The 72,089-nt window shown below is 43.3% G+C and overlaps 2 protein-coding genes across 7 annotated transcripts; one reads left to right on the top strand and one right to left on the bottom strand.

Moving 5' to 3' along the window:
* Positions 1-19,111: 19,111 nt before the first annotated feature.
* On the bottom strand, positions 19,112-37,187 carry s100v2 (S100 calcium binding protein V2). 2 transcript variants are annotated; one of them, XM_084455354.1, is made up of 3 exons: positions 37,093-37,187; positions 21,783-21,911; positions 19,112-20,782 (listed from the first exon to the last, which is right to left on the bottom strand). In XM_084455354.1, the coding sequence occupies exons 2-3, from the start codon at positions 21,894-21,896 to the stop codon at positions 20,612-20,614; spliced, it is 285 nt and encodes a 94-aa protein (XP_084311480.1). In that variant the 5' UTR covers positions 21,897-21,911; positions 37,093-37,187; the 3' UTR covers positions 19,112-20,611. The 2 variants fall into 2 exon arrangements, with proteins under 2 accessions (XP_084311480.1, XP_084311479.1); XM_084455353.1 differs by lacking the exon at positions 37,093-37,187 and adding an exon at positions 23,396-23,554.
* On the top strand, positions 35,953-71,297 carry sema4ab (sema domain, immunoglobulin domain (Ig), transmembrane domain (TM) and short cytoplasmic domain, (semaphorin) 4Ab). 5 transcript variants are annotated; one of them, XM_084455347.1, is made up of 15 exons: positions 35,953-36,143; positions 52,781-53,030; positions 56,358-56,518; positions 57,089-57,148; positions 64,730-64,828; positions 65,055-65,160; positions 65,870-65,992; positions 66,222-66,349; positions 66,510-66,691; positions 66,805-66,949; positions 67,409-67,598; positions 67,922-68,037; positions 68,282-68,466; positions 68,835-68,926; positions 69,610-71,297. In XM_084455347.1, the coding sequence occupies exons 2-15, from the start codon at positions 52,937-52,939 to the stop codon at positions 70,458-70,460; spliced, it is 2,532 nt and encodes an 843-aa protein (XP_084311473.1). In that variant the 5' UTR covers positions 35,953-36,143; positions 52,781-52,936; the 3' UTR covers positions 70,461-71,297. The 5 variants fall into 5 exon arrangements, with proteins under 5 accessions (XP_084311473.1, XP_084311476.1, XP_084311474.1 ...); XM_084455348.1 differs by lacking the exon at positions 35,953-36,143 and adding an exon at positions 43,602-43,693; XM_084455350.1 differs by lacking the exon at positions 52,781-53,030.
* Positions 71,298-72,089: the final 792 nt, after the last annotated feature.

The raw sequence follows: 72,089 nt of genomic DNA, 5'->3' as shown, positions 1-72,089 counted from the left end.
CTGCATAATAAACACGCACACACACACACACCAAGCAAATACATACACTGAATGAAATTGAAAAACTGTAATAAAAGAGAACTGAGATGAGATCTAGATATATCTATCTAGATGAGATCTAGATCTATCTATCTATCTATTTATCTATCTATCTATCTATCTATCTATCTATCTATCTATCTATCTATCTATCTATCTATCTATCTATCTATCTCTGCTATTGCTTTGTTCATTCCAGTCATAGTGTCATGTATAGAACCAATGCTTTTAGACACTGGTGATGAAGCTATCTGTGCTGTTCTGCTAGACCTTAGATTGGCATGGCTGGCTTCCTTCCTTCCTTCCTGCCTGCCTGCCTGCCTTCCTTCCTTCCTTCCTTCCTTCCTTCCTTCCTTCCTTCCTTCCTTCCTTCCTTCCTTCCTTCCTTCCTTCCTTCCTTCCTTCCTTCCTTCCTTCCTTCCTTCCTTCCTTCCTTCCTTCCTTCCTTCCTTCCTTCCTTCCTTCCTTCCTTCCTTCTTCTCCCCCTACCCTGCCCTATATTCATATCTAATCTGGCCAGTCTGCGTTCTTGCATGACTCTCCAATAATCTTGTCAAGACAGATGGTGTACATACATACACACACACACACACAGAGCAAGAGCACATACACTTTCCATGATCCAGATTGGTGTGAAACTCGTCGCACTATGTTTCACCCTGTCACTCTCCAGACCAGTGCTCCCAGTAGGGAGGATACTACTACCGGCTGTTGGGAACGGGGTCCATCGACGGGGTTTAGCAGAACACAGACAGATACACTGGGAAACATGTCCCCACACCTTCATAATGGAGAGAACAGACACACTGTTCGTACATGTAGCACACGATGAGGCTGCAGACTGATTGGTGTTGCCAATCAGGGGTCAGCGGCGATGTCGGTGACCCACCTGACTCATCAAGTGGAGACACGCATAGCTGGGTGCTTGGCTGACATCTTGGAGTGGATGACGACACATCACCTCAAGCTCAATCTGGACAAGACTGAGCTGCTGTTCCTCCCGGGGAAGGGCTGCCCACACCGGGACCTGGCCATCAGCATTGAAGACACAGTGGTGCGTCACACGCTCCTGCAGATTCATGCTCTACAACATCAGGAGGATTCGCCCTTTCCTCACTGATGAAACGGCGCAGGTACTCATCCAGGCCCTGGTCATCTCCCGCCTGGACTACTGCAACTCCCTCCTCGCTGGGGCCCCGGCGTCAGCCATTAAACCACTGGAAGTAGAAAGCTGCTGCTCGCCTGGTGTTCAACCACCCCAAGTTCTCTCACACATCTTCCCTTCTCCGTTCCCTACACTAGCTCCCTGTAGCAGCTCACATCCAGTTTAAAACTGTGGTACTAGCCTACAGGGCAATGAAAGGACCAGCTCCCTCCTACCTCCAGGCCATGGTCAAACCTTACATGCCCTCCCGACCGCTACGCTCTGCTACCTCGGGGCGACTGGTTGCCCCGTCACTCCGAGGCCCCTGCGGTCGATCGACACAGTCACGGCTCTTCTCTGTCCTGGCCCCGCAGTGGTGGAATGAACTGCCCACTGATGTCAGGACAACAGAGTCGCGCCCATCTTTCGTCGCAGGCTCAAAACTCATCTCTTCAAGAAGTACTACAACAATCCTCCCTCCTAAGCACGTATTGTATTTTATTGTATTGCACTGTATTTTAGATTGCTAATCTTGCACTTTGCCTTCAGCACTAGATTATGCTCTTAGTCACTTGTTTTAGAAAAGAGATGCACTTGTGAGCTCTGGCCCGTACATTGGCTTTTCCTACGTTAAATGCAATTATTGTTAGTCGCTTTGGATAAAAGCGTCTGCTAAATTTCTGTAATGTAATGTAATGTAATGCCTCGTAGCCGTCGATGAGCCCCAGGGACCGCGCGGAGGTGGCTGAGACGGGATGGAGGAGAGGGAGGAGGGGTGGAGGGAGGGAGGGGTAGAGAAAGAGAGACTGTGAATGAAATTCAAGTCTCACCAATGTGTTTGTAGTTCGTTCCTCTAGAATTAGTCTGTTAAAACTACAAATTGTTCCTGTGTGACATCACTTCCCTGTCCTCTTCATCTTGAAACTGTGTCACTTCCTTTTTCACGTTATAAACTATCGCTTTTGTTCCCCAGTCACTCACTCTTGCCTGGATTCACTTCCTGTGCATAGAGTCCTTTTTGCAAATCGTAACAGAATAAACTTATTGTCTTTGTTTGAAACCAGCTTGACCGACCACACAGCCTGTTCTTTGTAGAAAGTGGGATGAAGAGAGAGAGCGAGGGGAGCACACAGCTAATGGATGACACGGTAATAAGTCCCACTGCGACTCTTCGCAGACGAGGACGAATCGATCTGGATTCGCCCTCCACAGTCGCCGCCACATGCGCCTCTGGAACTGATAGCCAGGCCGGCCCCCCCGTCGAGCGCGGAATCCTCCGGAACGCCACTGTGATGCGACCGATGCTTCACGTCGATGCGCTTCATCCCACACCCGCTGTAGCGGCCCGCCTGGCTGAGTCGGTAGATCATGGGGGCTCGCGACCTCGGGGTTGTAGGTTAGAGCCTCACGTTGGGTGCAGGTGAACGTTTCCCTGTACAGGGTACACTGTGTCCTGGACACGTGACTCTCAAGCAGGTTTGATGGTTTCTTTATTTGCACTATTTCTGCGATGGCTTTTGAGTTTGCATAGCCTCTTCTTCATTTCACTGAGCCTACCTCTCGGCAGGACAGAAAACAGGGTAGGACAGGGGACAGGGTAGTGGTATAACACAGAGTAGTGTTAGGACAGGAGATAGGCTAGCTGTAGGACAGAGTAGTGGTAGGACAGGAGACACGGTAACGGTGGGACAGGGGACAGGCTAGTGGTAGGACAGGGGACAGGCTAGCGGTAGGACAGGGGACAAGGTAGGACAGGAGACAGGGTAGTGGTAGGACAGGGGACAGGGTAGAGGTAGGACAGGAGACCGGGTAGTGGTAGGACAGGGGACAGGCTAGCAGTAGGACAGGGGACAGGGTAGGACAGGAGACAGGGTAGTGGTAGGACAGGGGACAGGCTAGCGGTAGGACAGGGGACAGGGTAGGACAGAGGACAGGGTAGAACAGAGGACAGGGTAGTGGTAGGACAGGGGACAGGGTAGTGGTAGGACAGGAGACAGGGTAGCGGTAGGACAGGGGACAGGCTAGCAGTAGGACAGGGGACAGGGTAGGACAGGAGACAGGGTAGTGGTAGGACAGGGGACAGGCTAGCGGTATGACAGGGGAAAGGGTAGAGGTAGGACAAGGGACAGGCTAGCGGTAGGACACCTGCCTTTAGCTCAGCCCAGTAATCCCAGCCTGAGAGGTAGACCCGGTTCCATTCCAGACTGACAGAAAGAGAGACACAGACAGAAAGAGAGACAGAAAGAAAGCGAGAGAGATAGTGAGTGTCAGTGACAGAGAGATGGGGGGTGAGCGTGTGAGGTATGGATAATTCACATCACGATCAGTGAGTCTGTGTCTCACCAGCCCATCCCCCAACACCACACCCACTCCCTCTCTCTGTCTCTCTCTCTCCCTCTCTCTACCCCTCTCTCTCTCCCTTTCTCCTCTCTGCTGAGGAGAGATCAGAGTGAGAGAGAGAGAAAAGAGAGAGAAATAGAAGAGAGAGTCTCCTCTATTTCTGTCTCCTCTCTCTCTCTCTCTCTCTCTCACCCCTATCTCTCTCTGCTTCACTACCGGAGAGCAGGATGGGGAGATGGAGGGGTGGGAGGGGGATCCTCCCAGAGAGAGAGAGAGAGAGAGAGAGTGAGAGGGGGGGGGGGGTATTGAGGGGGGCAATATATACTACAGAGGATGTAGAGAGATAGAGACCAATTGCATGAGGGGGGAAAGATGGAGACCGAGTGTGTGTGTGTGTGTGTGTGTGTGTGTGTGTGTGTGTGTGTGTGTGTGTGTGTGTGTGTGTGTGTGAAAGAGAGAGAGACAGAGAGAGAGAAAGAGAAAGAGAGAAACAGAGAGACAGGTCTGTGTCTATATGGGGGGTAGAAAACGTGTGGCAGGAGACCAGGCTTCATGACGTGCGTTTCCATGGTGATAGTTTCTCTGTCTCTATATTCGCCACGAAAAGGTGTGTGTGTGTGTGTGTGTGTGTGCTTACCATGTGTGTGCATGACTGTCTGTGTGTGTATGTGTCCCCTTTCTCTACACGGCACTTACTTTGGATAAGAGAATCTTGAAGACAAAATATGAAAATGTGTGTGTGTGTGTGAGAGATAGAGAGATAGAGAGAGAGAGAGAGAGAGAGAGAAAACGGGGGGAGGGGAGGGGGAGAGTTGTGACCACCATGTAGGAAGAATCCCACTGTCTTAGAAATGGATCAGGCGTGACTTTTAATGGGGCAACATCGCCATCTGCTGTTTGAAGTTAATCCTACACTGAAGGCCTCAGAATAGAATAGAAAGTTTATTCTTGCCATATATAACCAGGTACAGGTACATTAGAATTATTGTCATCGTTTGGCCTTACAGTATCTTTGTAGCTGCCATCAGAGCCAGTTCAGTTTTACTATCAGTTAGTATAATTTATAAGTAGGATAATAAATACATACATAGTTTGACATAAATACAAGAATAAATAAAGAATAAAAATGCATAGTAAAACAGATATTTTGTGTTAAATATGGGTAAAAACATGGATAAAGGGGACCTATTTACTTAGTGGAACTTGTAAGGTAGTGATGTGGTCAACAGGTCATTATTAGTCTGCTGCGCTTTAGCAGCCACGAGACTGTTCAGATTAACGATGGCGAGAAGCAGGCAGCGCACACGTTTATTTCTGTCAGTATAATGAAGATGTGTTGCTGTAAGATAAAGTAACAAGAAGTACAAAGATTGTCGAGGTTTCAATGCCCTGGAAGTTTATTTCTACTCCCCTAGAGTTAACGCGGCCAATGAGGTATGCATTTGTAGACTTGTCTAGCCATGTTTTGTGCGCTAATTTGATGGGTTATGCTAGAGATGTAACAGCTAGCCTACGTTGTGCTATGAGTAGCTAGCAATTCCAATGTTAGCAAGTTTGCTAGTTGCATTATGTGTATCAGCCACGAGGCGATTTAATGTTAGCTTTAATTATTGTGCTGTGTCATGATTAATGATTCTTTGTTATTCTCTATGAGAATTATTTTATTTGATACTCAGTTTATCCTTTTATTTCTTTCATTCAGTTCTCACGGCTAAGGCTTGAAGGCATACAAGCAATAAATGCCCGTATATAAAGAACACCTTGTGCTCGTGTGTGATACTTGACCTGGGGGAGCTACAATCTTATCAGCACTAATCAGTTCCTCATTCCAGTCCTATGTACACAACTAGACATTATATGGTTCCCAATCTGGCATTTTACTGTCTGTACTGTACTGTAGCTGTCCATCAATTTGATCCTCATCTATTTATCCAATCATGCATGACCCTGATGTCCGTGATATAGGCAGTGCAATTAAATAACATTCAAGTTTACAATTGTACAGAGGCAGTTGTTATTGTCTATTGTATAGGCAAGGTGTTCAAGTCTTGTCAGGTGCTGGTTCAAGTGATCAAGTGTACAGTAGTACAGATTAAGATAAGATGGACTGTAATATTGTGGCCAGATAAATCATAAAAGACTTAAAACACATGTGTTAAGAGGGGGAAGTATCTCAAAATTAACTAGAAAGTACATTTCCTGGAGAAAATGTGAGGTGGGCTAGCTGCCGCAGCTCTATGTAACAGTACTGCTAGTATTACTACGGACTGTGCAATCTCCATGCACGTGTAACCCCCATTAGTATAGCTGCCCTAGAAAGGGTTAATATCATGGATGTATTAATAGATTGTTAATATGCACGATCGAGCTGTTAGAAGGCGCTAGCAGTGCATTATAGGAGGAAGAACCTCCATGCATGTTAGACAGACCTGTTGGAAAAGAAGAGAAAGTTATCAGTAGTTGGTTAAATCCAAACCATCCGAGTTATTGTGTTGAGATTCATAAGCGTGATAGCAGATTACATATTTAAGTGTTAACTTGTGATATTCCCACTATTTCTTTCTTTATTATTATTTTCCCCAGTTTTGTCTCCTTCATACTTTGTGCTAGAAACTTCAGTCAAACTTTAAAATGTTCACGGTGTTTAGCTCTTTAAAGGATGTATTCAGATTTTTTATTTTTTTTATAGTTTTTTAGAAATGTAACTTTTAAAACTATTTTTTGTCCCATTGAAACTGCTTGAAACTGCTTTTGGAATGTTCAGAAACTTTGTTTTTAGAGTGGTTGCAGCAGTTTCTTTGAAAATATTCACATATTTTGTAAACTGCTGGCACTCCTACAGTTTTGACAGCTCACACACATCTTATATATCAAAATGTTCACACAACTGTGCTGATTCGTACAATATAAGTATCTAAGCTGTGTGAGTTATAATTTTCGCTGTATGACAATTTGTTTGGCAACTGCGCTCCCCATTGAAACGTATGGCAACGCACTAACTTTTGAGCTGTTAATTTTGCATTTTTACCCTTTTTCTAACTTGTCGCTATGCCTACAGTTTTGAAAGCTCATACACATATTATCTATCGAAACGTTCACATAACTGTGCTGATTCGTACAATGTAAGTATCTAAGCTGTATGACTTACCGTTTTTGAGGTATGACGATTTGTTCGGCAACTGTGCTCCCCATTGAAACGTATGGCAACGCACTAACTTTTGAGCTGTTAATTTTGCATTTTTACCCTTTTTCTAACTTGTCGCTATGCCTACAGTTTTGACAGCTCATACACATATTATCTATCGAAACGTTCACATAACTGTGCTGATTCGTACACTGTAAGTATCTAAGCTGTGTGACTTACCGTTTTTGAGGTATGACGATTTGTTCGGCAACTGCGCTCCCCATTGAAACGTATGGCAACGCTTGAGCTGCTAATTTTGCATTTTTACCCTTTTTCTAACTTGTCCTCATGCCTACAGTGTTTAAGCTATACGGACATATTATACATAGAAATGTTCTGCAAGTTCTCAGGATTCCTATGGTGTCAATATATAAGCTGTAACATTTATAGTTTTCGCTGAGAGCTGTCTGAAGCTGACCATGTCTAGGATCAGAGTGTCAGTTGGGATTAGAGTGGTGGCAGCTGTTGCTTTTTTTGAATTTGTGTGCATGTGCAGCCTCTCTTAAAGGTACAGGCTCCCTTTTATAACTAATGCTGTGTTCACACCGGGCGCGGCGAGAAAATTCGCGCCGCCCAGTTCGCCCAGTCTCGCCGCGGGATCAATGGGTCGCCGCGCGAATCCGCAGCAGAAAGTTAAAAAATTGAACTTTTAAAAAATTGAACGAATGTCGCCGCGCGCGAATCCTGGCCACCGCGCCGCCGAGTTCTGCGATTCGCGCCGCCCGTGCCACCCAGTTCACGCGAATTGTATTGACTTTCTATGTAAACTCGCCGCACCGCAGGAAAAATTTGCGCCCGGTGTGATCACAGCATAAAGCCTCGGATACACTAGAAGACTTTCACAAATTCCGCTTTTCGCTTTTACCGTTGACAAAGGAAGAGAGGGAGGGGCACGCTGGCACGTGTGTGTGGGGGGGGGGCAGGTCTTGCAAAATTACAACGCATTTTGGGGGATTATTATTACACGCTTTTAATCGACAATTGATCGATGTCACCATGGGCCACATACAGTAGGCTAGGCTTACACTGTAAAAAAAAAATGAATTAAAGAAGTAATTTTCAAAAGGGCACTTGCCTTGTCCAGAGGGCAAAGGGCAGGTGCTCTAGCACCACCACGTGTCTATCTGTGCACGTCCGTGGTGACAACCCAGGGCCCTCACAGTCCAAAGTGGCCGCTAGCTGTGGGACTACAGCTCCATTGCTCCAGCAATCAGCCACACCCCTTAACCAAAAACTGGAAGACCCAGGCCAGAAGAAGCCTGGGAGAAGAGGGTCAGGCAGAAAGCATGCTGCCTCGTGTGTGGATTTTGTTTGAGATTTTTCATTTGTGACACTTTTAAGTTAAGTTTATTAAAGAGACAACCTCTGGCTATTTTCTGCAACTTGCTTCCCTTGTCTCTGTGTGCCATTGCCATTTTGGCATTCCCTGTCCCCTGGGTTGCCACAAAGAAACTATGAGGAAGTGTGCTTGGTCACAGCTGTTTTCTGTTCTGGCCACACAGTGCCCACCGACATCAGGATTGCTCATATTTCGGCAGGCTCAAAACTTTTCAAGAAGTACTTCCAGGATTGTCCCTCTTAGGCACATACAGTATTGGTTTTTTTTGTTATTTACTTTTGCACTTTTCCTTCAGCACTAGATTATACTCTTAGTCACTTGTTTAGAAAGGAGATGCAGTTGTGAGTTCTGGTGAATTGTAGTACACTAACTTCCCATGTTAAATGTAATTATAGTCACTTTCGATAAATGTCAGCTAAATAACTAATGTAAGAAGCCTGGGAGAAGAGGTGAGGCAGAAAGTATGCTGCCTCGTGTCGATTTTGTTTGAGATCTTTCATTTGTAACACTAAGTTAAGTTTATTAAAGAGACAACCTCTGACTATTTTCTGCAACTTGCTTCCCTTGTCTGTGTGCCACTGAGTTTTTGGCATTTGTGGTCTTCCCTGTCCCCTGGGTTGCCACAATAGAAAGAAACTATGGGGAAGTGTGCATGAGGTAGAAGAGGAGAAAGAAGACAAGGAGACAATGACAAATACATGAGGATGTGCTCATGTATTTGCCCAGAGCATAATTTAAACCTTTAATTTGAAATATCTTCAAAAGTCATGTAACAACAGTATACATTAGAATTTTTATTCGGCATTGAACTTGCTTGAACTCTTGTTGAGTTACCTGCCATGTGAGAAGCTATAGATGGTTTCACACTGACAAGAAATCACTAGTTGCATGTTAATGTCATAGGTGTATGTGCAGGTTTCATCAGTATCTCCCAAATGTTCGTTAAACCCTACTTCTCCCACATTTTTGGTCAATTGACACCCCAATTGCTACACTACATCTTTTTAGAAATGTTTGAAACATCAAAAATTTTGCCTACAGCACATCAAAATGTCATCAGTGCCACTTGTGTTCAATCCAATCAAATCAGTCAAAACAGAGAATCCATCCATCCAAAGTCCAGAGTCCCACAATTCATTCCCATCACCATCAGGGTGATTGCTGTCAGCTGCGATGGGTGAGTTCTCGTCGGGCACGTGTAGAGGTGGAAGGCTGCACCGGTGACGGCAAGCGGGAACGCCCACTGGTACCAGTGGAGACCAGAGGAGTTGTGGAGCGCTGGAGAGGCGTCCGGGGGCGGAGCCATGTGTAATGCACGGTGGGTGCACAGAACCTGAAGCCGTAACAGCTAATGCCTACTCAGTCATAGTCTTTTTTTCTTGACTTGTTGAGTGTGTTCCTTCTGCCCCTCACCCTAACCCGGGTCCGTATCCTTTTCCTACCCCCACCCTACCCCAACCCCTGCCTCTATCTGGGCACAGGCACACTCACGCACACACAAACACACCAGTGTTTTCCATACCTCTCCCATGATGCTCTTAGCCTTTCTTGCTCTGAAAATGTAATTTAATGTAATTTATTGCTCTATAAATGTTCTTAGCCGTTAGACAAATATATTCCAGGAGCTTGCTCCGGGTGTTGCTTTTATGGCTCTGTGTGCTACTAACCCTGTTCTGCCTCCCCTCTCCCTAGTGCCTCTCTCTCTCCCTCCTATCTTCTAACCACCCCACTGTCACCAGCAGACCACCCTGAGTCCGATAGATACCCCTGTGTCTGCTGTGGATGTCATAGCATTTAGTTAACACACACACACGTACACACAGACATACACCAGTCCACTTCTGGCTTTAGGCCTGGACCTGGGCCCAGTCCCCCTTCCCCTCACCCTAACCCGGGTCCGTATCCTTTTCCTACCTCCACCCTACCCCCGACCCCTGCCTCTACCAGGTAGAGTCTACCTGGACCCAGGCACACTCACACACACACAGACATACACCAGTCCTGGGCTCAGATCCCCTTCCCCTCACCCTAACCTGGGTCCGTATCCTTTTCCTTCCCCCTCCCTACCCCAACCCCTGCCTCTATCTGGGCCCAGGCACATTCACGCACACACAGACATACACCAGTGTTTGCCATGTCTCTCCTATGATGTTTTTAGCCTCTCTTACTCTGAAAATGTAATTTAATGTAATGTATTGCTTTATAAATACTTAGCCGGTAGACAAACATACTCCAGGAGCTTGCTCGATCGCCTTGTTGAGAGGGGTCAGGGAAGAATTTTTACAGCTCACTTATCTGGCCCCCGGGTGATTACTGTTGCTTCCCTCTGGAATATGTAGAGGTGGGACGTATGGTAAATGGTAAGTTTTGATGTACCCTGATTGGGTCATTTTGGGCCAATATCCAATGCTGAATACTCAGGAAATTCTCAGAATACTGTCCTGTTTAGCACTGACATCAGATGAAAATACAGCCCCACCAAGCCAAGTCAAACCAGCTGTTAGAACCCCCACTGTTCTCGTCCGACTGTCGGATGTTATTTTGATCTTCAAACACATCCCTGAAGGGTACCTGCGTTAAGAGTCCAGGAGGGGGACTATTTACCTGCACAGTGCACACCTGTGTTTAGAGTCCAGGAGGAGGACTACTTTACCATCACACCTGTGTTTAAAGTCCAGGAGGAGGACTATTTACCTGCACACCTGTGTTTAGAGTGCAGGAGGAGGACTACTTTACCATCACACCTGTGTTTAGCGTCCAGGAGGAGGACTATTTACCATCACACCTGTGCTGTCTCAGTTAGGAAGTTAGGACAATGGTAGTCTCGTGATTCCAGACTTTCAAGATCTCCGCCTCTCCGCCACCGAAAGTTAGCGCAGTGCAGCTAGAGACGAGTGAGTCTAACACAATGGCACAACTGTTATCCACAAAGATAGTCTGCATACAGTATGTGTTTTGAATGCCCAGGTACTCTTTCACTATTACTGTAGCTATATTGCTGCATGGTGCATCAATTTATTACTAAATAAACTAGAAAGGGTGCTCGGGCAGCACAGACCTCCACCCATGAATGAATTTCGTCAGTATGTTCAGTTGTTGAATGTGTAAGTGGACAAAATGGGAACATGTCTATGTTCCCCAGGTCCTATGTTCCCTGGGTTCTATGTTCCCCGGGTCCTATGTTCCCCGGGTTCTATGCTCCCCGGGTCTTATGTTCCCCCCGATAAAGGGTTCTATGTTCCCTGGGTCCTATGTTACCCCCGAAACGCGAAAGAAAAAAGATTATGCCATCGCATGTTAATGCCAAAAGGGGCAGATTATGCACTTATTTTAGAAAGGTTGCATTTTCACTGCAATAATCGCAGAATTCCATAAAAAAGAGAAGAACTAAAACATTCAACCTTGCATATTCCATTACCTAATCATTGCATTTTTTGTGTGTAAGAAAACAAGAAACAGCACACTCGGCCTCCAGTGGTTTCTTATTTTCTTCCATTAGCTATTGTTTTAAGAATGGCATAATCACATTTATCTTTCACGTTTCACGGGGAACATAGGACCCGGGGAACATAGAACCCTTTTTTGGGGGGAACATAGGACCCAGGGAACATAGGACCTCAGGGAACATAGAACCCTTTTTTTGGGGGACCCCAACAAAGTCAACATGCAGTGCAGCAAGGTTTCTCTCTCCCTCTCTCTTTCTCCCGAGGCTATCAGAGCCCATTAAGTAGGCCTGGTACAACACAACCTCAATAACAAATACATATTAACATTTTTATTCAACTATATACATCATTTAAAAAATACCAAAAAAACACAAAACACAATCACTATAATATACAATAGATTTACATTATTTCAGCTGTTGCCCTTCCCTGGTACCACATTCTAAACCTGCTGGTTATGAAGGCACACTCTACACGCACAACACCGAAGGAACTATAGTTTCTGTTGCTCTAAGCTCTGATCTCTTCTTGGCCAATAGTAATAAGTTGATAAATCTCACATAAATACAGGTAGATATGTTCATATTATTTGTATCAACATATTGTACATCTGTGAGCAGTGGTGGTTGGTGGGAAGTATTATGTACTGTTATGTACTCGCAATGAAAAATAGAAATGTATGAAGTTACAAAAATCATTGTGAGGAAAAAAATATTTGCTGTGCAACATATCAATGTATCAGTTGTCAAAATTAAATGCCTTCCTGCCCATTCAGGCAACATTTTAGTCGTTTGGGAAACACTTCGCTGAAAGTTTTGTTTTGCGAGCAGGACATGTTTGCATTGCTATATTTGTTAGGTAAATGGACTGCACTTATAAAGCACTATATAGCACTACCCAAAGCACTTTTCAGTGGCCTCTCATTCACCCATTCACTCACACATTCACACACCAATGGCGGCAGCTGCCATGCAAGGTGCTAGCCTGGGAGCAATTTGGGTTCAGTGTCTTGCCCAAGGACACTTCAACATGTGGGCAGGAGGAGCTGAGATTCGAACTGCTGACCCTACGATCATTGGATGACCCGCTCTACCTCCTGAGCCCCCTAGGTCGAGAGTTTTATGCCAGTCCAAACCCTGTGTCTCTGTGACCTTGACAATGACTGTGAGGAATTTTTCACTCCTGAGCCTAAGTCCAAAAAATAAATGGAGGCGAATGAGTGGCCGTGTTTGGGTGGCTCTGTGGCGCACCACTCGGGTCACAGTTCGCTGGGCGGTTCAGTGTACTCCAGGCTCTCCCTGCACCCCCCAATCTAAACCCAGTGTCTCTAGCACTCCCACACGGGGTGTTGGCTTTGCTCAAAGCTTTATTTTAATCCATAGATCCACCCTGTGATTCGGATCTGCTCCACAATTTAATGGGTTCTTCCTTGGCCCATGATACACCCCTCCAATGTGTTTCATGGAAATTGGTCTGGTAGTTTTTGCGTAATCCTGCTGACTAACGAACAGACAGGCGGACAAACACACAGCCACACACGCAACCGACAATAACCTGGTGTTGCTAGGCAACGTAAAATAAAGGGTCATGTCTTCCTCGACTGTAGGCGCATGTAATGACACTACTTGTGTGAGCATTATAATGAACTATAAAACACATCAATGTTTTATGAATTAGTTTTAGACAGTTGAATCACATGCTAAACAGCCGTTTAGCTGAAACCTTTTCAAGTGATGCACGAGAGCAGTTCTAGTTCTTTCTCTGCAATACTGGTGCTGACATTTTCCTTATCTTTTTAAATTACCCTTGAGATATCATGGTCAAACAGAGCTACATGATAGAGCCACATTGAGCTGTCTTTGTGAGTAGTTATCACACTCAGAACCGTCTTTGCAAGCGGCACTGTGAAACCATTTGTCACAATGGGGACCATTGTCTTTAACCTTATTTTCTTTCTTCACATTTCTTCTGCCTCAAAAACAGTTGTCACTGGTAAGACAATTTAATTATTTTTTGACAATACAATATGGCACTCTAAACATAGGAGTGCTGTGGTTCATCACTTAATGTAATGTTATGTTATGTCTACTAGTCAGAGATGGACAAAAATACATCAAAATGTATTTGGATACAAAATACAAAGTTCCCCTCAAATAAATGTATCAAAAATAAAATACAAAATACTAGTGCCAGAAAATGTATCAAAATACAATACATGTATTTTGTATTTAAAATATAGGAAATGTTTTTCTTCTTTTTCTTTTTTCTCTCAATTTGGTATAGCAGAGTATTCAGGCTGGGCTATATGATATACACAAAGCTCTGGTGAACCCCACACAAAGGGAGAACAGTCACAGAATGTCAGTGTAACTAAGCAAAGATATTAAAAGACAACAGCTTGATTGATTATGTATACATATTTTTTATTAATGGGGGGAGCTGAAGTTTTTTCCACCATTTCAGTTTCTTTTAAAGTGGCCAGCTGATTCAAACTGTCATACATAGAATTCCAACGTGTTGGGCATGGTGTTTTCAACTGTTCTTTTGTCACTTCTGACAGGAGCTCTGTCATCCTAGATAGCCTGCTAGCACTAGGGACATGTGCCCTAAAACATTATTTATTGTTACATCCAATATTATAAGAATATGTGTTATTTTCGTTTTGTTTATTCACGGAGATAAACAAAATACAAAATTACTCCACTCTAAAATATTTTGTTACAAATTACATTACAAAGTAATTGAAATACGTATTTCTAATACAAGTAATAGAAATACTGCCCATCCCTGCTACTAGTCTTATAAAAAATCAGGCTCCCAGTTCAGCGTTGAACTGGTATGAACTGGCAAGTATGGCTTCATTTTTCAATAGGAAGTGACAGCCGTCTTGTAAGACCACACATGGCCAGACTGGGGTTTGAAACTCCCATTCAAATTGAGTACTGTTCTCCAACATTTCTTTGATGAGAGTTCTGGAGTAGTAAAGGCTGTGCATTCTCTGTGATGGCACCTGGGCTATGGAACAAGCTTCCTCTGAACATCAAGTCCGCCACCACCCTGGACTCTTTTAGAGCACAGCTTAAAACTCACCTCTTTGTTACAGATGATCTATAATTTATGTCCTTGTCTTGTGTCTTAAATGTAGTTTAATTTTGTGTCTCTGCAGTCCCTTGTTTTTGTTTGTCTCTTTTTGTACCCGGGCTGCGCCCCGGGCTGATGTAACAGTTGGTTGGGGGGCGCATTATAAATAAAAATAACATAACATAACATAACAAAGGGAAAATGCATGTTTAGCCCTGTTTTAAGGTTACTTATGATCATATACAGTGGTTCAGATCAAAACGTTGACAAAACTAGCACTTTTGAGAAAGTCTGATAATTGCTCTACCACCGTTTTGGTCATACAATGGATGTGGGTGGGCACTCCAAAGAATGGATTGTCCATTCTTTACAAAAAGAGAAAGTGGCTAAATCATTAGTTTGTCAGAATGAGATACATGACTCTCTGAAGGAAATTCAGAGAGCAGCAGGGCCAGACCGAGTCTGGCAATTATGACCCAAACCACCCCACTTTTGCATCAAATGTCCCATGGAAAAAGCACACAAACTTCCTTTCCCTTTTACAATATGTCTATTGATATTGAATCATATCATGCCAGGATTAGCCAAATTACCAATCCCATGTCTAAGAATTCACTTTGGTTTGTCAAATGAAACAGGCTAAGACCGTAATGTTGACCCTGACAAAGGAATACCATGTACTGTAGTAGGCCCTATTGAAAATGCAACAAAAATTACACAAACTAATTTGAGTACACAATGAATGTTTGACAGTAGCCAGAGTTCTTTCTGTCTCTCTCTCTCTCTCTCTCTCTCTCTCTCTCTCACACACACACACACACACACAAACACGCTCGTGCACTCACACTTACTATAAACGGATGGGGCAACGGACAAGCTCACACCACTGGCACCACAAACAATAATTTATTCAGCATGAGAGATATGACAGCCATGCAAAAACAGACTAATAGAGAGGCATAACCTACAGTAGTGAGCAGACCAGAACCTGTAGTGAGCAGACCAGTAGTGAGCAGACCAGTACCTGTAGTGAGCAGACCTGTAGTGAGCAGACCAGTACCTGTAGTGAGCAGACCTGTAGTGAGCAGACCTGTAGTGAGCAGACCTGTAGTGAGCAGACCAGTACCTGTAGTGAGCAGACCTGTAGTGAGCAGACCAGTACCTGTAGTGAGCAGACCAGTAGTGAGCAGACCAGTAGTGAGCAGACCAGTACCTGTAGTGAGCAGACCAGTAGTGAGCATACCAGTAGTGAGCAGACCTGTAGTGAGCAGACCAGTAGTGAGCAGACCAGTAGTGAGCAGACCTATAATGAGCAGACCAGTAGTGAGCAGATCAGTAGTGAGCAGACAGTAGTGAGCAGACATGTAGTGAGCAGACCAGTAGTGAGCAGACCTGTAGTGAGCAGACCAGTAGACCAGTAGTGAGCAGACCTGTAGTGAGCAGACCAGTAGTGAGTAGACCAGTAGTGCACTCTTCTTGTGCGTCTAGTGCACCCTGTCAGTGATGCCATCTGAGTTCACAGCCTGAGTCCAAGGGACACACCAGAGAGCAGCAACTGTGTAGCTTACAGTAGCGCCAAAATGTCTAAAAACCACGTTTGGGCATTCATTTCATCCATAACAAGATCCCTATGCTGGTACTGCACTGTAAATATCTCTCCAGGGCATTTCATTCATTTTCTGCTTTAAATATAATAATATCATTTCTCACGCTACCCATGTAGCCTACCATGTGGCAATAAGACACTCAGCATCTGCTCATGAACTGACTTAAGGGCTGAAATGAAAATACTTTGGTAAAATATTTGGATCGGTTGAGTGGTGCACTGCATTGACATTCAGTTTCTAAAGTGTATTTATTACATTTTTAACAGACAGACTGGCCCAAAAGTGCATAAGTAACTAAATTATCAAATTATTATTGAAAATAAAGCTTTGTAGTGACCAAATGTATTTTGATACGCACATATTGATACTCAGTATATCTCATGAATGTCATAATTGTCATTACCATATAATGAGACCTCAATAGATAAGAGTAGGAACATAGACATTGAGAGAAAGTTTACAGTTTACAGAAATACTCTCATGTACTCTCTCCTTCCATTATAGGCTTGAGCCGGGCTACCCAGACTGTGCAATTCATCAACACAGCTAATAGGTGAGACATCCATAATATTTAACTACATTTTATATAGAATATAGCTGGATTGATCATGACTATGATAACCTGTCACTTAATGTAGATTAAGGTGCATATAATAAATCAAGCAGTGTCTGGTCTGTTGATGATTTACAGTCTATTTCCTCTTTTTCCAGCTATGCTTTCAACATGTACATGCTGCCACTTCCTGAACGTACTGAGGTCACGCATCTGTCCGTCACTCATAATTTGAGCATTTGGAACAGTGCAACCAATTATGACCACCAAAATATTGTGGTCATGGAGGATAAACCTGAAGTAATTGAGTCAGCATCATTCTTGTTCAAAAGGGATCCCAATATATCCACTCTACTGAGGTACCACAAGGGGGCACTGCAGGTCCTTGGGGGCTCTGAGGCCCATTTGACAAGAGGAAGCCTTGTGATGCTGGTGGGTCATGGCAGTAAGGCCAGTGATGGACATGCTAAACTAGGGGGTTATGATCCAGAAGAGCTTGCCAAAGTTGTGGCGGCAATGGCGATGGAAAACAGGCATCTGTGCACACTTAGCCTGGTTGGTTGTGAGCTTGGAAAAGATCTACACTTTGCAAAGCAGCTCCTACAAACACTCAGATCCCTCAACGTGGAGACCAAGTTGCACCTGAGCAGCTCAAAAATCTCTGTTAGCCCTGATGGAGAGATAATGACAGAACATGACGGAGTCTGGAGGCACAAAGATACAAACAAGAAAGTCATTGCTCAACTTGACCTGAAAGGTAACCTGTTGACTAGAGTTGAGGAGGGAGAGAGAGGACAGGTCATTCCAAACTACCAAGGACATGCCTTGTACTTACAGACTTTGGAATGGCCAACCCACCCTCAAATGTTTGTCCCTGAATACTTGCGCAAAAAGTATACCTCCATCGACTGTCTAGAGGGCCTCACTTGGAGCCTGTTCTTTGAACAACATGAAAAAAGGCGTGCTCCTGATTACGTCCCAGAAGCCAGTCTGACCAATTTAACGGCAGTTTGGCTGACGGACAAGGAGCCCATGCAAGACCTTCCCATGAAACACATCACCACCATTCTAGATCTACTAGTGGAGATACGGTTTAACGCTAGGGAAGAGGCAGAATTTGACTTGTATTATGTTCTGAATGACTGCATTTACAAGGTGCAGAGGAGAACCTTCTATGTATCCCTTTTAGGCAAGTACATAGATCCTAGCCACCTGGATGACATTGAGAAATTTATAGACACTTACAAGGATCAGAGGGATCACTATTCTCTCCAAGAGTTGAGACAGGGTCTCAAAGCATCAGAATTCAACAAGTTCTGCCGCCAGACATTCCAGCAGCAGCAGTGTGTCCATGAGTGTGAGCACTGGGGTCACTACTTCATGGCCGCCGTGTTCGCTGCATCTGTGCACAACTTCCGAACCTTCTCTCTTTTCCTCATGAGTGTCCTTGCCTGTGAAGTGGGCCGATCCCAGGGCTCCGACAGCTCTCTCTGCACAGCCTTCGCTGGGGAAGACCACCCCATGGCCTCAGATGACCCCTGGCCAGGACAAGGAAGGCGAGGATTCTACGGTTGCACAGTGGGCAAGTCCAATGAGGTGGTAAGAGAAAATCGACTTGTTTGGTTGAACGAGGTAGTTGCAAAGGAGAACACTCTCTTCACCAGATCCAAACAGATCATGAGTGGTGTGGACCACGACCAGGAGACAGAGCTTGATATTTTCGGGAGGGTGAAGGTGATGAATAAGTATGCGTTTTCATCTTACCTTGAATTCTTTAGAGGAACCCCAGAGGGAAAGAAGTTGACAAGAGGATGCACTGGCTCAATCCAGGAAAATAACTCATGACTCATATGAGGACAAAACATTACAGCTGGATGTTCTAATAGTTATTCAAAGTTATCTGTCAGTGCTACAGTATGACAATAAGAAAACACAAATTGTGCTCATTGTAATGTTACGATAATGTAAATGCTCATATGGCAGTTCAGGTACGACCTACGACCTTGCACGATAGCATTCAGTCATATAGATGGGAGGTGATGTTTGATCAGTATTTTGAGCATTATTTCCATGAAACCAAAAATGTGTGTGCCAAGTTGTCAGTATGTTTTGAACTGTTTTCAGAATCATTTTTGGTATTCTATTTTGTGCTAAAATGTTCTCTTCTCTGTGCCACTCTACTACATAGTGTGTCAAATATGAAAGGAGCACTCAAGGAAAAGCTGTGAAATGTGAAATGCAGCTGTTAATTGGTTTGTACTGTAGGTTACCAATAGGCCTTGCAAATACATTACAAATGATAATAGAACATGCTTTTGTTGTATTTTATTTTGATGTTTATTACACAATTTTAGGTAACATTTTCATATGTTATCACAGTACATTGGCCAGAATAAACAAAACATAAATACACAAGTCTGCAATACCACAGTGGGGAAGACATGTCTTAGACATGGAATAGGGACTTGGATGGAGCATGGCGATTAATGGCTCAAAATACATGTCATACATTATTGAAATGCAATGCCATATGTAAAGACAACCCAATGGTAGCCCCACTTACATCCCCAAGATACATATGGAATTGGGAACACCAACACCGCAAATACTGAGGGGGTAAAAAAATCCTGGAAAAGCAAGTTGTATAAATCAACTTTAATAGATGAAGACTAGGACAGTGGTTATAACGTCTCTCAAAGTAGAAAATGGCTGCCATAACTGCCAAATGAAATCTGAGATTCACATAAATGTGGTCATACTTGTATGGAATGGTATATTTCAGTTTGAGGTGTGAACAACTTGTTTCACACACCTTTTTTTAATCAACAGATGTGAAACTAATTGTTGTTGTTAACATACAAGTTACAATAATTAATTGTTGTTTTTAACATAAAAATTAACAACTCCAATAATTAGTTGTTATTAATATAAAAGTGATTGACCCTCAATAGGTGGCGTTATGCCTAAATGCATTTATTTATAAATGCATTTATTTTTGTGAGTTATCAATTTAATTTCTAAATACAATACACAGTAGGCCATTACTTTTCTTATATTGTGTCTGACTGCATACAGGGTGACAATGACTATGACTGCATTACATATCAAATAAATTATAATTCTGTACAAATCTCAATTTCCTTTGAGGCTCAAAATGTTACGTAAAACAGACATGGAGTTGGTCATAGCCTACTCATCACAGAGTGTGTGTCTGGGAAGCTTGATAAACACACTTCTACTGCCCATTTTGAGTAATTTGTGCTTTTAACATGATTCCTACAGTGATTCTGAGAGACCTAATTACTAAATATCAGCCCCCTTAATAACTACCAGCCCTGATTAGTGTGTAGTGTTTTGTTATTGAATTGAATATAATATTCCTAAGTATGTTTTAATTAGTGTAGAATCCCATCAAAATAAGAATATTTTTTTGTAACCTTAGAATGAGCCCACTGGGAGCAGGTCCTTCTACGGAGGCCGCCATGTAATTGTATGTAGTTGGTTGCAATCTGCAACCTCACCTCTAGATGCCGCCGAAAATCACACACTGCACCTTTAAGCACTCATGCATTGGGAATGTACATAAGAGGACTGTAATGAACGAATCAGTCAAATCAAATCCAAATGGTGTGAAAACCTGCTACACTCCTCTCAATCTGCAATTGCTTACAGTTCTCAGAAGACATTACACATGGAATATAGAGCAGTTCACAATGCAAAGTATGTTTGATCAATCACGTCCTAGGTTAGCGTCCAGGGTTGGACTGCAGCAATGGGTGTCATAGGTGATAGTGTTTTCCTTTTTCCTTTTTTCCTTTTGCAAAAAGTGTAATACCACAATGTAGACCCAATGTCATCACTGTAAAAGGCTGTGTTTCTCAATGAAGCACACAGTTACATTTAGACACGCTTTCTCCGCTGAGCAGCCCATGTTGAGTGGTGGCCAGGGCCTGGATGAAGCCCCAGAAGTGTTTGAAGGTGATGCCCTCTCCGCCGGACACGCCCATCAGCTTGAGCACCTCCCCCAGGCCCTCCTCCGTGCTAGCGCTCTGGGGAGTTTAGGGAGAGGCCACAAAGTATTACCAATATCATAAAACACTTCATATATGTATTAACTTAAGTTGGTAGCTACAGCAGTTAAATATTGATACAGCAACATTCATTTGGTGAAGGATTTTGAACATTTAGCTTATTTATACACTAACTGGGGGTGTAGTAAAAGGATGCAGATGTTTCTAATTGTAATCCAGGCACTTCAGAGAACCCGCTCTAGCTCTGGTTAGCATTAGCTGCAATGCTAGTGGAAAGTATGGAGACCTAGACCATAGCATTCAAAACTGAAACAAAAATGTGAAACAAGAAATGTCACAGATATTTCCAACTATTTTCTAGGTGTGATAGGTGCTATAAGGGATTTGCTCATTCCTCTGCTCCAGAATATCCGGGCCATACAGAACACACCAGCCAGAGGTATCATTAGGTACAGCTGTATTTTGCTACGCTAGTGGTTAGCCACTGTTTTTGGAGAAATGCAGGTTGCTGTGTTTGGTTGTACAGAAGTAACCCAGAAAATCATTTTGGAAATGTACTATAGCTGTCACTAAGGCAGATGCAAAGTCAGTGTCCGCAGGAAACAATGGATGATTGAATATTTCCTGTCTTGACATCTGCACTTTTGCAGCTGAAACCATTTTCATAATGTTGTAACTGGAATCCTCTCTATACATGAGATCATTCATTTTTTCTTGAAAAAGATGATAAATTATATATTGCAATGAAATATTTTGAACAATGGAAAAACAATATTGAAAGATTATTAAATGCAATTGTACTGTCTATCCTTCCTCACAATAACACATGCTTAAAATTCAATTTGAAAGGGTGTGTGTGTGTGTGTGTGTGTGTGTGTGTGTGTGTGTGTGTGTGTGTGTGTGTGTGTGTGTGTGTGTGTGGACTTGAGGGAGGCAGTTAGTTAGTGCCGCACCCTACTAGGAGAATCAAAGGCAGGTGTGGCTAGGTGTCTAAGCAATGAAGTATTTGAAGCCTTACCTTGGCTAAGTTGGGCAACTGGGAAGAGAGAAGGCCTTTGAACTCCTCTGTCTTCAGCGTAGGGCCATTGTCCGCAGCAGAGTGGAACTGTGTGACCAGAACATTGATGGCCATCTCCAGGTCAGAGTACTAAGGAGAAAGAGAGGATCAAACTTAGGGCAAGTTAAATGTAATATTTTATGGCGATCAGTGAAGACACAAAAGAAAGCTGAAGAAGAATACCAAAAGACTCAAATAACGGTCCCTTTATCTGCCCGTATATGATGGAACACAAATAAAGACAGAGTTCGAAAGAGGGAAGGTTTCTTTAATCCAAAGAAACAACCTATTTCTGCGGAAGACATCCTGGGTGCACCTGCCAAAATGCAGCTTCACTTGTTCTTCAAATCCCCCCCCAAAAATCACACACACTCACATCAGTCCTCAGGTGCATAGCTTTCTTACAAGCCTACGCTATGCTTTTCTGGTGATTAACCCTGTCCTTGAGTGCCATCTGCTTGGGACATCAGATACGGCAGGCACTGCAACATTCTGCTCTGTAAAAACACAACTTCATTTATCTTAACAAGCTGTTGGTATTACAGCTTTGAAAATAACATAGTCATGGACAGCATACGTTTTGTCACTGAAATGTTATTAACCTGTTATAAGCCTGTTATAAAACTACAACTACTGTAAATGCCCCAGGCCAAAGCTTTAAAAAATCCTGTTGGACAACAGTTTGAGGGGACATTTAATTAGACAATGAAAAGGGGCACTCTGTTGTATTAGGCCTCAGAGACATCAGTTCACATTAGAAAATCTGTGGAGGGCAGTTGTTCAAATTATCAGGATAGCTGAAATGCAAGCTTGAGAGAGCCTTCTTGCCAAAAGCCCCTAGATAGGCCTACTTATGTGCAAGACTGCCCTATACCTTTGAAACAGAGAGGAACCACAGCCAGGTGGTTCAATTGTCTACCCCTAGCCAAACACCCATAGGCCTACATCTGTCTATCTATATAACTATCTTGTCTGTCTGTCTGTCTGTCTGTCTGTTTCTCTGTCTATCGGTGGGCTATGCCTTCTGCCTGTCACAGTCTGATACGTGCCTGTCTGTAGACTACTAGCCTATCAGAAGGTATATACCGATAGACAGAAAAACATATATGCTGCTGTCTGTCATTAGTATCCTTTAAAAACCTTTTCTTGTACCCGTCCTGGAGTGTTTCTGTGCGTTGGCTCCCTCACTGTGCTTTCCATTTCCACACGGCCGGGCACAACCAGTCGCCCAGATTAATCCTAACTGTCCACAAACCTAGATTTCGAACGGCAATAGATGCAGCCAGATCAATAAATGAATGCAAGTGCCTATTTCAATATTGGCCCCTCTAGCCTCGTCATAAATGGGCTCGTAGCCTACCTACCTTTGCAAAGGTGATCGTAAACTGATAGGGAGTAATGAGCACACCGTTTGAAAGTTCCTGGATCACGCTATGAGGCATTTGAACGCCAGAGCGAAATCTATGGTGAAAATCTACATTTAAACCAGAATTCCCTGCAGAGCACTAGCAGCCAAATCATCATTCAAACAATTCGTTCCGCGACAATGAAAATATCTGACGCAGTCGACCTACCTGTTCTGCCATTGGGATGTTTTGTCTTTTTCAGAGTGAGCTAAACTTATCTCCCTTCGTCGCTCTTGATACTTTCCTCGCTCAAAGTCCCATAGCTTCTGTCACAAACTGCATGATTCCTGAATCCCTCCTCCCAAGAAAAAAATGCGACTGGATGGATTCCACCTTCCGTGTCAGAGCGAGCTAAAGTCTAGTTTGAAGTTCATGCGGCGCAGATGTGGCTCTTCTTTTTAACTATCGCTATACGGATATACGGAATATCTTTACAAAATATTTATTTCATATTCATAATTATTCCGCTTTTTTACAGTAAAAGTAGCCTACACAGCCGATCACTCAACATCTGGAAGCCTTCAGCAAATGTTGGAATGTGTTATTTTAGCATTGTTGCAAAGTTAACCCCTCCTGTAGGCTAGGCTACCTCTTAACTAGCCGCTATGTGCCATCTACTGAATGTCTTAACAATATTGGCTGTATTTAATTTATATGTTTTTTCAGATGTTTTACAGTACGAGTAAAGCCTCACTCAAACACTTGGAAGCCTTCAGCAAAAGTTGTAATGCGTTATTTTAGCATTGTTGCAAATTAACCCCTTCAGAACCTCCTGTAGGCCTAGATGAGCATAGTTTCTGTGTAGGACATCAAAAGCAAACAACACCTTTTATTGCCAGTAGCCTACATGGCAACAGAGTTTGATGCATAAAGGTGTGGTTTTGAGGTTTGGTGCAACCATCAGGACATTCTCTGAAACAATGTATATCCTATTACAACCTATTACAGACGTCGATAAGGATCTGCCGACTAAAGAGAGATGACAGTAAACAGGCTCTACCACATTCTTGTAAACTGGTTTTTGACTTTATTGAGAGAGGCGGAGGCCTAGTGTGGTGAAGCTTACACAATTCCAGAGCTGCTCTTAGTTCATAAATTGGACCAATACTGTAATGTTAACAATAAAACCAGTGAACCATTAAATCCAGTTCACTGGCATTAACTTAGAAAGCGATCACAACAAATGACTGTAGGCACAATGCACTGTGGGAAGAACAACTGTAATTTATGGTGCTGTGAGTTTACAGCATTTTACTAGTGACTCGAATTTCACTCACAACTGGCAGAGGGTTTGAAGGGCACAAGAATGGACCCCTGGACTGTGCTATTAGCGATAGTTTAGTTGTCAGCTCACACCACACCTACACCACACCATCTTCCTTGGCAGACTTGGGATTTGAATCAAATCAGATCAAACTTTATGTATAGCGCATTTCATACACAGAGGCAACACAATGCACTTTACAGAGAGCAGTTTCACCCGGGGGCCAGAAAGGTGAGCTGTAAAAATTATTCCCTGCAAGCTCCTGGAAAATGTTTGTTTATTGGCTAAGAACATTTACAGAGCAATATGGGGTAAATCTCCGGGACCTGATACAGGATGGTCTGCAGGTGACAGTGGGGCATCCACTGGACCTGGTTAGGTAGGAGGGAGAGAGAGAGGCACTAGGGAGAGGGGAGGCAGACAAGGGTTAGTAGCACGCAGAGACATAAAGCAACACAGATATTAGAACAGACCAGTCGCAGGGCAACCAGCATCTGTATACACATCTATATATACACACAGTGCATAACATAATACACCAGTGTATACGAAGGATTCACAGGCAGGCTGGAGGCTGCTTTTTTGTGTCTCTAGGTCCTGGCTAGTGATTGTAGGCTAAACTGAATAGGTAAGTCTTAAGTGTAGCTGTTCTTATCGAGTCAACCCCTCCCAACCTCAGCTTTATGAGTGAGGCTAGAGTGTATAAGAAAGGAGGTGAAGTTGCCATTTTACTTAATGACTCCCTTCAATGTAAGCATATGTGTTGCGGAAATGTTGGTTCTTTTGAATATTTGAGTTGAGTTTGAGTTTTATTAGGACAACTTGCATCATGTTCACACAGGATGAATTATATGTCCTATTACAATTTAAAAATGCAATACAAATAAACAGTAGAACATACAGTACAGTAATCAACAATTAAGCTAAACATAATTTAAAAGGAGGGTTATACGTTTTACAAGTTATACGTTTTGATTAAGCAGTGTGGTCAGATAGGGGATGGTAGAGTTCCTGTAGAGCTCATTTCTTGTTATGCTGGTCTGAAGCCGACTGGCATGCCTGGTGCAACGCCCAGAAACAGACATGTTAGAGGAGGAGGAGTTCTCTCACGTGGGAGCTCTGGACGTGTTGAGCGTAACTCCGACACAGGTCTTCCCTTCGCTCTGAATATGTGACGCTTCAGTTGAATTCCTCTTCTCTAGCCATATTTCAAAACATCTACAGGCCACCTAATACAGTCCAAACTTTTTTGATGTCTTTGCTTAGCTGCTGTCTATTATCTGTATTCACTTTAATTGTGTGGTTATTGTTGGTGATTTTAACATCCATGTTGACAACCCTCAGGACAGAGGTGTGTTGTGTCCTTGATAACTATGGACTGACTCAGCATATGACGGAGCCCACACACAACAAGGGGAACACTCTGGATTTGATCATCACCAAAGGTCTGAATATTTCTAAGGTTGAGGTGTCTGATGTTGCACTCTCTGATCATTCCTGTGTTTTCATTGAGAGTACTATCTCCATGCACACAAATGTTCAAACAGAGGTCATCACAAAACAGTACAACACTGAAAACACCAGTGAAATATTTACTCAGGCTTTCTCATCCACACCCGCCCCCTCTTGGGTCTCAGTCAATGAGCTTGTAGATAGTTTCAATTCTAAAATTACAAATATATCAGTGGCCTTGAGGTTAGAGTGTCCACCCTGAGACTGGGAGGTCGTGAGTTCGATCCCCGGCCGTGTCATACCGAAGACTATATAAAAAATAAAAAATATATTTAAGTACCCATTGCCTCCCTGCTTGGCACTCAGCATCAAGGGTTGCAAATCACCAAATGATTCCCGAGCGTGGCACCGATGCTGCTCACTGCTCCCCCAGGGGATAGGTCAAATGCGGAGAACTAATTTCACCACCCTCAGGTCGGGTGTGTGACAATCATTGCGACTTTAACTTTATTATTGACACCATTGTGCCCACTAAGGTGAAGGTATTCTCTGGTAAGAAAAGAGCTCCATGGAAAAACACCACGCCGGTCAGAATAGAAGAGAGTGTCATTATATAATTATTATATATAATAATTATATATATAACATTATAATGCATGCTTTGTTTGCCACTGTTGATAGGCTAACAAACCCTCCTGTGTCAGTAGCCTCTGAACTTATATCCACCAGGGCCTGCAATGAATTTGCCTCATTCTTCACTGACAAAATTCAGAAAATTAGACAAGCAGTCAGTGCCTCCATATCAGGTACAGGATATGTGTTGTCCCAGTGTCCACTTAAAATTCACAATCACAATTTTATCCGATCAACGATAAAACCCTGGAGGACATTACAATATGTGAAATCCTCCTCCTGTTGCCTGCATGACCTCTGATTTCATAATTGTAAACACATCTGTTCTTTCAGGTATGTTCCCACAAACCCTAAAAACTGCTGTCGTCAAGCCACTCTTAAAAAAAGACACCTCACAAATGAACAATTCTAGGCCCATATCAAACCTCCCGTTTTTAAGTAAAATCATTGAAAAGGCAGTTTTTCGACAACTGAAAAACTTCCTGGCACTAAATAATTGTTTTGATGTCTTCCAGTCAGGATTTCGACCATACAACAGCACAGAGACTGCTCTTGTTAAGGTCTTCAATGACATCCATTTAAATACAGACAATGGCAGAATTTCAGTCTTAGTATTACTGGATCTCAGCGCTGCATTCGACATGATTGACCGCAACATATTACTAGACCGACTGGAAAACGGGCTGGGAATTTCTGGCACAGTGCTAGACTGGTTTGAACCCTACGTGAAGGACAGGGACTACTTTGTGTCTATAGGCAATTACAAATCTGACATCAATCAGACACAAATGACCTGTGGAGTTCCCCAAGGCTCCATTCTGGGACCTCTTCTTTTCAACATTTATATGCTCCCACCAGCTCAAAATATGGAAAACAAAACAAAATATGTTACCATGCCTACGCAGACAACACAAATTTATATCACCATATCACCAGGGGACTATAATCCCATACAAGCGCTAAATAAGTGCATTGAACAAATCAACGATTGGATGTGCCAGAACTTTATTCAACTAAACAAAGATAAAACTGAAGTAATTGTCTTTGGAGCCAAAGAAGAATGATTAAAAGTCAGCGCTCAGCTTCAATCATTAATGCTAAAAAACACAAACGAAGCCAGAAATTTTGGTGTAGTCATGGACTCAGATCTGAATTTCAACAGTCACATGTCTCAGTAGGATCTGGAAAAACGTGTCCATGCGTTTATCTTCAGTAGACTCGACTACTGTAATGGTGTGTTGGTCTCTCTAAAAAAATCGATCAGACAGCTGCAGCTGATTTAGAACGCTGCTGCCCGAGTCCTCACTAAGACTAAGAAAGTGAATCATATCACTCCAGTCCACTTCTGAGGTGCTTACACCGGCTTCCTGTCTGTCAAAGAATTGACTAAAATACTGCTGTTGGTTTATAAAGCACTGAATGGTTTAGGGCCAAAATATATTTATGATCTGCTGCTACGTTATGAACCACCCAGACCTTTGAGGCCATCTGGCACAGGTCTGCTTTCTGTCCCCAGAGTTAAAACAAAAACAAAAAACATGGAGATGCAGTTTTTATGCTCCACATATCTGGAACAAACTTGCAGAAAACTGCAGGTCTGCTGCAACTCTCAGTTCTTTTAAATCAAGACTAAAAACTTATTTTTGCCGCTGCTTTTTATTAAATCAAATAATTATTCATTCATACACTGCACTGTAACTTTTATTTTATTGTATTGTATTTTCTTTTTCTTTAATTTTGTTTTAAATGTCTTTTTATAATGAGTTTCTTGCACCTAATGTCTCATGTAAAGTACTTTGAATTGCCTTGTTGCTGAAATGTGCTAGACAACTAAACTTGCCTTGCCTTGTCTTAAGATCTCGGTTAAAAATGTCCATTGTTTCAGCCCTTCTTAAGTTCTCTGGCAAGGTGTTCCAGAGGTTGGGGTCATAGAAACTGAAAGCTGCCTCTCCGTGTGGTCCTGACTTTTGGAACTGTTAGGAGTTCAGTACCTGAGGACCCGAGTGGTCTGTTGGGCATGTACCTGCATGTTTGAAACGTATTGAGGTGCGCGACTGTGGAGAGATTGATGGTAAATGGACTGCACTTATATAGTACTTTTCCACCTTAGCGGCACTCAAAGCTCTTTACAATGGCCTCTCATTCACCCATTCACACACACACACTCACACACCAATGGTGGTAGCTGCCATGCAAGGTGCTAACCTGCTCATTGGGAGCAATTTGGGGTTAGGTGTCTTACTCAAGGACACTTCGACATGTCGGAGCTGGGATTCAAACCACTGACCCTTCAATCATTGAACGACCCGCTCTACCAACTGAGCTACAGCCGCCCCAGTTGGGCATGTACCTGCACGTCTGAAACGTATTCAGGTGCGCGACTGTGGAATTTATAGACTAATACAATCATTTTGAAGTCTATTCTTAAACTGACAGGTAACCAATTGGGCTGGTTTAGGTTGCATTGTGCGGGGGAAAATGGGCATGGGTGGGTAGACAGAATTTGGGCTGGTTTCCATGAGTTGGGCGGGTGTATATATTTTAAAAATGTATTCAGAAAAATGTATTTCACAGTCACGCAACACAACTGGAGGAGTAGCCTAACCCCAAACACGCCCACACTACCTTAATGTGGCGCCTGGCTGGGCTGATTGATTGCCCAGTTGCCTAGCAACAGTGTCACGCGATAGCTTTGACTCAACCATCTATTAATACTTGCTAATTAGCAAGTTCACCACATGTACGTAGTTTTACATTGACGAGTTACGTTAGAAGTTGAAATGGACTCCTGACCTGTTCATTTTTTATTTAATAATATGCAGCAGGTGTTTCTGGATGTTGCATCATTGAGTGATGCATTACTTGTGTCTCTGCCTGCTTGCCTGCCTGAGTGTCACACTCCTGACTCGGTTATTGTAGGTGATCAGGCAGATATTCATGGTTGGTTATACAGGTGGTTATATACCATTGGATGTTGTGTAGCCTAGTCCACTTGTCACATTCTCTACCGGTTTCTTGTCACCACTAAAGCTTGTTATCTAACTTGTCATCTTGTTATCTTGAGTTGCTCTCTTGTCTATGACCGCAGCACCGCCGTTCCTATATTCATGATATAGCAATGCTTCTCATGTGTTATTATAATTTGTTGCCTGCATTATCATTTCTTTGACTATTTGATGGAATTACGCATCTTTCTCTCTCTCTCGTAGTGTGTGACGTGTGTAGGCGTGTGTTGCAGTTTACCATATTAGTTATTATTATTTTCGGTATTTGAACTGAAAGGCATTTTTCTTAGCATGTACTGAGATATATTATATACTATAATATTTGGCCGTTTTTTTATCACATTGGGCGGAATTTGAGCACTCATTGGGCTGGAAAACATCACACCAATCTGGCAACCCTGGTCTTAGTAAGGACTCGTACTGCAGCGTTCTGTATTATTTGTAATTTAGAGACTGCTTTCTTTCGTAGGCCAGACAGTAGAGCATTGCAGTAGTCCAGCCTGCTTGTGATGAAAGCATGCATTAGTCTTTCAGTGTCAGCCTGAGAGAGAAACGGTTGCACCTTGGCAATGTTTCTTGAGTGATAAAAAGATATCTTGGTAATATTCTTCATGTGGGTTTCGAAATTAAGTGAGTCAAGTATGACACCTAGGTTTTTAGCCTGCCATTTGGTGTTAATTGCCAGTTTTTTAATGTGCAGATAGTTTCTCTATTTCAGCTTTTTCACCAATGATCAGTACCTCTGTTTTGTCTTGGAGGAAATTATGTGACATCCATACATTTATATCCGTATAATACACTTAACAAGGCAGTCAATCGAGCTGTAATTATTACTTACTTATTATTCTGTAATTGTGTTACAGAAACATAGAGTTGGGTGTAATCTACATAGCTATGGTACAATAGCTTATGCTGTGCCTCCTGATGACACTGCCAAGGGGCAGCATGTACAGGCTGAAGAGTAGAGGTCCCAGCATTGATCTTTGAGGCACCCCACAGGTCATAGGAATCTTTTCTGAGCTGTGGTCCTAAACCAATTTAGGACTGGACCAGAGACGCCAACCCACCTCTCCAGTCTTTCGATGAGGATCGTATGATCTACGGTGTCAAAAGCTGCACTCAGGTCCAGGAGTCAGCATTAGTTCTATAGTCATTTACAACTTTGACTAATGCCGTCTCTGTGCTATGGGCGCGAAAACCGGACAGCAAGATGTTGAAGATAGAACTTGTAGCTAGGAAATCATTTGTCTGTTTGAAAACAATCTTTTCCAGAATTATATTAAATTATTAAGTTTTGAGTGTTGGTGGGAAGATACATGTAGACAGGGAGTCATTAACAATAGCTAGAATGTCATAAGACAGAGTCAAAAAGAGTTTTGAAAAAATTGGTGGGGATAGGATCCAGCGGAGGAGGACCTGTGGAGGACTTGAGTTGGGATACTACTTTTCTCAACATTTCTGTGTCAACCAGTGTAAACAAGCTCATATGTCCATTACATGGAGGAAGAGGTTCAGTGAGCAAGACACATGGCCTTTCCTAGGTGATATTCCTCCTAATATTCGTCATGTTATCTCTTAAGTATGCTGCAAATTCCTCACATTTGGAGGCACAGAGCAGATTATATAGTGTTTTTACCGATTTATTAGGCTATCAATCGTTGATAAGAGCATTCTTGAATTATTTTGGTTCATAGATATCAGTTTTGAGAAGTGGTCCTTCCTTGCATTTCTTATTGCCTTATTAAAGGCAGAGAGATGTTCTTTGAGAATATCATGGTGGACCTGCAGGTTGGTCTTTCTCCATATACGCTCAGACCTTCTGCCTAAACTCATGGACCTCGTCCCAGGCAAGCCGGTGATGGAAGTGATGGAACTTCCGAGAGGCCAACTGCCGCCTCCTTACCCATACTGTAGATCCACGAGGTGCCTCCCACCACCTAACACCTAGCCTGGAACGACCGACGTTTCACTAACGCAGAACGGTCTGGCCTTCGCCTCCTCCAGAGCGATTATGTCAAAATCCAGACCATACCGGGCCAATCAGGGACTGCGTTTTAACTGCTGTCCCGCCCCACAGTAGAAAGCAGCCCCTGATTTGTTCGTGTCTCTGCCGCTCGCTAAACAAACATGGTGGCACCCGAAGCAACGAGTGGTAACGTTAACATTAGAAGAATAAACGCAGCTATAAGTGCAGTTATTGCAGAAATAGACTTAATCACAACACTTAAACAAGAACAAGAGTATGCACTAGCGCAGTTTCTCGGTGGAAAATAAGTTTTTGCCGTTCTTCCGACTGGATTTGGCAAAAGTTTGCTGAACGCTCATTGGCTGAAGGTATTTTTCTGTCAAGGCAAGTACCCCCTCCCACATAATCACTCTCTATGGGGCGAAGGCCAGACCGATATTGCGGAGCGAAGCAGCGAGCTCGCTAGATCGGGATGCTCATACCAGGCTACCTAACACCAATAACGTGGACGAGGCATGCTGGGAACTCCACGGCATACTGGTGAAAGCGCTGGGAGGCCAATAACTCCATTGACTTCTCAAACTCCAGCCGCAAACTCCAGGCATTTAGCATCCTTAAAGGAGTAGTAAAGGGAAAATGCATGTTTAGCCCTGTTTTAAGGTTACTTATAATCATATACAATGGTTCAGATCAAAACGTTGACAAAACTAGCATTTTCGAGAAAGTTGATAATTGCTCTACCACCGTTTTGGTCATACAATGGATGTGGATGGGCATCTTGAAAAATCTATCTATCTATGAATTCAAAATTAGCAGCTCAAAAGTTAGTGGAGCTCTTTTCATTATACGAATCAGCACAGTTGTGGGAACATTTTAATGTATAATATGTCTATGAGCTGTTAAGACTGTAGGAGTGACAGCAGTTTACAAAACGTGTGGATGTTTTCAAAAAACAAGCTGCCACACACTAAAAACTGAATATTCCACACATCCACTTCAATATTAAAAAAGCTCAAAATCAAAGTTAAATTACATCAAAACTATGAAGAATATTAAAAATCTAAATCATTCCTTTACTCAGCTAAATGTCCTGAACATTTGAAACATTGAAAGAGGTTTCTAGCACAAAAAATAAAGGAGGAGATATGTTTCAAAGTTGAAGAGGATTTCAAGGTCTGCCCATAGACTTCCATTGTAATTTTTTTTTTAAAAAGCTGAATATTTAAAAAAGTATAAAAGGTATAAAAATCTGAAAGTGTCCTTAAAAAGCTGAACATTTTGATACTTAAATGGTTTAAGTAGCTCAAAGTATGAAGGAGCTGCAGCGAGCCAAAAAATGTACGGAAGAAAAAGAATAATAAAAAACTGGATAACAATAGTGTGAATGCTGAATCAGCATTCACACTAATAAGTCATAGCCTACACCATGGGTTCCCAAACTCAATGTGGGCCTCCCCTCTGAAAACAGTGACACACCCGCGCCCCCCCAACCCCAAAAATTTTATTTAAAAATAAAACATTATGCAAGCGTTAGCTAGCCCATAACGTTACACAGCTAAGTTAGCTCGGTGGCACCTGTTGCTAGTTAACGTTATGACGTTTTCGCACAATACATTCATGCCTGCAGGGGGAGGCCCTCTCTGCAGTATCCACAAATTTAGTATACATCTCTCCCATTATTTATTTCAATCCCATTTATTTCAATTAACCATCCCTCCGCGCCTCGCCTGAATTTCTTTGGGGCCCCCCAGGGGAGGCCCGCCTCACAGTTTGGGAATGCCTGGCCTACACAAATGACTATTTTAGCCTACTTAAAATATATATTAGGCAGAAAATAATATTTTCCTTTGTTGCACTGACGCTTGCATTTGAAAGCTTAGGCTAATGTGCTGGGATCTGCTGCCTGGTTGGCTGGCTGCCTATATCATCTCCTGGGCAGTAGTGTAGTCAAGGGAATAGACCCACTTCTTTATCCACACACACACACACACACACACACACACACACACACACACACACACACACACACAGTGTACCCACTTCTTCTGATGTAAAGGCGGAACCATTTCAGAATACTTGTTGTTATAGTATACCCACTTCTTCAGTCACCACTGCTCCTGTGTGTAGCCTAGGTCTACAGACATTATAGGTGCAGCCTTATATTATTATTATTATTATTATTATTATTATTATTATTGTTACTACTACTATCATTACTATTATCACTATTATTAATATTATTGCTATTATTATTATTATTATCAAGAGTGAGATTTATTCATTAGAATGAGTTTCAACATGAGCAACAGAAGAGCCAAGCAATGACATTACATGCTGCCATTTCCTGGCATAGTGCTGTTTCCAGGTCGGTGCTAACCTTAAGCCTAAAATCTTCTTTTCCCCTCTTAGCCATCTTACCTGCTCTTTTTCCTACTGTGTTCTTGACCTACCTAGATACCAAATAAAGCAAATTACACAAGGCATTGCTCATTGACGTTTACTATACAACAATTGTGTGCTACTGTATGTCCACTTATAGGCCCATGCTGAGAGAAATCCTTATCAAGCAAAACTAAATTGCAAGATCAAGACTTACCCTGAAAATACATCGATCTGGGTTGAGTCCACTTAAAGAGCCTAGAAAAGACATTCTAAACAAGTGCTTCCAAGCACTTAGAAGCTAAGTAAATTGAGCCCTGTAAATCCTGCAAGCTAAATTGAAGAGGGGGGGGGGGGGGGGGGGCTAGAGGGTCCTGGCGTTTCACAGAGGAATACATACAAGAGGCATATGAAATGAATTGACTGAGGACAAAGCAGTAGAGGGAGCTTGATCTAGATTTTATCCGGGTAGGACCAATGGAAATCCAGAATTTACAAATACTGTATACCCCAGATAGGGCTCAACATTATGAAGGTTTGAGAGAAAACAGAACACAAATAATGGATTTTCTACTAATGGGCATAATTTTTGCCAAATTACATGCAATAATGTTGCTAGCTGAAATAGGCTATTAATTTAGTGTAGGCCTTACGTCCAAAGCACAAGGACATACATTGTTTATTTATACTGACTGAATGTATGTATGTACAGTAGGTGTATATATATATATATATATATATATATATCTTATTCTATTGTGTAGCTATATTAATACTGACTGATTGTATGTACAGTAGATACATATATATATATATTTGCTTTTATATTATATACTGCACAGTTAATGTACATATGGATGTATATCCATATGATATCACTCTTTATCTCTTTATGCTGCTACCCCCGGAATGATGGGAAGAGAAGAGTATAGAGAAGGGAAGGAACTGCTCATGATCCAAAGCACCACCTCATCCGTGAAGCATGATGGTTTAGTGTTATGGCGTGGGCATGTATGGATGCCAATGGAACTGGCTCCCTTGTATTTATTGATGATGTGAATGCTGACAAAAACAGCAGAATGATGAATTCTGAAGTGCTTCAGGCAATATTATCTGCTCATATTCAGCCACAGGCGCTTCACAGTGCAGATGGACAATGACCAGAAGCTAGCGAAAGCAACCAAAGAGTTTTTCAAGGCAAATAAGTGGAATGTTCTGTAATGGCCAAGTCAATCACCTGACATGAATCCAATTGAGCATGCATTTCACTTGCTGAAGACAAAACTGAAGGGAAACCGCCCAAAGAAGAAATAGGCTACCTGAAGATAGTTGCAGTAGAGACCTGCCAGAGCATCACCAGGGACCAAACCCCGCATCTGGTGATGTCTATGGGTCCAGACTTCAGGCTGTCATTGACTACAAAGGATTTGCAACCAAATATTAAAAATGACAATTTGATTTATGATTATGTTAGTTTGTCAAGTTTATTTTGGTCCCTTAAAAAGGGGGTACCACTTATAAAATGTGTTGTTATTCCTACACCGTTCACCTGATTTGGATGTAAATACCCTCTAATTAACGCTGAAGGTCTGCATTTAAAGCACATCTTGACTGTTTCATTTCGAATCGACTGTGGTGGTGTACAGAGCCAAAATTATGAAAATTGTGTGAATGTCCAAATATTTATGGACCCATCTGTCTGTCTGTCTGTCTGTCTGTCTGTCTGTCTGTCTGTCTATCTATCTATCTATCTATCTATCTATCTATCTATCTATCTATCTATCTATCTATCTATCTATGTGGTTGGTCCTTGGACATAAGGGAATTGTAGGTTAAGCAACTGTATTGAGTAGGAAGGCCTACACCAAAGCACGCTTAAAATAGCCTACTTTAAACATACATTTCTCTGGTAGGTGGCGCTTACTCTCGCGCATGAGCCTACAGATTTCAAGCAAGCGCAAAAGAATTGTTGAAAGTGCTGGTGAGGGGCGCGGGGAGAGATGCTGGGAAAGGTTTGAGACAAGGGCTTCGTTTTGTCTTTTTTGAGAGCTCTGTGAGAAATGTTCATAGTCAGCGTTTTCTGCCTTCGACTCTTTTATAATCCTTGAGACCTGGACGGAATATAAAGCACGGGACACGTTATCCGCGCGACAGACAACGGGAGCACAAAGGGAGATGCTCATCTCTTGAAAAGCAAACATCTGCTCCCTGAATTAGGTAAGAATATGAAAAGAAGAATTGCCTTCTACAGTTGGCTATTTTGTTTTACAACGATAATAAGCCGTCATAAATCTACACGCCTGTTTTGATTGCAACCCTATTTGCTCATGTTCTTGTAACGGCGTGATAAAAAAAAATACGGCAAAAAGCAAAGTTTTCAGAGCTAATCAGAAAGAGAACAAAGAAAAAATGACAGTTGCGCTGCTGGACTTGATCAGCGCTGCTTCAGTGTAACTAACTAATCGACTGGCTACCAGTACCATCATACCTGTAGCTAACTAGCTAGCTCAGGCTAGTTGGACAGAAGGGAATGCGCACTACAACAATTTAGGGTAAACTTTGGGTGGCAGCACGTGTTTCTCAGCCTGTGGTGCATTGGCCCACTGTTGGATGTTTGGGAACTGGAATGTGGTCAGTGTTTTCTACTCTTGCACTGCTCGTTTGACTGTTATGCAAGTCAGACTTGTGTCTGTGTGGATGTCTTGCAGCGATTGAGTGAAGCATCGCAAACCTCTTCGCAAGAGAGTTGCTAAAGCTAGCTGCCTTCATCATCTGCCTGCTGTAGCTAGCTAAATTAGTGATAACATGTCAATTATTGTTAATTAACATTGTCAATAATTGTTAAATATGTGAAACTTTTTCTTAAACTTGTTGGCATGTGCACTGCAGATTATTTATATTCATGTCTGGTCACCAAACGTCCAGAAACATATTTGACATGGTAAACAAACAAGAATTCTTTAAAGGACAGGTTCGGAATTTAGCATTAGAAGCCATGTTATAAGGTTATTTACGATCACATACAAAGGCTGATATCAAAGTTTCGTCAAACGGTGCACTCTCGAGATATAGCCCATCCCCACTAACACACTCAATGGATCCATAGGTGCATAGACAAAAACCCTCAAAAACACCATAAACTCGTTTTCAAAGACAGCAAACTCACCGAGTGGTCACTGGTGTCAGTTGATGTTCTGACTAAAAAAATCTCCACAAAGTATGCTTCCAATCGAGTTTTATTGATGACCCGTTAATATAAACTGCTCTTTAGAGATGGCCTTCTAACGACCGGAAGTGGATATTATTGTTGAACATAGATTTGTTTGAACAATCATTTTCTACATCATGACATGTAAACAGAATGTAAGGTAAAGTAATCGCATTGCAATCAAACCGTATAGCTCAGAGTCAGAGAAACATGCTGGGGGGTTAGTCCAATCACATCACGGCTCATTTGTAAAGAGCCCCTCAGAGCCAATTGAGGACTCTGCTTACCATTGGTCCCGCCTACATTAGTAAAGCCTTACCGTCTGTAGTAGCCTACCTTGATGGAAATTATTATTGGGTGGAAAAACATATATATATATATATATATATATATATATATATATGTGTGTGTGTGTGTGTGTGTGTGTTTTAATTTTAGGGAATAGTAGACAACTACTAAATTGCAGTATACATTTTCTGCCCATGAATTACAGATGGACACAAGAACCCCTGTTAGGTCCACTTTTATTTAAAATAGAATAAACAAAATTAGCAGCATTATGCATTTTTTGTTTAAGAACAGTAAGAACAATATGTAAACAAATCAAATGTATTATAAAATTAACACAAACATAATAAATAAATCTGTGCAGGTAAGAACAATATAACTATGTTTAAACAATTCCAATCTATCCAGCACACAGCAGTATAAAAGTAGCACAATCACAAATAAAATAGTGTGCAAGTCAGAAAAGTGCAGCAGAACAGTATGTGTAAACAAATCCAATATGTAAAAGTTACACAACCACAATAAATAAAGCTGTGCAATATCAACACAATATATAAACTAAATCAAGTCCTGTCCTCCTCCATATAGTCAAGGTGCTGCTGGACTAACTAATTTTGTCTCCCGGCTGACATTTGAAGCATGTTACTAATCCGGCAAAACTCATCATAACCTGCATTGTTAGGCGGGTGTTTCGTCCATGTCAGTGCTACAGCTAACTTAGCTAACGTTGCTAGTGGCTAGCAAAGATAAACTCACCATTGTGAGAGCAGGGAAAGGCTAGCTAATGTTTCATAAGTGAGCCAGGTTAGAGCCTAGCCTACTGGTTTGAACTAACGTTACAATGGCTTATAGAGGTGGGAATCGGTAGTGATCTCCCGATTCGATTTCGATTCTTAGGGTCACGATTCGATTTAAAATCGATTATCAACGATTCAATTCGATTTTCGATTCGATTTCCGATTTGATGATTTATGACATTTTCACCATTTTGACTGCACTAACCCATTAAATATATCCCAAGCACAACATTATTGCAACATGATTAAAACATTCAGCTCATTAATGTACTTCCAACTCTTTTATACTTCCTAAATATAAAGTTCAAATGATTGTTGTAGTGTAATAATTATTAACATTGTGTCTTTGTGATCTTTTTTATTTATTTAAAACCAACCAATTGGCACCATACAATACAATATATAGCGGCTAACACTGCAGAGAGCATTAATGAATGTATCCATGAAAGAAAAAATGAATGAGTATCCATAAAAAAGAAAAAACCTTAAAACAAACTTGGAAGGTAAAATTGAAAGAAAATTTGAGAAAACCACATGCACTTGGTGGTGTACTGAACATGGATTAACTAGTATGATGGAATGTCCAGATTCTTATGGAGGAAGACCAGCTGGTCTACATGTTGTGGAGTGAGCATGTGCTGTGCTGTCACAATGTCACCTGCAGTAGAGAACACTCTTTCTGCAGATACACTTGTACCTGGGATACATAAGTAGTGTTTGGCCAACCTGGCTAGAAGTGGATACACAGGCTCATTGGTGCTCCACCAGATAAGGGGGTCATCTGAGAGAAGAAGTGGGAGGGAGAGAGACAAGGAGGGAGAGAGAGAGAGGGAGAAGGAAGTCAGATTTCTTTTTTTATGACACAACCAACTCATATGCCACCCATAGGAGAGAGCAATGCATACTGTTGCAACAACTAAGAACAACTTCAGCTAAGGGGGTCACCTGAGAGAGGAAGTGAAGAAGTCCTGATACATCTGAACCTCTTCTTTAGCCCTGGTGTGTGCGGATTTGGCCACTACTCTGACAGTACTGAAGGTTTCACCCAGTAGTTCAGTTAGAGAAGATGATGGTGGTCTTCTTTGGGGTCTAGAGGGGATGTCCTCCTCGGGCTCTGATGGGCCTTTGTCTTGAGCGCGACCATCCTCCTCGAGATCCTCCTCCACTGTGTCCTGTTGAGACTCTTGCCTCGCCACCAGCTGCAGGGAAACAGTAAGACGGACAGACAGACGAGACACATTAAGCATTCACACAGTATTTAAAAATTCTAAAATACAAAAATCATCATACAATATATTCTACACATTCAAACTTGAACAAAACATTTAAAACATGCACATTGCACACAGACCCCAACTTCAAATTCATTTTTGAATTCCATGATTTGATTTACCATAGTAAAGAAATAAAAAAACATTTATTTAACAAAGCGTTCTATCAATCAATCAGATTACCAATTATTCACAAAGGTATTGTAATGATTTATATCAAAGGACATAACTACCTCGAGGGATGCAGCGTCTGTAATCACTCTTCTGTAGGTCTCTGCTTTTTCTTCTTGTGAAAGGAATGGAAGCGCTTTAAAACGAGGGTCAAGGGCTGATGATGTATGGAGTGTGTGCTTCTCTTCAGCAGATGTATCTCTTGATCAAATCCTCCCGAATGGACTGCTTGATTTCACGGGTCATTGGCGCATCATCCCCATCTGTGGCTGTCGTGGCGCAGAGGAGCTGGGAGTGTAGTGGGGCAATGACAGACAGTGTAGGCGTACTCTCCTCTGACATTATGCTTGTGGCTGCTTTCATGGGTTTGAGGGCCTTGACTAGCTCTTCAGTGCCGGACACATCGGTCTCACTCAGAGTGCAGACGTCACTGACACCTTTCCGCACCTGAGGTCAGATTCAGAGCAGGGAGAGAGAGAGGGGGGGGCAGAGAGAGAGCAAGAGCGAGAGAGAGTTGGAATTCAGAGAAGAGAGAATTTCAGAGAAAGGGAGAGCTTTCATTTTTGATTACACAACCAACTCAGGTGCCACAATGCATACTGTTTCAACAACTAGAAATAACTTCAGATTAGCTTTCCTCTATGCTTCAGTGTGTGTGTGTGTGTGGATAGTTTATATTTGGTCACTCTCCCTATAGATGGGTTCTGTGTTTACAAACAAAGGAGGATGCGCACGCAACCACTAGGCTTGCTAAGCTAACGTTCCACACATTGAGATAACGTTAGTAACTCCATTCAGCTTGTTGATACGGGACTACAGTATGAATATTGTACTGTGAATATAAAGTTCATTTGATTTTGTCGGATTTATGCTGCCATAGAAACAAATTTACATCAGTGTTTACTTCAGACAAGCTCGTTTTTAGCTAACATTAGCTAAAGATCACAAACACCAACATGATCGCGATGAGTAACGTTAGCCTACATATGTTGCTGGCTTAACTGGCTCCGATTACCAGGAATATATGACAAATTTGGTGCTATCTGATGGCAACAGCCTTCCGGAGCCCTACTCCATCCCGGACCATCTCTTGATAGACGATATGTCCAAATGGCCCTGCATTGAATGGCCTCAGATCATGGATGTATTAAGCCTCAGATCTACAGCTATCTAATCGAGAAACCGAGTGTATATGCGCTAGAGTTTATAGGCACACAAGTCGCTGGACGCAGTGAACTATGTACTATGTGGTCTGGTCATGTCAATAAAATCTAATTTTACGATGCCAGTCAGTTTTGCGTCCTAGAGCATGTGTTCTATCCAGCCAACGGCAGGGTCAAAAAACGCAGCTGTACGACGCATGGGTGTATGTACACAAATACATTGGCTGGATCCTGACGGCCAACTACACATGTATGGCTGGGTAAGTGACAGAGTAGACTAGTGTTGGTCCAAGATAATTCAGTTCAACAATGAAAAGCCACCTTACTAATGTATCCTGTAGGTTGGCTTCATGTTGTAGCCATGCTGCAGTCATCATGTGCCAGGTTGAGTTGTCCGTGCGACGGGGCCCAGCAGGGACAGAACCGGTTGCAAGCACCTCTAAGCGAAATGCTTGGACGGACATGTCCCGAACAAAGGTGGACCCACAAAAGCTTGATGGAATGAATTTCAGCAGACCCAAAACAGACTTGACCACGTTGCCCACTCCCCGCCGCAAGTCACGTAGACGTGACAGGTAAATAGCCTAAGCCTATTGTTCTGTAACATGGTTTTAATAATCTATAGGTACCATGCAATGTAATTGAAACACTTCACTGTAACTGAATCATCTGTGCAGATAAGGCTTAAAGTTCAAACACAACTCTGAGTGAAATTGTTAAAGTTAATGCAATATATAGGCCTTCTCTGATGGTTTATTTACAATGTTAGTTATCACACTCGAGGACATTCAGGCGTTGCGAGGGATTTTCTCAAAAGCTGCAGTTTTAACCAGCATAGCCACCGCAGACTCTGACACTGACACAGCTTCAGAAGAGCCAGACCATGTGTAGTTGCTGTAGTTCTCTCTGCACATGTGTTTTCATCTGCAACACAGAAGTTTCTTATTTATTTATTAACATCATTCCTATACCATTATATCATTCACATATGTGCACAAAATGCTGACTAACTGTACATCTGAGTTCAAATGGGGACAAGTAAGCTATATCTACGACATGTAGGCCTAACAGTCAAGGTAATTGATGAGGCATATGCTCGCGCAGACACACACAGCAGATCAGAAGTCAGCATACCAGGCTTTGATCTCCACACTCTTTTACTACAGTAAAGATATACCGTCATATCATCATCATCATATACTGGGATCTGGACTGGGGAGAGAGAGCGGGAGAGAGAGAGTTTTCCCGTCTTCCCGTCCGTCTGCGCTTTCTGACATATCTAAATACACCACAACCAGAAATTTGTATTTCATTTTGACTATAGTCTACAAGCTAACCCAACTGCCCAAATGCAAAAACATTTCACAACTTGATATCAATTATAGATGTCTCCCTTGCATAGGACTGCTCACTGTTGGTGGCATAAGAAAATCTAGAAGGGACAAAATCTATCTGGACCTTCACAGTCCATCGATGGTTCTCCTGACAAGAAAACCAGTGGTGGGTCATGAGAAGGGGAAATTTAAAAGCTTATCTTACCGAGTAGGGTCTGCTTCTGTTCCAGGGCATGGCTTCAGTGGTGCTCCGATGAAAGAAGCTTGAGATGCATCTGACTGCCGAGTAGTTGGGCTACATTGGGCAACTTCAATGCTCGCTGTGTGGCAAGGTTGATGGTGTGTGCATAACACCGTACATGGAGGAACTCTCCCAGCTGCGCAGCGTCTGTCATATTTGATGCGTTGTCAGTCACCAGCACCAAGTCGTTTCTGTCTAGCCCCCACTCCTCTGCCACAACCCGGATTAACTCTTGTCTAAATTTTTCGAGCACCGGCCATGAAAACCAAACCGCGCCCACACTGAGGCTTTTAAAGTAGGTGGAGCGGGATAAATGGCTGATGCCACGTCTTCCTCCATTTTCCATATCAAAAGGATGCTCGCACGTGAGGCTTGCTTATTTGAGATAAATGACGTGCCCTTTGCCCTCAAGGAATGTGAGCAAAGACAGTGTCATCATATCGATACAATACGATGAACGTAGCGCTACGATGCCTCTGGGAAACTCAGCTCTGGTCAGCTGGTGCAGCTTTGACAGCTTTCGCGCGACACGGTGGCCCTCACGCATAGTAGCCAGCCCGCCTCCCGGGATTCCCAAATGACGTCATTTTTGCTCATTCATTTGTTTGTCATCTTCGCGATAACCACACCCCTGCAAGTTTTCATTGGCAGATGGACACAAGTAGCCTAGCCTACAAGTCATGCACTCAGACATAAGCTTTTATCATGAATAACAAAGTTGGCGGTTTAGTGAGAGCCAGCTGAGCTTGGCCAATTCCATGTAAATGTCAACCTCATCATGAAAAAATAAAGTTATACTATACATAACAAAATCACTTTTAAATATATCAAGGTATATTTTGGTGTACTGAATTCATCTGACCAGATCATTTAAGAAAATATTTCCACCCATTACAACAGTTATCACAGTAATTAAAAATAACATTTTCAGTTAACCTAATTGTATGAGTTGTTAAAAGGGCATAAGGGCCTATTTTTTCTCTCACACGGGTTCCACAGCCTCTCATGTGTAGATAAGGGGCTTGTGATGCAATATGTATATTGGGTCATTTGAGTTCATCTCTTTAACGGTTGAACGATGACACGCTTTTACAGGACAGCCAATGTCACGTGTAGAAGATTTTTAACTGATCTAGTCAAAAAGGATTTGCCAAGATTCGCTCAAACAGGTTAAGTCTGGTTTATTGAGAAAACATACGAGCGCAAGGACTTCAGGACAACGCACGTGAGTGGTTTATCCAAGTGAAGTGCCGCAATCTGGTCGTGCGCGGACTTATATTCAAGCAAAACACAGGTATGGCGCTTCCAGGATGTGATTGGCTAACCCATTGTACACGTCATATTAAATGGCAGGCGTCATCAACAGTGGTCGAGAATACAGACGCGTGACATGAGAAAAGGCGGTAATTCTTGCAGGGACAAAGGGACAAAGGATGGTTATTCTGGAGCAGACAACGTCTAGGTGTCTCGACCTCCTGGAGAGGTCATCCTGTCTATGTGAAAGGTTGAGGGAGGTGGTGAATAACAAAGGAAGTGGGGAAACTACAATTTCTATGACACGTCCGTAACGTTTTTCAGCAAAAGTTGTTATAAACCAGGCCAGGTCAAGCCTGGCTTATGTGTGTTAGCTGGCTTGTTTCTGTGCGGGACTGGTAGGACGGTAATGTCTGATAAATAAAGATGGGTCTTGTCACCTGGACACATCAGTTCCAATGCTTCCAATGCTAATCCAGCACAATGAGAGCGGGATAGCCAGTAAGCTCATGGGCTCACAACAACTAGCAGCAGCTTCCATAACATTAATGGTATCGGTCAGTGGCTAAAGCAGTTACACTGATGATTCCTGTAATGTTAGCTATTTTGCTGCAATGGGTTCAACTTTTGTTTCTGGATAAAGGTCATGACTTGCTGTTTTGCACTTCCCTTTAGGTGGTGAATACGTAGACCCAGGACACAGTGGGTTATTTGGACATCTACTAGGATCTTGATATTATATTGATATGAAGATATGAAAGTAAAGTATTTGCCCTTATAAGTAAATTGTAATTAAAATGGTTCCTAGCTAAGTAACCTAAGTGTAGGCAGACTTGAAAGGTCAATTGTAATAATATCATGAATGAACAATTGTAAACATAGTACTCAACAGAATAGGTAATACTCAAGTTTTGATTTAAACTTTTCTTAAATGCTTTATTAAACATACAGACATGCACATTAAAAGTAGCCATAAGTTGTTATTTTGCATGTGCTCTCAGGACATGTTGTGGTTGTGACCATCTTTGTAAAGAAGAGAGGCATGTAATGCACATACAGTAGTACAGAGTCAGTTGTCTATTGTATAGACAAGGTGCAAGGTGTCACGTGTTCACTTGTTGGTCCAGGGGGTGGCATGTGTGCCATTGTTATAATTAGAGTGAGGGCCTATGTATAGTACAACCAGAGTACTATAAACAACTGACTCTGAACCACTGTACAATCACTTGAATCAACACCTGACAACACTTGAGCAATTGAACACCTTGTAGATGACTTACTCTGCACTACTGTATACTACTGTACAGTATACTTGACATGTTATATAATTGCACTGCCTGTATCATGGACACAGTCACAGCCATCCATGATCAGATACTGCTGTCTGGCCATGTCCTGTCCGGGTGGGGCTTGCACCTGAAGACCATCTTTGGGGGGGCTGGACATCAGCGTTGCACAGCAGCCGACACCTGACGGGTGTTGCATCACGGTGTTCTCTAGCCTCAACCACACCAGGCATCCCAGCATCAAAGCTGCAACAGAACAGAAGCGAGATAGTGCATTAAAGTAGTGCATAAAAATATTGGCCAAAAATAACATTTATATAAAGCCTTTTGTGTGTCGCGTAGACATACAGTACATTTAATCTGCATAATAACATGATATGGTGGTGAATAAAAACAGTGGTCAGAGCAGATTCCTAGTGCCACAGCACAGGTGGTGTTGTAGTCCTATCCCCAACTGAAAATATTGATCTTTTGATTAGTCAACCCATTTCTAAATCACAAACTACTAAGCTATCCCATAGGAATGAGCCTATAACCATACCAGCTTGGCAAGCTGATGTTGCTAGCTACTAGGGATGCACCGATTGCAAAATTCTGGGCCGATGCAGATGTTTAAAATAACAATCCGGCCGATGCCGATGGCCAATGTTTATTTTAATTCCCCCTTTTGTGCCACGAAACAAAGAAATGATGCCTGCTTTTCAAATGGCAAGTTAGATTTGATGTGTTAAAATCCTTGGCTGTAGTACCTCCTCTTGAAATGTCACTTGAACACGTTTTACAAGTTGCATAGCCCATATCTTTGTCTGAGATGGTGAAATATTCCCACATGGCCGACATATTTATTTCACTTTAATTTGAAAGCAAACTACACATGCGTTTGCAGCGTTACGTCACAGATCTTCTCCGAATCTGCAGCTGGGTAGGCTACGTTTTGCAACAAAAAAAGCCATAATTGTTGCAACATAACATCGGCCACTACCATCGGTGAATGTCATTTTATTTGCCGATGGGCCGATGGCAGTCAACAAGGCCAACATCGGCCGATGTTCGGCCGATGCATCGGTGCATCCCTACTAGCTACCTAACCTAGCCCTAATGATATTGTCCTGGGGTGCGTTTCCCAGAGGCGTAGAGGCATCGTAGCGCTACGTGCATCGTAAGAACGTCATTAGGTCCACCTCTAGGTGGCGATGCATTTCCCAGAGCCTTCTTAGGCCAAGGTATACCTTGGCTACGAAGGCTCTGGGAAACAGCTCCACCCAAGGTACATCGTAAATCGCCCTTACGATGTACTTTCCGAAGATACATCGTAAGCCCTCCCGGGAGCCGAAGCGCTGTTTCCCAGAGCCTTCTTAGCCAAGGTATACCACAGCCAAGGGATACGTTATGAAGGGCGGTCTGAACCCATCGTAAGCTGTCCCTTAGCGATGCGCTCCGTTCATCCCGTTATAGTTTTAGCTCGATTAGAGAAAAATTATACTTTTAAAAAGGAGAGTTGCAATACAGCGAACATCTATCTATCCTACCTGCGCGAATTACATAATTAGTGTACACAAAATTCAATGAAATTGAATGATGAAAATAATGTTATGGTGCCTACAGAACACATCATGGGAATGTTGTTTTTAAAAATGTAATTGAGCCAAACAACATATAGGGACTATCCATAGCCTAATATAATCCACTCTGTGAACAAAAACAACATTTTCTTATGTAAAGGGATAATTTGATGACATGACTTTTCTGGCTGTCTTTATATATTGTCAGACAGATTAAACATACAGACATACACATTAAAAGTAGCCATAAGGTTATTTTGAATGTGCTCTCAGGACATGTGGTTGTAACCATCTTTGTAAAGAAGAGAGGCATGTAATGCACATGTAAATGTGCATTGAAGTAAAAAAAATATATAACCCCCCCCCCCCACAAAAACAGGTATATACATATAGTAGGGCTGCTCGATTATGGCAAAAATCATAATCACGATTATTTTGATTGATATAGAGATCACGATTATTTAACACGATTATTCATTCAATTTTTTTTTTAATCAAAAGTTTACATTTTCTTAACAAATCAAATTATACATTGACTTTGATAACAATTAATTTATTAAATGTTGACAGTGGCTTTTCTTTTTAACAATGTTCTTTGGATTAGATACATGTCTCCCATGGGAGACAAATAGTGAACCTTGACCTTGATAAATAAATAAATAAAAATGCCAAAACTGATAAATAAAGAAGCTTCAAAGCACCGCCACCACCACAGAAGAAGACTGCCTCTCAATTATGTCTGTATCTTGAATCAGTTCAGCCAGATAGTGGGGGGCCAAACCATGTAGAGCCTTAAAAATAAACATTAAGATTTTAAAATCAATCCTGAAACGAACAGGAAGCCAGTGGAGGGAGGCCAGCATCGGTGTGATGTGGTCCTGCTTCTTGGTTCCAGTCAGGAGGCGCGCAGCAGCATTCTGGACCAATTGCAGGCACCTCAGTGACCGCTGGTCAAGGCCCACATACAAGGCATTACAGTAGTCCAATCTTGAAGAAATAAAAGCATGGATGACTGTCTCCAGGTCCTTAATAGAGAGGTACGGTTTCAGTTTGTATAAGAGCCTCTTACCACAGAGCCAATTTGTCGCTCAAAATTAAAACCAGTATCAAAAGTGACACCAAGACTTTTAGTAAAAGAGCGATTCTTGGCAGCGAGGGGCCCTAGGTTGCTAACATGCTAACATCACCATGCGACTTTATCCCATGAAACTCCATAAACTCCGTCCAACGACCAAAGGCTGGCCTGATATTTATCCGACTTTTGCTCCTTCGGTCACTGAGCTTTTGAGATTCGTATCGCACGGTTCACCGGGGCTCAGGTGGAGAAGCAGGACGACAAAACTCGACCATTTTACCAAACGTTTAGCTGAAAAGAGTGAGTGGAAGTGGACGGAAATGCTGACGTTTTATAGTCGCACACAAACTTGATGCTAACCAACATCTATAATGCTGCTAATTCATGGAAGTATAACGTTTGCTGGCTACTGCCAATCTCACAGTGGTGAAGCTAGAATAGTACCTGGCAACCCAGCGCGCAGTACCAACGCTGTAATACTATTGGCTGGTATGATATCAACACTGATATTATACCTTTAACTTTACTTTCATATGTTCATATCAATATAATATCAATATTATGTATGTATGTATGTATGTATGTGTGTGTACATATATATATATATATAGTAAAAAGAGGCCTATTAACAACTATTTACAAACAACTTTGCTACCTGCTGACTCAATCAAGTAGATGTCCAGATAACCCACTATGTCTTGGTCTACTTATTCACCACAAATGTCCAGGAACCCGCCAGCGGATTCAGTCAGAGGTCCGCCAGCTCATCCATCGGGGACTCGCTGTAGGTCCACTAGCCTTGTGTTATATTCCGCTGGAGGTCCGCCAACTCGTCCTTTGGGGATCCGCTGAAGGTCCGCTAGCCTTGTGTTATCGGGTTTATCCCTTACCTTTGTCCAGAAACAGAAGTTGAACCAATTACAGCAAATAGCTAATAGCTACCATTAATGTTATGGAAGCTGCTGCTAGTTGTTGTGAGCTCATGAGCTAAATGGCTATCCCGCTCTTAATGTGCTGGATTAGCATTGGAAGCATTGGAACTGATGTGTCGGGCGACAAGACCTATCTTAATTTATCAGACATTATTTAATGTAATTTCAATTCACAGCTATTTCAGTGGCATGACTAGCTTCCTTCCTACCAGTCCTGCACAGAAACAAGCCAGCCACGCAAGCCAGGCTGGCCTGGTTTTACAACTGTTTTCATGCCTCCGCCAGGCAATAGCATTATGGTTTCGGGTCCGTGCGTCCGTACGGCCGGCCGTCTGTCCGATGATTGTTAATGCAATATCTCCGGAACGCATTGACGGAATTTCTTCCCCTTTGGTAGATATGTTCATTGGCACTCAATGATGAACATCTTAGATCGTGGGGGTCAAAGGTCAAGGTCACTGTGACCTCACAAAATATGTTTTTGGCCCGATGAACACAATATCTCTTAACGGATTTGTTCATATTTGGGTAAAATGTCCTATTGGACTCAAGGATTAGCTGATTACATTGTGGGGGTCAAAGGTCAAGGGTCACTGACCTCACAAAAGGTGTTTTTGGCCTGCTGAACACGATATCGCAAGAACGGCTTGACAGAATTTGTACATATTTGGCCAAAATGTCCAGTTGGACTTAGATTAATTGGATTCGATTTTGGTATTCAAATGTCAAAGGTCAAGGTCACCATGATGTCACAAAAGGCACTTTTAAATGCTAATGCTAGCTAGCTAACAATAATGCTAACGCTATCTAGCTAACGCTAATTCTAACACTAATGCTAGCTTTAGCTAGCTAGCATTAGCATTATAGTTAGCATTAGTGTTAGCTAGCTAGCATTAGCGTTAGTGTTAGGTTAGCAGTTAGTTAGGGTTAGGGATAGTTAGGTTAACTGCAACTTGCATTGCTGGGCGGAGGCATTTAGCCGCTACGCGGTTTTTCTAGTTATATCTGGATTCTGTCCATGTTTGCCACATTGCGGAAATCATAGGACCCTTCCCATCCCAACTACTTCATGACCAGTGTAGTAAGTGAGAGTATGAATGCATTGGCCTCCAGTAGTGCTGCGCTTCCTCCAGGATCTTAACAGCAGGGAACACATGTTTCCCTTTCACTTTACCACTCACAGTATTACTCAATCTGACTTTAAAGGGAGGAAATTAAATAATAAGGATAATTAAACATTATCAGTTTTGTTACAGAAGTGATGTGTGTGTGTGTGTGGGGGGGGGGGGGTTGTAGGCTGAATTGGGGTAGATAGTTTGCATTTAACATTAAACCATGAACTGGCAGTCTTTCCGAAAGGACCTTGAGCATTAAATTGTTTATTGTCAATCATGCAGAGATTATTTATAGCTCCAGTAAATTAGTAGAGCGATGACTCATTGATGATGAGATTCATCCATGAAGTACAGCACTCTTCCAGACAGCCTCAGGTTCAGCTGGCTGTCTTTGCCATAGGTAAAGTCTGACATATCTGTGTTAATCCTTCTGCCTACTGCCTCCCAGTAATCCTGTTATGTGTCACTGTGACACAGGTGGACTGTTCTTGACATGCACGCAGGAAGAGGGGTAAGCCCCAGGCCTCTAGGCTGGCTAAGAGGATTTCTGCTGCTCCATGTGAGATGCAGCTCATTCCCAGGTGCTGGCGCAGAGAGCCTGCTATCACGGCCACTGAGAATAGAACAGCTTGATATCGCCAATGTTGCTTGCAGAAAATTGTTAATTAAAACCAAATATTTATATGTTAAGGACATTCTATGTAATTTCACAGCATAATGAGTAATAATGAGTGAAATAAGAATAGGCTATGCTTGTTATGCGTTTTCCAATTCCTAAAAATGTGAGGGAGGAATTTGCTCTCTTAATTTGCTCCCTGGGTAAAAAATAACTATATTATATTAATTTTATCGTGACTGCATGGTGAACCTTATCATGGATTGTACTGTCTTGTGAGTTGTATCGTCCCACCCTAATTGTGATACTGTGGTGGATATACATTTGCATAGTATTGAGACATTCACCAGAGAGTTAGGAATTCAGAACGAGAACTAACAGCTAGTTCAAATGTAGACAAATGTCAGATGTGTTTATACTTTCTGGGTTACTAGGCTACGAGAGAGGAGACGTTAGTGGTTACATTGTTTATACTTGCTACTTTGTTGTTACCTCGACTGCGCTGTAACTTTTGTTGTTTTTTTATGTGAGAGTAAATAGCTAGACTCGACTCGCCCTTACGTCTACCGTCTCCCCGTTATTGTACTCCCACAATTGGTGACCCCGAACGTTTTAACGAACATGTCGACCGGTGACAACAATGTTTCTCCCGCACCGTCCGGTTCTAGCATCTACTCCGCGGCAGTCAAATTGCCCGAGTTCTGGCAGCACAGCCCCCAGCCATGGTTTCAGCACGTCGAAGCCCAGTTCCAACTAAGGGGCATAACACAGGACATTACAAAATACTTCCATGTAGTGGCCGCGTTGGATGCATCGACGACGGCCCGGGCTATGGGGCTACTGGAAGCTCCTCCTGCTGCGGGTAAATACGACGCATTCAAAACATTCCTTCTGAGACTTTACGAACTGTCAGAAATGGAGAAGGCGTACCGGCTGTTGTCACTTAATGGCCTCGGTGACAGCAAGCCATCAGACTTGATGGAGAAGATGTTGGCTGTTTTGGGGTCAGCAGGCCCATCCTTCCTCTTTGCTCCCAGCACCTGTGCACACTGCATTAGCAAGCTCCGCCCTCTCTTCCACCAAGGACTACCGTTCACTGGTTGCTGAAGCCGACAGGATTTTCCTCGCCAACCGACAGCAGTTCGCCCACGCACTGCTTCCTGCTTACACCTCACCCTCACCTCTGGAAGATGCAACAAGCACTGCTGCGGCCGCCCGTCGCCAACGTGACAGTGGACAACGTGACAGCGGCCAACGTGACAGCGGGTTGTGCTATTACCACAGCAGGTATGGAGCCAAGGCCAAGCAGTGTCGCTCACCATGCAATTTTAGTGCCCAGGGAAACGCCAGAGCTGGTGCTTATTAACAGCTGTGAGTGTTGGCGCAGACAGTAAGCTGTTGTTCATCGAGGACACCTTATTGGGCCGGTGTCTGCTGGTCGATTCGGGCGCACAACGTAGTATCCTGTGGACACGATGGCCAGCGGACATGCCCCCCGATGGACGCCGCTAATGGCACGCCCATACGTACCTACGGCACCAGGTATGTAGAGGTGTGTTTTGGCGGCCAGCGTTTTGGCTGGGACTTTGTTATGGCTGCCGTGTCAGTTCCCCTCCTGGGCGCGGACTTCCTCTGTGCTTTCAGCCTGCTAGTGGACATCGCAAACTGCCGTTTGATCGATGCAGTCTCTTTCTCCACATACCCACGCACACTCGGAGGGCCAGGGACACTCGGACTGTCAAACATGCTCGCCACCGGAGACGTGTACGTGTCTCATCAGCAGTGGCTAAGCATGGTGTGGAGCACTACATCACCACCACCGGCCCCCCAGTCCACACGCGTGCGCGGCGCCTCGACTCGGCTAAGCTCGCCATCACCAGGGAGGAGTTCACAACCATGGAGCGCCTCGGCATCGTACACCGCTCGGACAGCCCATTGGCCTCCCCCCTGCACATGGTCATGAAGGCAGATGGTGGTTGGCGCCCCTGCGGTGATTTTCGCTGCCTGAACAATGCCACAACCCCTGACCGGTATCCTGTTCCGCACATACAAGATTTCTCTGCCCACCTGGCAGGCGCCACCATTTTTTCCAAGGTAGATTTGGTGCGTGGCTACCACCAGGTACCGGTCCACCCACAGGACATACCCAAGACAGCGGTCATTATCCCATTCGGTCTCTTCGAGTTTCTCCGGATGCCATTTGGCCTCAAGGGAGCGGCACATTCCAGCGTCTTATGGACTCTGTTGCACGACATGCCGTTCTTGTTTGTTTATTTGGACGACATCCTCGTGGCCAGCGTGTCCACGGAGGAGCACATGACACACCTCCAGCAGTTGTTCGAGCGGCTCAGTATGCACAGTCTCATCGTCAACTCAGCCAAGTGCCAGTTCGTCCCCTCCCATGAGCCATGAGTCCCAGCCATCCCCACCACTCTTCCTCTCCCATGAGTCCCTGCCATCCACCCACTCTTCCCAGTGCTGGGGGAGTAGATCTCTGCCTCATCCCATGACTGTCTCTGAATCTCTTCTTCTCGTTGACAGATGATGTGCTGATGGCTCCAGAGACCAGAGACATGGGCTGCTGCTGTGGTGCTCCCCCCACCCATTTAGTCTTTGACACCACCGAGAAATCCTGGACACTCTGCACCCGCCGTTAGCATCCTCTGCCTACCTTCAGCCCTCTTCATCTGGATCAGAATGGAGCAGCAGGGCCTGCTGTCCCTCGCCCTGGTTCTCCTGGGATCACTAAGCCCCGGTCTGCTGATGACGCCCCGCGTTTCCTTTCCCATGGGTGAGTAAGACGGATCTGATTGGATAACGCTCCAGTTCTACAACGTTAATGAACTTAGAATAATAACTGACAGAATCCTCAACATGCATAGATGTACAGTAGGTTCAGCAAGAGCACATGGATAGGGCAGTGGTGCTGCAGCACTCAACATCGAAATGCAATGTTGATTTAAACATTGGTATGAGTGCTTAAAACGTTCACCTCTCCCATGAAGTGCTTCTGTCTCCTCAAGCACAAAACATCCCTACATTGTGGTCAGTTGTTTGTGGCACATCACAGCATGTGTGTAGATGTTAAGCCTACTTGTAGGTTAAAGAGCAATTTATGCCATCACATAAAAGACCAAATACACGATGTTCATTTGAAATAAACAGAAATTTCCATACGATTCACCATTTATGGATTACTAAATTCTCATGCCTGTACATACTCTACTATTTTCCTTTGAGTGGTCTTCAAAATCAAGAAAGCTAACATGGCATGAAAAACAAATGATGATGATATGTTCTGTAATGAAAATTGGAAGGTTACAGTAGGTTTAGGCATGAAAATCGAATGGCAAGTGTTAGGGCAAAGGATAGAAACAATTAGAGCTGGAAATTAAAAGTAATGCACGTTGTGCTCTTCTGGGAAAAGTCATGCTGTGTCTGCTGTGTTTGTGAACACTTTCTCCTCCCATTCAAATGACAGCAATGAAAATATGACCAATCTAAATATTGCCAAGTTGACCCTGTGGTGTCAAACATTCTTCCTGTTCTATGTCTACATCCCTTCAGACTTCTCTCCAGTTTACTGCTCGTGAGCATGAATAATTAGGATCTTGAGCGCCAGCTAATTTTGTCATCATACCACAAACTCATTGTTGGCAGATGCTTTGTGTAACATTTTATTCCTTGCACTTTATTGTTACTCTGCCCGGGACAAAGTCCAGATGGAGGTTACGTTTTCAGTGGCGTGTGTTAGTCTGTTCGTTAGTCAGTAGGAGGTGTGTGTAGCATGGGCCAAGGAAGAACCCATTACATTATAGAGCGGATGAGAATCACGCGGTGGGTCCATTAATTATTCTTCACTTTTTTAACATTGCCAGATAGACCAGACCGGCACATCCATGGGTAATTTGCAATGTTACCATAAAAAACATCCATGGCTAGGATACACAGTTAAGCTTCTAGCTAGGTAAGATAATCGATAGCATGCTGGGAAAGATTGACTCAGCTAGTCAACTAACTATCTATTTTGCGGGTATTAATACAGAAATAATTTAATCATGGCATGATGTGGAAGATCAGCTGCTTTGAATTAGCTAGTTATGCTCATAGCTAGCTAGATTGCTGCTGTCAGCCCTGTCATAGCTAAGTTGGCTAGCTAGCTGAGATACAGCAGTGTGTTGTGTAAAATAATTTACTATGTCTTAGGTCAAATTCCAAGAAATAAATCTCTAAAAGTTCAGACTAGTTTCAGAGTCCAAAATAAATTCAGAGTCCGAGGAGAAAAACAAGTTTGAGGCACCAGGAATCCAATGCAATGACTTTATTGCTGTTTCAGAAACAAAAATAGCAGTAAAGCCGGTGCTTCCCTCGAGAGAGACCACACCGTCCTTTGTGTTATGGCTTATATAGTCTTGTCACCACCCCCCCCCCCTTTCTTGACCACATCCCACTTTCCAAACATCACTACTTAGGCACCAATCCAGTGGTGCCTAATATGCTGGCTCAGCAACAACTTATGCCCAAATATGTCCTTACAGTACCCCTATTATTTCCTGCCAGGGGAAAACCCCATTGGTACATGGGCAATTGTAGACTGCTTTCGTACACAAGACTGCAGTGCCAGCATTAATTCAATCTTTTGGTAAATCTGGGAAGAGAAGAGGGGAAGACTGGAAATCTAACAGGAAGACATTGGGATATCTGAACGCTCAGGCCGGGCACACACTATTCTTCCCGCCTTAGAATTGCTAGCCTCAGCAACCTTAAAACTGCTGACCTAAGTAGGGGAATTCCATTTTCTACAGATCCGTTCCCTGTGGCTACATCTAGTGGTGGCATTTAATATTACTGTTGAGCAGTTTATTATTGGTTTCATCTAATATCACTCTTGAGCAGATTAGCATTTAAAGTTCTGGCTATGTAAAACAATTTATACCATAGGATGATTATGATTACAATATTATGACATGATTAAAATGCAGGGGAGCTAAATCAAATTAAATCACTTCAAGTGTAACGGCGAGCTGCCGTTACTAGATAGCTGGAACATTGTTATTATTGATTGCAACTGTGTAGGGCTAAAGCACATATTAATTGAGATTAATTGACATGCTTGTTTTGCACATGGCTTGGCACATAGGTACAGGGAAAAATAGACAGTCATTTTAGGAACATATTTATATTTATTGATTGATTGTGTGACTGGTTGCAGTTGTCTTCGCTGTCGTTGCAGCGCAGACACTGGGATCCTGCCTCATCGGTTGTCTCTGTCTGGAAACAGAATCATGGTGCACATTGATTTGACTCAATGTAGTAATTGGAAGTAGGACTGCATGAGAATCTTGACATTTAATTGAACAGTCATGTGTATATGCCTAAACTTACCTCTGCCTCTTCTCCTCCTCTCAGGGTGTCCGACGAGCAAACAGTTCCCCGGGTGCTCGCACACCTATTTATAGTTCCGGGAGGGTTAAGACCAAGTGGGAAGTGGGTAGGGGGGGAGTTTAGCCTTACTATTTAATTATATCTATTTTTGTAATGTATGTATGGGGGTTGTTTTGTGATAGTTGGGGGGTATATATTTATAAAGATCAGGTGTATATTTTGGTAATTAGTTTAGGTAAATATGTACTATCTATGTCGGGTTTAAAGTATGCAAGGAACCTGTGTAATTGGTATGTGCCAGTAATTAATTGTTTGCTCCTCCTATATAAGGGCTCAGTTGTGCTGTCACTGGGGCTGGCAGATGTGGGTTGTTTGCACCATGGTGTTTTTAAAAGAAAAAGGCTTTAAAAAAAAAAAAAAAACTTCGACATTTTGGAACGTCACCTGGACTCTGCTCCTCCTCATTCGCCTCCTCCTCATTCGCCTCCATGACCGCTCGACCAATCTAACAATCAGAGAACAGAGCCCAATAGCACCCGTTGGGCCAACCCTAATCAAACCCAGCTGCTCATAAACGGCAATGCACAACCAGTATATTTTTGACAGTTGTCGCCTCCAAGTATTGGTACCATATTGCACATGCTAATGACATGCATCATGGATGGAGGTTTACACACTCTGAGTCCCTCCTAGTTGAATGTGTAGTTTGAGCCTCTTTCTTGTTGTGCTGCAGGTGCTCCTGCAAGGTCCATCACCCGCTTCACCAGCGCCGACATCAGTAACACCACCACACTGTTGTTGAGCGACGACGGAAACACTCTGTTTGTGGGAGCGCGAGACGCCGTGCTGTCACTGGACGTCAGCCAGCAGGGCGCCATCGTCATGAGGGGGAAGGTCGGTGCTTTACTTTAGGCTTACCGCTGACATGGAGACAAGCATGGCTGTAGTGTGTGGTGTCCGTACATTTACACATATATATATATATATATATATTGATCTCCATGCTTAAGCTCTACAACTGTCAGGTAGAGTAGACCTGGGCTTTATTTGGTTGGTTTGTGTACTCTTTGCTGGATTAATGGTTCCTGCTCATTTTATTGGAGTATACAGCATGTAGGCCTACCGTATATAATTGTGTCCGCCCCATAAATGGCAATGTTAGATTGTGAGCTACATTTAATAAATTAGCATGTCAGAGACAGCTTGGTCTATGAAGTTCACATTCACCAAAAAATGTTGTTTTACTTCATATGCAAACCACATATCTTGATCTTATAATAAACAATATGGTTTATGCATGTTGAGGTCAACATTTTTATCAAAGACTGTGTGATGAAACTCTGCAAGAGCACATCTGTTGCAAGTCCCCACCCCCCACACCAGAGGTTAGTGATGGTAATCCAAACCAAACACAGCTGGGAGGTGGACTCTAACCCCTGTCCTTGTTCCATTCCTCTCTCTCAGCTGGACTGGTCTCCCTCAGAGAAAGACCTAGACGACTGCTCTATGAAGGGCAAGAAAAAGGCAAGTAAACTATCACAAAACCACTCAACCTGAACACAGCCTGGCTTGTCTAAATATCACTTTTAGTATGTGCTTGTAAAATGCCAGTCTTTGACACAGACAAGGGATTGATGAATCTTAGTTTTGGTGGTCTTCTTATTGTCGTTAAAACTATTTACCAATCTGTTAGTGTCCTAACACAGACCAGAGCAGCGTGACGTCAGTTTGTAGTAAATAGGAAGTACACACAGGCAGACACGCCCCTTCTGGGAAAAAACGAGGCGGGACCAGGGCGGGATTTGCCGCCCATTTGAAATTGCTGCCATTCAGATTGAAAGTTCTTCACCCAGAAAGGCAGTGCAGTAACCACAACCACGGCATGTAATGGAACTAATGGAAGTTCCCGGATCATTGCTCTGGTCTATACCAGTGTTGCCCCTTAAACCTAGTTTAATTGGTTTACCATCCACTGAACTGCAATGTTTGAATTAAGTCATCAGAGTTAAGCCAAAAGCTTTGGCAAGGTGCTTCCATTTGACAATTATAGCTGCTGCACAGCATTGGATCGGGGCCTGGCGTTTTGAGGAGGAAAAGTAAGGAGACAAATGACAAATACTAGAGGGTCTGAATCATGTGTCTGAAATTCAAGCAGTACAATGCCTGAGGCATTAGTAGGCATTAGCATGTTTATTCTGCATCACTCAGGGCGTGAACTCACAACCTACTTAAACAAATTTAAATCACGAGGCATGTGGCAGCCTTCATGTATGTATCTATTATCTTCATGAGTGACAAACTGGTCTAATTCAGTGCTTATTCACATACATTTCAGTCTCTGCCCTACTAACTAAATAAGGAAAACCCAGACAGATTTTTGTGAGCAGCTGTGTTAACCCCATTTGTCTCTGATTTTGATTGACTAACATTAATCGTGTAACTACGTTACACAGCTCAAAGGTAAGTCATATTTGGATGGTAGGCTATATCATATCAATCAAAGGTAATATATTTGGATGGTTATAGGTAAGCTAACTTAGTCTAATCTATTAACGTTATTCTAAGACTGTCTCATCTTCTACTTCTTTAAATGTTTAATGTGATTAACTAGTCATGAGGTCTTAATGTCATTGAGGTCTTAATGTGTTCCATTATGCGCTTGCTTTCCGCTGTTAACAGTAACCAGGCGGATGTTAGCTAGCCAGCAACTGTTTTCTCATACATGATTTGCCTATAGAATCAATGAATGATGAATCAAACCATGTTGAGAGCTCTTCCCAGCTAACCCATTATTTTCATGAAGGCTAGGCTGACCAATCACAAGAGGGAAGTCCCTCCCTTGGTATCCACCCCAAATTGTCAATCAGATTTTCATCGAGCTCACATAATTTAACATCGAGCAAGAGAGGCCGGTTCGCACGCGCAGAGCTACACTGTGTAGCGAAAAAATGGCACATATATTCTAAGAGTTCTAGCTGTCACATTGAGAATGTACTGCTGACTGTCCATGTTAAAACATAATTACATCATGTCTTTATTGTCCACAAGGTAAATTCATTTTGCCTCAGTCAGACAAAAAAAAACATCACAGTACACAATAAAAATCACAAAAAGGCAAGAGGTAGGGTCTCTAAAAAGAATTTTGTGCATAAGTGCTTGTGCATTGTGTGCATGTTTGTGTCCACATAGGGGGTGTTGGCCCACCTGGGCCAGTTCATCCACTCATGGTGGGGGAGCAGTGGAGGGGAGGATTATGTTTGTTCAGGAGCCTTATCACAGAAGGGTTGAAGCTGGCCCTGCCCCCGTTTGATTCAAATACAGGGACAGCATACCTCCTACCAGAGGGCAGGATCTGGTGGCCAGATGCGCAAACTGTCTGCAACGCGTCCAAAACATGTATTCTAGAGACTGGGTCGCGACCGGATCAGAGAAATGCACTGAACGGCTCCTGCTTGCGTGAGAACTGATTGTGCTGATTCCTCATCCAGTGATGGGTGGATGGAAAACTTTCAACTGAATGTTCATATTGTTCTGATAATTGTAGGCTATAGCAACATAAGAGTCGCAGCTTTGACAGCAACCCAAACATGAGCTAATCCCACAGCTGTAGGCCTACCATTGCTAGCCATGAACGAACTGTTGCTGCATATATTTGCTGTGCAACGTATCCATTGTCCAGTTGTCCAATCGATTATGTACGCACTGTTATTCTTTTGGTGATTATTCTTTGATATAAATGCAGATAGGCTACATGTGAAGAGGCAATTGCTGGATTATAATACGCTGTTTATAATGACACATCCCGACATTGAAGCATGAAAGGCGTAGCATACATTCCGTTTTAGTTTTTGGAAGAATTTATTGGAAAATATTGTTTGAAGTAGGCCTAGGCTATATTGAAACGAATTCCACATTTTTGTGCTAATGGACGGCGCAGCGGAGGCGCAGTTGAACGAAACGTGGATATTGGAAATAATAAGCACTATGTTTTTAAATGTTGTGGGTCAATCATGCAGCTGTAACAGAATATGCGCATTCCAATGTCCGTGCAGGGCTCGTATTTATACCACTATAATCCCTATTTGATGAGGGGGGGGGGGGCTGGGACTGACTGCCCCCCCTGATCAAAAAGTCAAACTGCGCGTATGACAAGGGGGTTCAACAATTAGGCCCCTCATACAAAACATCACAAGGGGGTTCAACAATTAGGCCCCCTCATACCAAACATCACAAGGGGGTTCAACAATTAGGCCCCTCATACCAAACATCACAAGGGGGTTAGACAATTAGGCATATTATCTAACATGGATGGTTATAAAAGGAAAAAAGACAATATGCATTCTCTCAATGTATTACATTTTTCCTCAACAAGGGAGAGGAGGGGGTGGCAGGGGACCCAAGAGCAGACACAGCATGCAGGTTTAGTGGAAAAGACCACGTATGGGCTTAATTGGAGGCAGGTGATGGTCGGGCTACAACAGGGCAGTCAGACAGATAAGGTTTGGCAGGAGCGAGGATCTCAGACTGATGAGGGTTACAGCAGGAACAGGCAAGTTAGACAGGACAAAGCAGGGATGTGAGACTCAGGTGAATTTTCCAGGCGGTTCAGGTTGGTGTTGAGACAAGCGGGTGTCAAGGTTGGTGTTGAGCTGAGCGGGTGTCAAGCAGTTGGTGTTGAGACGAGCGGGTGTAAAGGTTGGTGTTGAGATGAGCGGGTGTCAAGCAGTTGGTGTTGAGACGAGCGGGTGTAAAGGTTGGTGTTGAGACGAGCGGGTGTCAAGCAGTTGGTGTTGAGACGAGTGGGTGTCAAGGTTGGTGTTGAGACGAGCGGGTGTCAAGCAGTTGAATGAGGTAGTCTAGGCAGGCGATGGTTCAGGCAGGTCAGACTAGGATGAAGGAAAAACAAAGGGTAAGGCTGGGTTAAAAATATAGACAGGCTTATTTGAGAGAGCTAGAGATGTGTGCTGCCCACTAGGTTGGTCAATGATCTGGTATCGACTTCAGCAGACCGGCTTCTTATTCTGTCAGAGATGGGTTGACCATGTTGATTGACGTACGCTGCACGCTGTGGGATGTGCCAGATTACTCTGAATCAGAGTCTGTGGGAGCGGGCTGACGAGGGCAGGGCTGACTAGGCTGACTGAACCGTGACATATCCAGCTACAGCATCAGCCTTCACAGGTTTGCCGTACTGTGCGTTCAGGTTGTCTGGTACAGGCATCTGGATTATCTCGGCTCGGTATGGCTCAGGCATTTGGAATACCTTGTCGAAGAGCGTGGTCATTAGTGCGTCCCGATACTCTGAAAGGCACAATAACAAGGACAAAGTGTGTCTCTGTGTTCTATACATTAAGTCTATACATTATGTAGAGAAGACATATAGTTAAAGGTGCTCAGTTCGATTCTTTTCAGCCACTAGATGGGGCAGTGGTGCAGTGTATCAGATATAAACAAGTGGGCATTTTCACTCCATACTGTGCCGTTCAGGGGGTGGGGCTCAGCGCCGGGCCGGCTTCGCTCATAATAAAAAGAAATTCTGCATTTGCTCCACAGGCACTACACCGTTGGCTATATTCTCTGTACAGATAGTTATGACTCCCCTGGACCTATTTATTGCATATATTGGGTATATATTTTTATTTTATATATTTTCTCCAAAAAGTGCAGTAAATTGAACAGAGCACCTTTAAAATAAGAATGGGAATGTATTACTCACTGTGTGTTGGCTTGGTCTTGAGGGCTTGAATGGAGTATTGTCCCTTCTTTGCCTTGGGATACTTAATCATGTAGGCCAGTTCTCCTGTGGAGCTGATTGCCTGGCTCCGGTTGGCGTTCTCGTTGAAGTGCATCGCAGCCAAGTAATGCCTGAAACCATAATAACATATGATGTCACAAAATGAGAGTAAATGTGGTAGTTTCTGCCCCACCCTCCCCTACAGCTCTGAAAAACTATGGCACAAGGCAGCGAGGTAGGGCGGCTGGTACTACCGTACCAATTTGAGCCGTCTGAGACAGACTTTGCCGAGGGCCCACCACCACCGCCAGAAAACAGGCGGTTGACCCAAGTGGTCATGGAGTGGTGAGTGAAAAATATACCGCTTGCCCATGTGATCAAATATAACAATTCTGGTAGCAGTAAAAAGTCTTGATCTTGAATATTCATATCAATATTTATCGATAAACAGGTGCTTATGTGGACAGTGCCAAACCATGCCCTCTGAAGAGGAAAACATCTGCTGTGCAGAACTCACACCGGTGTGTATTATTATCAAGGCCATCGCAGTATGGCACATGACCCCGACACATTGTCAACCACATAAAGGCAGTTATGGTAGCTATGTTAAATGAGTGGTGGTGACATCCTTTGATCAAATCCAATTCCCCACCAAAATAACACACCTGAACGGTTCCTCTACCATGAAAACAATTTATTTTAAAGTAGTAAAGGGAAAATGCATGTTTAACCCTGTTTTAAGGTTACTTATGATCATATACAATGGTTCAGATCAGAACGTTGACAAAACTAGCACTTTTGAGAAAGTCTGATAATTGCTCTAGCACCGTTTTGGTCATACAATGGGTGTGGGTGGGCACCTTGAAAAATCATTCAAAAAACATGTTAAACTCTCAATTTCAAAGACAAGAAACTCACCGAGGTGTTAGTTGGCGTTCTGACATATAATTCGCCATAAAGTAAGATTCTAGTTCATCTGGAAAGGCTTTTTTAAATATTTAGCATAGAACTATTTAGTTGCAGCACATACGTGTGGAAACTTACGCAAATTAGGTTGCCTAGCAACATAAACAATAACAATAGCTACCGTAAGTAATTCCGCTTCCTGAATCTCTGCGAACCCTCTGCGGATTGATCTACACATCTACAACGGTCCTGTCAATACAAGGCAATGGATTTCATAAAATGATTAATAAAACCCTACAGGATTCATACTTTGCGGCGAATTTGATGTCAGACCACCAACGGACACCAATTACCCCCTCAGTGAGCTTCTTGTCTTTGAAATCAAGAGTTTAACATGTTTTTGAAAGATTTTTCAAGCTGCCCACCCACATCCATTGTATGACCAAAACAGTGGTAGAGCAATTATCAGACTTTCTCAAAAGTGCTAGTTTTGTCAATGTTTTGATGTGAACCATTGTATATGATCATAAGTAACCTTAAAACAGGGCTAAACATGCATTTTCCCTTTACTACTACTACCTTTAAGGCACCACGAGGGTTAAAAAACTAAACCAAAGACTAAACAATAAAACTTAGGTACACGCTCAACAAGTGGAGAACAAAAGACAAAGCTTGGCACAGGAAACACTAGCGACAACACACAGCTACAGCAAATAATGAACAGACAAAGAACAAGAGGGGGGCTACATGTTGGATATCAAACAATCAGTGGCACAGGTGTCCTCTCAATCAGTCAATTTAGCCAGTTGTATGCCGCATTCCAGATAGGATTCTGAGCCCGTATGTTACGACTTCAAGTCACGACTCACGACTTCATAGCGTTCCAGGCAAACTGTCTGAGTGCGTGGAATTCTGGATAAAGGTAAACGAGCCAATATGGCAAAAGCTTGAGATTTGGCACACTGTCGGAGCTGGCAAGCTAAACATTGTATGCCTAATTTTGCTATGCTAAGAAATCGTACGTTACATAATTTTATCATAGACTTTTCACCATTTGCATGGTCAAGTTCAGGTTTACCTTTACGTCAGCTAGCCAGCACTATCTAGCACTAACTATCTCTTGTCGTCAACATATTTGGCCATCATTACACATAGCAGATTGTAGTGCATAATCGTTTGTATTATTTTGATGATAACGTACAAATTTACTTTACATTGCCCTTAAGTTATCTTTGTCGCCGTACCCATGTGGGCTGCCATCTTGTTTAGAGGACTGTGCGACGTCAGAGAGCGCAACTGGGAGTATATCGATCTGGTACGAGTTCACGGGTGGGATGTTATAGGTTTGACTGCCATTCAAGTGCCTTTAGAAGGTTGGAAAAACACGGATTACGGGTTGCCTGGAACGCACCAGTAGTTCTAGAGTCTGCTATTGGGGCGGGGTTGCCAACAACGTCTCTGATTGGTGTACACATTGCTGTTGCACTACAGGATTGTGGGTAGTGTATTTTTTCCTGCATGAACAGCAGTAGTTTGAGGGCACAAAATAAGGACAGACTTCAAAATACTGTCAAGAATTAAATTATTGAGATAAAATTCAGAAAAACATCACACTACATCTACCTATGTCCTGAATTTATTTTTTCATGAACATTGGAGATATATTGAGTATTTGCAGTAGCTGCATACAGTACTGTTTACAGTAAAACATTCTGATGTGCTGTGGGTTCAATTTTTGATATTTCAAAAATCTGTGAGGTCATTTGTGGAGGACAGTCTGAAGATGTAGTGTAGTGATTGGGGTGTCAATTGACCAAAAAATGTGGGAGGAGTAGGGTTTGATTTTGAGAAAAACAGAGTGATGGGCTTCATAATTCCTGCCAGCTCAAAGTATATGGAAGTTTCTGCTCACTTGGGCCTACATGTTGGTGGTGGTTGCAAAGTGATAGCATGTACGGCTGATTTGTTATGATTTTGTTATTATTTGTTATGAAGTTTAAATTTAGGAAGCTCGCTGTTGTGCCACCATCCAGACTTTTTGTTTGGTGATTTTTCATGCATGGGAAGTCAGACTTCCTAGGAAGAAGATCAGATTCAGATTCAGAATATTGGGAAATACAAGAGGGACCAACAGCTGAGGCTCCCGGCCCCTAATGATCTGTGGAAATTATCTTCATTCCGCTCAGCTCCTACTCATCCCAAGGTCATTAAACAAAATGGAGTTTATCATCTATTAAGAGATGATGGGTATCTTAAAGGAGTAGTAAAGGGAAAATGCATGTTTAGCCCTGTTTCAAGGTTACTTATGATCATATACAATGGTTGGTTAAGCTGGCATAGGAATAATGGGATCAGGGTGACAGTGCTGCTATTTAACAGGCTAATTATGCTGCCTTCCCTTTTCTGGCTGAGGCCAAGGGACAGTGTTTTACCCCTCTCAATTAAAGTATTGTCTCTCCTTGTAGTCGGACTGTCCCAACTTCGTCCGGGTGCTGCAGTTCCTCAACTCCACACACATGTACGCCTGCGGAACGTTCGCCTTCAGCCCCCGCTGTGCTTACATCGTAAGACGCTGATATTCACTTTCCTTCCATATTCAAATACAAAGATGTTTTAGTAACATGAAATGAAGCATGTCAAGCAGTGTACTGGTGGACAAAATGTAAAATTGTCAAGTCAAATTCAGTTTTACAGTATAATGAACACTTAATAGCTTACAGTATATCTAGCATTGGCTCCCTTATAAACTGGTTTGAAACATAAGGGCCTCATCTTTTCTGTTCCTTCCAGAACATGGAGACATTCTCACTAGTGACCAGCCCCAGTGGGAAGCCAGAGGAGGGTAGAGGTCGCTGCCCTTATGACCCCTTCCAGCGGAATACGGCCATCACCGTGGGTAAGACCGAACGCATAGGACTTATAGAACGATCAAAGGACTACTGGATTAAGATGTGTGTATTTGGCACAGTCCGATGCATAGAAACACATTGAAGGTTATGACTTATATGTCATAAACGTGAAGGTTCTCCTGGAAGTTTTCAATCATGGAGCTCCACTGTCATTGGAATTTCAACCAATGTCCTCATCTGCACAGTGGGATCATTTGTGGTGAATTGTTCCGTAAGGGGTGTGGTCTGAGAATGGCGTGGAGATTTTGTCTTGTCTAATAAATAAACGAGGCCCTAGAAATCGGGAAAATGAGACTTGGATCTACCAATCAATTGTCTTTCATAGTAGATCATAATCAAAGTGCACTCTAAACCACTTCCGGTGGTATTGATTTAATATAGTCATAACAGGACAAAGAATCCCTTACTTTATTGAAATGTCCCCTTTAATGTGGCTATTTTATTCAGGAAGCTTGACCATACAGTATTTGGACATTGTAATAGAATTTATAGTTTATTTTAGTTATTTGAATTAAGAATTATTTTAAAAGTATTCCGTGTAGAATGTCATGTGGAGCCATTGATGATGTGCAAAACTTCACAAGTAGGGGTAATGACCTGTCTGTCACTTGCATTGAGTGGGACTCCAATAATCTCACGTGTGTGTGCGTGCGTGTATGTGTGTGCGCACGCATGTGTGTGCGCATGCCTTTTCAGATGGAGAGCTTTATACCGGGACGGTAGCAGACTACAGGGGGAACCGCCCCGTCATCTCGCGCCACCTCAGTGAGGGCAGCCATGTTGACATGAAGCTGGATGACACATTGGGATGGCTGGAGGGTGGGTGCCTCTCCCAAAACACAAAACTATACTAAAAGTATTTCCCAAATGATTTAATATGTACTCTGAGCAATACAGGGGGGCCTGTTTTAGCTGCTTGTGCTCTACAGAATGTTTTAGCTGTGGAAACCCAACACTGCAGCATAGCCATTCTGCACTAGTGAGGCGGAAGGTCTGGCCTGGTGCACGATTCCTCACTTCTTTACATTTTCTGTTTCTTTTTTGTTAGATCCCACTTTCATCAGCTCCACATTCGTCCCCAGTGAAGAGAAAATCTATTTCTTCTTCAGTGAGGTGGGACGGGAGTACGACTTCATTGAAAAGTTTACTGTGTCTCGCATCGCCCAAGTCTGCACGGTAAGCCACCCTCCAGATATATTTGTTGTTTTTGATAAAATCTCAGAGGGTCTATGACAGTGTTGGACCTGCAGTTGGCCTCTTTGATTGTGACTCCACACAATGATGTTTGAGTTTATGGGAAGTACAGTATGTGTTAAACATGAACGTTATTCCTCAGAGTGATATCGGAGGCCAGCGGACCCTGCAGCGGCGCTGGACCACGTTTGCCAAAGCCCAGCTTCTGTGCCAGTCTGACAACGAGCTGCCCTACAACGTCATCCAGGACATGGTCACCCTGCCAGCCCCTGAGGGTGCCCAAGTGGACGACACCCTCTTCTACGGCATCTTTACCACTCAGTGGTAAGTGAGCTCTCAAGCCAGTTGGTCTCGTTGAGCAGCCGAGTGACTTCCTTCTAGCCTTATGTGTTTACCTGCGCCATGGGATCTCTAAATGCCCTTTGGCGTTTTTGTAGGTCGGTGAACGCTGGACGGTCAGCGGTGTGTGCATTCCGCCTCGGTGACATCAAAGCGGTGTTTGCCGGGAACTACAAGGTCCTGAATCGCGACACACTGCGATGGAACACTCGAGTTCAGGAGAAGGTCGCCAATCCAGGAGAGGTAAGTGGTCTCTGGTCTCCACAACTCCAATGAAAGGGTCAACAGGGTTAGCATAAGTAAACAACCTTGACAGCTATTTTTATTTCCTCAAATCAGAAGAAGGAAGTAATAAAAGTAATACCACTTGACGAAACAGGTAGCGCATCACAATGCACAGGCAAATACATGTGAATCAGTGATTTGTGCTTGATGGCTTGCCGTAGTTCTTATGCTTTTTATCTTCCACTGGATGTAAGGTCATCTACCCTCAATTCACAACTGCGATACCAGTCAACTACTGTATTATTTCACTTTTTTTTTTTTTTTTTTTTTACTCACAAGAGTAGAGTTGTACAGTCTCATAAATGTGAATGCAGGAGATCAATGCTAGGTCATGCCTAATAACTATTCTGTTAGAATGCCTACAAGAACTCCCCCCTCTTAAACCCGTTTCTGCTGCAACATCTGCTCTCCCCTCAGTGTGGCTTGCACAATGCTTCAGATAACATTCTTCGCTTCGTCAAAGAGAACTTTCTGGCTGACGAAAGTGTTCAGTCTGTTGGACGAGTTCTGACCATGCTGGCCCCTGAACAGCGCTACAGCCACGTCGCTGTCCAGAGGGTTCAGGCAGCCAACGGCAGGGAGCACACCGTCTTGTTCCTGCTCACAGGTACGGCCACAGAGGGAGTAGAGGACCAGCAGCCACACTGACCGCATGTCACGTCTCATCTACTTTGGTACCCTCAGGTGGTGGAAGGTGATCGTATTAGTAAGGGATCCACAATTGAAAAGAGTGTCCAACATTAAGGATGATAAGATTGATAAATATGATACATTCTACAGCTTGTGAGAATTCCTGTGCAAATGTGTGGATTTTCCTGGATTTTGGGGGTAGCTGATTTACCTCTCACCTTCTTCTTTCATGTTTGTGGAACAGCTTATTTATGTTATCGTTTTACTGTTTCACATTTGCCTGTCCTCTTTGGCTCCTAGAATCTGGGTATCTCCACAAAGCTGTGCTGCTGGAAAATGGAGCCCACATCGTTGAGGAGATCCAGGTTTTTGAACAACCTCAGCCCGTGAAGAACCTTCTGCTCTCCATATCTAAGGTACCACTTTGTAATCATCTGGGGAGGTGCACAGGGGAGGGAGTGGGGGGGTGGCCAAAGGGTGTGTGTGTGTGTGGGCGCGTGTGTGTGTGCTCGGCTAGTCTGTTACCTGACCCCGGTGGTAGGCCAGGCCTCCAGGGCTCAGCCAATCATGTCACTTGCCTGAGCAGTCTGTGGAATGCGATGACTTGTGTTGTATACGAAGCTTGATCGTCTGCTTACTTTTCTGTTTCTAAACCTCTAGGGCCGGGTGTTCGTGGGCTCTTCGGAGGGGATTGTGGAGCTCCCGACAGCCAACTGCTCATTTTATGGGCGCTGTGCGGACTGTGTTCTGGCCCGCGACCCGTTCTGCAGCTGGGATCCCTCCAGCAGAGTCTGCATGGACCTCTCCAGAATCCCGGCCAGCGCGTTAGCCTCACATCACAGCAGGTCACATTTCATTTGCATTTACATGCGCCGCACAAGCATCACTAAGACTGAACTGTGGTGTCATAAAAAGCTCAAGTCCAGTTGTGTGGTGGGATGAGTCTGGTAACAGCATTTTTTATTGTATGGTTTCTTACTGTAGTTTTGATTGTCATGAGAAAACTGTTATATTGTTTGTTACAGTTTATGAATTGATCCATACTTGGCTGCAAGTCCAGTATGTCCGCCATGTTGGTCAGAGGTTTGTTTTCCTTTGACAACATAGGCAGCCTGACCACTGTCTGTTCTCCACTACCTAAAGGTGACCAGAGCTGACATACCACTTACATCACTTGAGCCATAAACACTTAGCAGTATGTCTCCTCCCACAGAGGCCAGGATGTGGAGAGAGGGAACGTTCAGGAGGCGTGTGAAGCCCCACTCTTAACGCTCAGGTCCAGATTGGGACAGAAACTGCCCACAGGTGAGCATCACTTAAAGGAGTAGTAAAAGTAAGCGGAATTACTTACGGTAGCTATTGTTATTATATATAATTAGATATAAGATGAACTAGAATCTTACTTTATGGCGAATATGTCAGAACACCAACTAACACCTCGGTGAGTTTCTTGTTTTTGAAATTGAGAGTTTAACATGTTTTTTGAATGATTTTTCACGGTGCCCACCCACATCCATTGTATGACCTAAACGGTGGTAGAGCAATTATCAGACTTTCTCAAAAGTGCTAGTTTTGTCAACGTTTTGAGCTGAACCATTGTATATGATCATAGGTTACCTTAAAACAGGGCTAAACATGCATTTTCCCTTTACTACACCTTTAATCAGCACCATTCAGCTGAACTTGACTACATTCATCAGTCATTTTAAAGTGTGATCATATACAGTTTACACTTTGTATAATAGGTGAATGAGTACATAGATAGAACAATATCACTGTACAAATGCGTTACTGAACTGTGTTGTATTTTATATGACATCCTAGAGTAGTCACTTCTGCACAGTGTGTGCACGTGTGTGTGTGTGTGTGTGCGTGCGTGTGTGCATGTGGATATTTCCTGTTTAAATGTGTCAGCAGATTGAAATAGCCAGCGTTCAGAGACGTGTGTGTGATTGTGAGGGCACGGTGACCCCTGACCTCTCTGTCAGCCTCCTGTCCCCCAGGTGAGCTGGTGTGGGTGTTCCTGAGCGAGGTGGTGCAGCTGCAGTGTCCCCAGGCCTCTCACCTGGCCCGGCGCCACTGGGAGCGTCCCGACCGCCGCCTCTCCCCTGTCCTCTATCTGCAGCTGCAGGACGGAGGTCTGCGCTTCCTCGCCACGCCCGCGACCCTCGGACATTACCTGTGCATCTCCACAGAGAATGGCTTCCAGCAGATCACAGCGGTCTACCAGGTGAAACAAAAGAGTAGCCCAACTCCCCGGGCTCCCTCCCACACCGCACCAACCCGCCCCCGGAGCCAGCCGCTCCCCACCTCTGGTACGGTGGCAAATCCCACCGCTTTGTCCACAGGCGCCGGAACGACTCCAGAGAGGATAGAGGTGGGGCCCGAGGAGGCGGATCCTAGGACGCACACTAGTGAGACTCGCGTCACTGCAAGACGACCCAGCAGAAACTTGACCCTCTGGCTGGACCGCGCAGGGAAGACTGAGGCAGAGACACAGGGAGGCAGGCAGCTCTCGCTAACGAGGGGGCCGACGTATTTGAAGGAGCTAGTGGTGGTGTCCGTATTGCTTGCGTTGTGTGTAAGCGTGTTGCTAACTTTGACGCTTTACAGTGTCAGGCAGCGCTGCCGCAGTCGGACGGCCCCCCAGGCCAGCGCTCCGGGAAGGGACTCTGAGAGGGGGGGTCTGCAGGAGCGAGAGGCCCTTAGGGGGGGACAGTCAACGCACAGCGTGGGCAAACGGAATGGCCCGTCTGGGCACAACGGCCAGGCCAACGGGCTTATGTGCAACGGCACACCTAAAGGCTCTAATGGGCATCTGCCCAACACCCCGATCTAAACACCGGGGAGGTTACTGTACTGTACATCGCACCGCCTAGGAGACGACCAGAACCCCGCCTCTCTCTGAAGCATGCAGCCCTCCTCCGTGAAGGACCTAAACAATGGGACCTTCGTGGGGGTGTGGCCTACATCAACATAGCCATTTGCAGCATACTCGTTCTCTCTGGACATTTGCAAGTTCACATTTGCAACAGTTCACATTTGCAGCAGTTTCCTTATATTTTGAGATGCGGAGAGGAAAACTGTATGGCTTGACAAGCTGTGGTATTAAATGTGAAGACTTATTTCCTCTGGTTTAGTACTAGACTGTGTGAAAAATCCAACAAGCAGAATTATAAACATGATTCTGATTGGTCGTATTGTGTTGGGTCCACTGACTAGTCTGTTCTTGTGTGTGCTATTTAATAGAGGAGCCAAGGGGAGACTGTTGTGAGAATCTAGGTTACATGAAGGACATTATTTGTACTCTTCCTCCAATGCTACTAAGAAAATATGGCTACCAAACAGATATATGCTATAGTTTCTCAGATAACTGACAGTATTGATGCATATTGTGAAGAACACAGGAAGTCACTTTTCAAACAGCGTTTATTGTGTCGGGTCTTGTACAACCAAAACTCTCAAGCCTCCTCCATCAACATGGATGTCAAGATCACACAGAGCAAGGTTCTCCCTTATTTATTTTCTGATTGATTGACATTGTGTTCAATGTACTGCTAGTGACTTGAATACAAAACAATGGGTAGCAGGTATTGAAGTTTAATCTCCAACCACTTTTCGATCTCCTACCACTGTTTGTCTTTATTTTTATACATTATTATCTAACTTTTTAAAATGCTGCAAATAAAGTGTTCAATTTGTCCAAATATAATAACTGAGGCCCTTTCTCATTCCACAGTCTTTAATTCTCTCACCAAAAACACTGCTGGCATCTTCCCACCAGAGGGCGCTCAGTAAGTAAGGAGAAGTAAAGAGAATGAATGGGCTCTATAAACGTTTCTCTAACAAATGTCTTTAAATAATTCATTACAATTAATAATTGTAGACTTTTTGTTATTTATAGACATATTTTGATATAAGTGGTATGGTCAGTAAATTGAGTAATGAATATTTAGGTACGACTGCCTTCATCAAGGCGCTCCTAATATTGCTGGGTATTGTATCACCATATGCTAATTAATTTCATGACACGCAAGCAGTTAAGCGCCACTAGAGACAACTTGTGGTTTCGTCATCACAAACGTGATCCCATGAGGATAGGATAGCTTTATGATTGTATCATGATTATAAAATGTACACTCTTTAGTTGGTTAGTCTTCTCCAAGTAGGAAATAAGTCCTTACCCCAAGTGAAGGAGTTCAAGTATCTGGGGGTCTTGTTCACGAGTGAGGGAACCATGGAGGGGGAGCTTGGCCGGAGAATCGGAGCAGCTGGTGCGGTTCTGCAGTCGCTTTACCGCACTGTTGTGACGAAAAGAGAGCTGAGCCAAAAGGCAAAGCTCTCGATCTACTGGTCCATCTTCGTTCCCACCCTCACCTATGGTCATGAAGGATGGGTCATGACCGAAAGAACGAGATCACGGATACAAGAGGCTGAAATGAGTTTTGCCGGAGGGTGGCTGGGGTCT

Source organism: Borostomias antarcticus (genome assembly GCF_949987555.1).
Source record: "Borostomias antarcticus genome assembly, chromosome: 21".
NCBI lineage: Eukaryota > Metazoa > Chordata > Actinopteri > Stomiiformes > Stomiidae > Borostomias > Borostomias antarcticus.
Note: the sequence above shows the minus strand (reverse complement) of the source record. Positions and strands in the feature narration are given on the sequence as shown.

What these genes read in the sequence shown, in the direction of transcription:
- s100v2 (XM_084455353.1), bottom strand. An exon ending in AGTTGCCCAACTTAGCCAAG is followed by an intron (nt 20,783 to 21,782) that starts GTAAGGCTTCAA and finishes TAAACTCCCCAG; the next exon opens with AGCGCTAGCACGGAGGAGGG.
- sema4ab (XM_084455347.1), top strand. Translation starts at nt 52,937, where the DNA reads ATGGAGCAGCAGGGCCTGCTGTCCCTCGCCCTGGTTCTCCTGGGATCA. An exon ending in CCGCGTTTCCTTTCCCATGG is followed by an intron (nt 53,031 to 56,357) that starts GTGAGTAAGACG and finishes GTTGTGCTGCAG; the next exon opens with GTGCTCCTGCAAGGTCCATC. An exon ending in GCATCGCCCAAGTCTGCACG is followed by an intron (nt 66,350 to 66,509) that starts GTAAGCCACCCT and finishes GTTATTCCTCAG; the next exon opens with AGTGATATCGGAGGCCAGCG.